Genomic DNA, 60,948 nt, shown 5'->3' on the forward strand with positions numbered 1-60,948 from the left:
CATTTATTGGAGCCACAAAAGGTTTCTTCTATCCCATACACCGAAGAAATATGTCCGGGAGTTGACATCAAAGCTGCTGACTCCGTAGGGAAGGCTTCCTCACAGAACCATTGTCCACAGGGAGACCAAAAACAACAAAACCTGAATCTCAAAGACAACAAAACGGACTCAGGAATAGCTGGACGTTAATTTGTTTTTCCGAAATCGACCAGCTCTTCTCCTACCTGGATTTCACCAGCTTCACCAGTAAATGGCCCTGGGTAGGACACTGTAAAGTTTCATCACTCAACAAAGGGACAATGGACAGACGATGCTGCTCATTTGAGCTTTTCCTTTAGGAAAAAAACCCAACACAATTCACTTTGTTACATTGTCATTAATACTCTGTGTCTTTGAAATAACAGCCATTGATTCCTTTTCGTTTTTAACACTCGATGTTTTTGAAAGAACTTCCCCAGGACCTGGCCAGTTTGGGGGCCTTCCAACCGTGTTTATTTATGGAAATGTCTCCATCAGATAGTCCTTTCTCACTGGAGTCCAGCTGTGCCACTTAACAAAATGCCCATTTCTTTCAAAATAATTTCATTAAGCTTTTCTAAGTCATACTTATCTGCAGACAAGAAATGTGGAAAATGCCCACACTCTTAACCTGTGTTGTTTTTTTTTTCTATCGATGAAATGCTATTTCTTTTCTTTTTTTTTTAAACCTTCTGTAACCATAAGCTGAGCTGTAAATGGGTCCAGCTCTCCTGAACAGCAGATGGGAATTATGCTTCTTTTTAAACTTATTAAAAAATTTTAATTGTCTATACCCTTTGACCCTGAAATGGGAATGTATCCCAAGGAGATCAAAAATAGAACGAAAGGTTCCATATACACCTAAAGCAACGAACTGGAAACATATTAAATGCCCTTGGTTAGGAAATGACCAAATTGGTTGTAGTACCTGAATGAGATGAAATGTCACTGACTTGTAAGAAAGGATGAATGTGAAGAATTCGGGAAACGGCCGGGAAGACTCATCAGGCAGTAGAATATGGCGTGTCAAAGGATGCCAGATTCGGAGTCTGAGGACCTGGGTTTGAATCCCAATTCTGATACTTAGCACTTGTGTGACCTTGGGTGAGTCACATAATTTCCCCGAGTCTAGGGTTCCTAATTTGTAAAATGAAGGGATTGGACTTGCTGACCTTGAAAGTCCCTTTCCGTTCTAAATCTGCTGGGTGGTTCAATGGATAGAGCACTGAACCTAGAGTCAGGAAGACCCGAATTCAAATCCTGCCTCATATGCTCACTAGCTGCATGACCCCGGGCAAGTCATCTGACTTCAGTCTGCCCTAGTTTCCTCATCTATAAAATGGGAATAAAAATAGCTGTTGTAAGGATCAAAAGAGATAACTTTTGTGAAGCACTTTGTAGACTTTCGAGTGCTGTTGAAATGCTGGCTGTCTTACGTGGATTGTTTACTGACCCAGCTTCAGCGGATTTAATGGTTCCATGATCCCATCCCTTTCTTCCTGTTTACCCTGGCAGCTGTCCGGAGGCTCTTCCCAAGATTCCCTTCTTTTATGTTGTATGTCTGTTCCCCCCGCCCAGCATTTGGCCAGCCGCCCATCATCCCTCACGGCACCAAATCATAGGGCAACATGAATGTTGGACTCCAAGGTTTGCAAAGCACTTCCCATCGTCCAAGAACCCTGGGAGGTCAGTAGGTGCATCTTTATTCCCATTTTTCACACCTTTGGAGGTTCTAACATGTTATGACTTGACCGGACTCACCAAGCTAAATAAATACCCAAAGGAGGATTTGAACCCTGGTCTTCCATCCAGTATATTATTGTGCGGGCACCCTTGCGCCGTGCTGCCTCTCCCATCACAGCCCCCATCTTGCTTTCTGAGCCTACGATTCCTTGTCCACATCTGTGGGTTAACACAGCTTCATGAACTTAGGCCATTGAATAAGAAGGTGGAGAGGGAAGACCAGGAAAGTCACGGCAAGTGAACCACATTGACTGCAACTCCATGCGGAGGCCCATCTTCTGGGCTCCTGGGAGGGTGGCTTGTTTTGGTTACTCTGGTCTCTGTGTATTTTGTTGTCTTGGTTCCACCTACCTCCCGAGGCATCAATTCAAATAAATCATAGAATCGTAAGAGTTGGGTTAGATTTAGAAGGAGATGGAGGGAACAGTCATTTATGAAGGCCTACTATGTGCCAGACAGGGGCAGTGAGGTGGCACAGTGGGTAGAATGCCAGGAAGGAAGGCAGGAAGACTTCCCAAGTTCAAATCTGCCCTCAGACACTTGCTGGCTGTGTGACCCTGGGCACGTCACTGAACCCTGCTTGCCTCAGTTTCCTCATCTGTACAATGAGCTGGGGAAGGAAATGGCAAACACTCCAGTGTCTCTGCCAAGAAAATAGGGTCAGGAAGAGTCAGACAGGACTGAACACAACTAAACCACAGCAAATGTGCCAGGCATTGTGCTAAGCACCTTACCACTATCATCTTATTTGATCCTCACAAAAACCATGAGGGGCAGATAAAAGTAATACCCCCATTTTACAGTTGGGGAAATTGAGGCAGACAGCGGTGACTTGCCCAGGGTCACACATTTGGGAAGTGTCTGAGGCTGGATTTGAACTCGGTTCTTTCTGACTCCAAACCTAGCTCTCCTTCCCCAAGGCTACATAGGCATCTCTCCAATGCCCTCTGGGTCACTTGCACTTCCATTTAATAAGATCCACAGCTACTCAAAAGAACTTGCCCTAACTGTACACAAGGGGGAAATCTCCAGGAGAACTGGATGGAGAACCGGAGAACAGGCGCTGTCCAGTCTGTGAGTGGCAATGGGACCCGGACCCAGCTCCCTAGATGAATGGTGTCCTAATGCCCAGAGCTGAACAGCTCCTCAGGCCTGGGTCCATTTGCTTTTTTCTTTGTCTTCTCAGTGCAGCGGCTGGTGCAAGGTGAGCCCCAAGTGAGCCCAGAGGAAGCTTGTGGACTGATAAAACAGACCCGGCAAGGGAGAGACAACAGACTGGATTGTCTTTGGAGAGATTGTGATCTGAAACTGTTCCCCCAGAAAACCTCCACTTTGTCAAAGGCGGGGGCGGGGGCGGAGGGGGGGGGGGGACTATGGATTTGGAGCCTATGGAAACAGTCTGTAAAGGATTCTGGTCCCTAATCCTAGAGTGCAGAGTCTTTAAGGCTGGCTGGGGGGCTGGTCCTGGGGGGCATTCGTAGACACCCACCAGCCAAGGCCACTCTCTGTGTCTGGCTCCTTTCTGCCTGGCTGGGATCTGGACCAGGGGTGTGGCTGGGGTCTAGAGGGGGCCAGGGGTGTGGCTGGTGTCTGAGGAGGGGGTCGGGGTGTGGCTGGGGTCTCCAGAGCAGGGCCTCTTGGTGCAGGCCTGAGGCCACGAGCAGGTGTCTCATATCCGTTGTGTCTCTTCTTCCTGTTTTGAGGTGACGGAGTTCTGGGGACAGCTACCACCTGGTGATCTCTGACAGGTCAGAACACTGAGCCACCAGAGCTTTGGCCGATGGCCCCTGTTGGGATTTGGGCTTAAAGCTGGACGTTGAGGAGCAAAAAACCAATGGAACCGGCGGTGGCTGAGCCACGTACTTGCTTGGGCTGCCTTTGTAAGTGACCTGGGCTAGGGCGGATGCTGTGGTGAAATTGCTGTGGGCCAGAGCCTGCTCTCCCCAGGGACTGAGGTGCCCTGGCAGGTGTTGGGGCAAATGTTGGGGCCTCTGTTCTTGCTCTTGTCTTCCCAGGAATATCCCTTTGTGAGAGCTGGTTGATGTTCACTGGACACATGGGACAGAGGTCTTAATCACCGGCACTTAATTGTGGGGGCCACACTGGGAGATGCCACTTAATTGTGGGGGCCACACTGGGAGACGCCACAACCCTGAGGGGATACCCCCAGCCTCACTCTGCTTTACTAAATGACTGTTAGGAACAATCATTTTAAATGACAAAACATTTGAAGAAATAAGTACCTTCAATCACATCGTTTCATCGGGCACATTTTAGTCTCACTCTATGTCCTCTGCTCTGGGGGTGTCCCCTCCCTCTGAGCCCCAACATCACTCGGATTCACCAGGGTTTGGGCCCTGCCTCTGACACGTCCTGACTCTGTCGCTCTGGACAAGTCACTGAAGGCCCAGCCTGCTCTCTGTGACAGGCAGTAAGTGACAAGGGCCGGTGCTGACCTACCCAGAGTGGGTGGGGAGGAGACTCAGGGGTGGACAGGTCAATGTTTGACTACCAGCTCTGCCAAAATGTGCCCAGGACACATTTTTATGTCTGATATGCATCATTAACATTTTCTCTTCCCTTTCTCAGACCAATAAACCAAGTCCTGGGTTGTAGCATTTCCAGATTTCTGAAGAGTAAATACACTGAACATGTCTCAATTGGCTCTGCCTCTTGAAGCTCCCGAGGACCACTCCGGCACATCCACAGAGAAAACCACAGGCTCACAGCCCCCACCCCAACCCCCCAATTCATGATAAGAGCTCACACTTAGAGAGACCCTTGCAGTTTACAAAACATCAGTGGTGAGAGGCCAGGAATGAGAAATAAAAACGGTCCAGTAACTTGGGTGGGCAGAAATCAAGTTGGTCTGAGAGTCAGAGAATCCTGGGTTCAAGTCCCACCTATGACATCTACTGGCTTGCTTGACCCTGGGCAAGTGACCCGTCAAAAAGGCCCCCAGGCCACTCCCTGGTTAAGGTGAGCTCCTTCCCTGGGCCTCCCTACGAGGATCAACTACAGGCCTGCTCAAAAACATGAAGCTTAAAAGTAAGAGAGAAAACAAAATTGAACATTATTAAACTCTTAAAACTACTAAGAAAATCAGCATCATTACTCCCACCACACTAAGATAATGAGAATGTGTAGTCTATGCGAATACCAGGGTACTCAATACTAGATGTTTACATAGTGAGATCCAAGTATTCTCTTGGGTAAAAGAGGAAAAAAATACCTGAATTTTCTCTCATTTTTCAAAAACCACTTTTTCGAAAATATCTTGAGGTAGCTAGGCGGAGCAGTGGTTAGAGCCTGGTGTCTGAAACACTCAAATTCAAATCTGGGCAAGTCACTGACCCTTTTTCAGCCCATTCCCTCAACTATAAATGGAAGTAACAACAGGGAGATGATATTTGTAAGAAGTGCTTAGCACAGCGCCTGACCCAGCAGAGGTACCACCACTCTGATGCAAACTGCGCCAGTGTTGCCAAGTATCACTGACTGGGGACATTGTCTTAATACAGTCTCTCATTTTAAGGCTTTTTAAAAAGTACCATCCTGTCTTCAATGATATTTGATGAGGAAATCTCCAGTTTCTTAAAAGAAAAAAAAGTCTTGGGGGGGGGGCGCAGCCTTGTTTTCTCGATGACTCGGGCAGTTAATTAAATGTGGCTGTGTCCGCAGAGTTTCCTTCCTAGGACCTGGGCAGAGAAGGGAAGGATTGTTCTGTCCCAGGGCCCACTTAAATTGGGACGGTGAAACCTGGCCCTACCCCGGGGACTGAGGAGCTAAAGCGAGCCTGCCTGGGGAGGAAGGGGCCGGCTGCGAGGGCACGTGGCCGAGCCTGGAGGGCTTTGAGGGCTTGGATTTCAGGCTCTAAAAATACCTCCGCTAGCACCTCCCGATCGGGTCTTGTCTCTGGACAGATGCCCAGGGCCCCTGCCTGGCGGCCTCCTCCTGTGGCCAGGGTGGACAGGAGGGCAGCCCCCCTTCTGCGGCCAGGGCCGACAAGAGGTGCCCAGAGGATCGGGGATCAGCGGCCCACAGTAGGCCCTCCCTTCATTCCCTGGAACGCCCCGCCCAAGCCAGTCTCCCCCCTGGCCCTGGCAGCCCCCAAACTCAAATAAGGAGCTGCTCGCTCCCCTGAGCCCCGGGCCCAAGGCGTCCTTCACGCCCACGTCCTGGGTGGCCAGCCCGGCACCTGCCTCGACCCCCGACCCCAGGCTGGGTTTCCAGACCCCAGACTCGCCCTCTGACGCCAGGCAGAGATGCAGAAGACTTTGGGGTCCCAGTGCAAGCTCCACCGCTGAGGTGGACCTCGAGCAAGGGACTTCTCCGTGACGCCCCCCACCGCCCCCTCAGTCCTCCTTAGCCCAGGTCATCTAGGACAGAGCCTGGGGTAGAAGTCAGGGAGACTGTGTGACCCTGGGCTAGTCCCTTCTGTCTGCCTGCCTCAGTTTCCTCCTCCGTAAAATGAGGATAATAGTGCCCCCCACCCCCGTGTAGTGAGGACCAAACATCGCGAAGCACCTCGCACAACGCCCGACAGGCAGTAAGCGCTGTAACTACACGAGCTGTTATTATTCAATTATTATCCGGTCCAACGGACGAAGGAGGCGCCCCCTCCCCCTACCCCCCCCCTCCCGGCCCGGCACGGCACCGCACGTGGCTCCCTCCCCGAGCCTGGCCCCGGCCCCGCCCCGCCGCGGTTTGTGTTGACCGCGGTTGCCATGGCGGCGGGGGCGGGGCCGGCTCCGTGGCGCCCAATCCGGAGCCGGAGTCTGTGTCGCGTGCGCCAGGCCCCGCCCCCTGGCCCGGCCGTGCCCTGGCCGGGGACTGGTAGAGCGCCTCAGTCACGGTGAGGAGAGCAGACAGGTAGGCGGGCTGCGGGTCAGCTGCCGCGGGTCCAGCGAGTTCCAGTCTGCCTGCGTACCCCCCCGCGCTAAGGGAGCGAAGCCACCATGTTCGGCTCGTCGCGGAGCAGCTTCGAGGAAGACCCCTTCTTCTCGTGAGTGGGGGAGGGGCGGGCCTCGGTTTACCCGCCGCGCCCCCGCCCTCTGCCCGTGCACTCCCGGGGCGTCCCCCACCTCGGTTTAACCCACCAGGCCTGGGGGGGAGGGCCCCCGTCCCCTGCCTCGGTTTACCGGCCTGTCAATGGACGAACTTGAGGAGGACGGGAAGCCGGGGGTCTCTTCGCCCTGTTCAGCCCCGAGTGACCCCGCCGGGCTCCAAGGTCATGGGCCGGGGTAAGGGGGGGCAGGAAATTATCCTTTTCGAAGCCCGTACTCCTCCCCTCCCCCCTCCGGGCCCAAGCCGCCCCCTCCTCCCCCGAGTGACCCTTAGGAAGGTCCCAGAAGTGTCCCGTTCTTGGAGCACTTATTTAGCGCCTACTGTTTGTTCCGGAGTTGTGAGGCCCGGGATGGCTTCCTGGACCCCCCTGGGCTTGGGCTCCTCCAGATGTGCACCTGGGTGCCCACAGCCTCAGTTTTCCCTGTGGGGCTGGGATCACACAGCCTGCAGATGGCCGAAGGCCACATTTGAACTAGAAACTTCCTGAGGGCCCGCCAACACTCAGAGGCTGGAAATGCAGGACAGTCGTCGTTCCTTGGTGTCCCGATCCCCTCTCCATCCCCCCCAGCTTTGAGAGCCATTGGCACCCCCGAATCTGCGCCCTGCCCTCCAGGAGCCTCCCCTCACCCCACTCAGGGTGACTGTCAGTCTCTTGGGAGAGCAGGCGAGTGCCTGTCACCAGATACTTATTAAGCGCCCTCTGTGCAACTCGCTCTGAGCCAAGGAAGAGCTGAGGATGGTGAGACAAAAAGGTATCCATCCAGCCTAATGGGGACACCCCCAGGTTAGAACCCCCAGCCATTGAGGAAGGCCCTGCTGATCAAGGCTGGTCTTCATGTGAACAGGCCGTTAATTAGGGGCCTGTGTGCCACCCCTCCCCCCAGTAGTGAGTGCTCTCACCTGCCCCAGGGTCAGACAGAGGGCAGACTTGGCTTCTCTGGGCCTCTCTTTGCTATGACCAGTGATGAGATGGGCAAAGAGGGGAGCCCAGCCCCTTCCACAAACTTCCCTTCACACCACATGCTCTTGAGACCTTGGACCATTTGAGTCATTCAGCTGTGCCCATCACATTGGAATCATGTTTAAAGAGTTTTCAGTCAATAGGGGATCTTATGGACTCGGACAAGTTTATTTTTATGCTATTATCAGAATGGGCTGAAGGGTTCCCAGAATAGGTCATCATGGCATTTGACACTTTTAAATCTCTTTGATTGGTTGTCTGCCTAAGATATCCTTATTTGGGCCGTGTTTGTTTTTTAAGAGCCTTCGGTGACTTTTGACAGGTGCTGAAAAGCAGGACAAAACTGATTATCTGGGTCATTAAAGAAGTCACCATTTAGATGTGCTGACCTCAGCATAATGGGGATCAAGAGGATTGACCAGGCATTTTAAAGCTAAGCTCAGCAGCCTGTCCTGATCACCTCAGAGCCAGAGGTGTCCATCACCCTCACAGACCTGGCCTTTATGAGCAGTGCCCACACTCTCAGTGACTCATCTGAAGCTGCATTGGAACTCTGGCCTGGTTGCCAATAGCCAGCAACAAGGAGCAGCAAAGGGTGGTCTCCACATGGTGCTCATTAGTCTCGCAGCTTTTCTCAAGTGCTTGCCAGGCCGTACATTATTCATCTTTTCTCTCATTTGCACAGTAATTAACATCAGAGGTTATTCTTTGTAGGCAGAAAGAACTATGGTAAAATTTAAAATCATACAAACAAATCTCAGAAAATTACTACAATTATTGCACTCAATCCATGATTAATGATAATTACATAGAGCGTATGCTTTGTGCGTCTGTATATTGGGAGTAACTTTTGAGGCTACTATTTGATCTCCCTTAAATAGGAAGCTTTTGCAAACCTAGAGAATATGTGAATTGCCACAAATTTAGGTGCCTCCCAGTTTTGGAATTCTGTGGTTCTATGAAAAGAATCATATATGGAGGGTGGGAGGGTAGTTCATTCATGTCACCACCAATTGTGTAACATAGTATTCTCACTACTATTGAAAAGAAAGCAATCAGCTCTTATCTCCTGACTGAGCTATCTTAGGACTATGGGGAAAGTCTGAAAATTGACTGAATGTCTGAGGGGAGTAAGCAGGCTCCACAAATGGCCAAGATTCCTCAGTTAAGTATACCATTAGTGTAAGAATGAATGGATACCCCAGTATGATCTATTAGTCACAGCTGGTTATGAATTAATCTTACTTGCTAAGAAAACAAAATAGTTTAGCCATGTATTTTGTGCTTCTTCCTGTCTAAATCAGCAGCAATATAGTAAATTGTTTAGATTTTTTTGTGGAATGAAAGAGACCTGGAAGGAAATTATAAGTGATGGAGGGAAAAAAAATACTTCCCAAATAAGTGAAAAGATTACCTAGCATTAGATACTTTGATAAATTTCTTTACAGAGTTAGAAATCATCAGATATCACAGAACCACGCAATTTGAGAATTAGAAGGAGCCTCGATGCCCATTTAGTCCAGCCAAGGTTCCGTGAAAGGCAGTCCTCACTCTGGCCATACCAGACAGAAGTGGGCGTCCATCCATCCCCTGCTTTCCAAAAACCTCCACGGTGCAAGCCGGTAATTTCAGGCAGACGAAAAACCTAGGTGAATTACTGCTTCCCATCAGACAGGACAGTAACTGTGTGTAAATTAGATTATACTGCCGGTTTCTAATAATGTGCAATTTTTTTTCCTGACTTCTGAGTACAGCTTTTGTAAAGCCCGATAATGATGTCATCTGGTTGCTAATATTTCACCAAAGATTGCTTTCTCTTTGAATGCACACTTTTAAAAGGTTTTTTCCATCTCTAGCCTAATTTGATTGTTTATCTAGGCGACAGTTTTTTCCTAATGGATACCTCTTATTTCACGTATCAAAAATCAGTCGAAAAGAGGACTCAATACAAATTCATCTTAGAATTACAAACATTGTTGAAACTCATTGACAGGTATGGGAGTGTTTTGGCTAAAACCATAAATGCTACAGTGTTGGTTCTTAATGGTGTGCAGTTACTTTACTTTTATGAAGACAGATCACTTGGCTGTTTTTCAAGAAATGTGCCGTTCACAGGTTGAGAGAGAGAAACGTTTCCTAGCCTTTTGAAGTAGGTATTTTTTAAGAAGAAATACTCATCAACGTAAGCCACTTTTGGTATCAGCCTTGAAGGGAAAAGGTTTTATAAAGAACCTCATGTTTTTGAAGGCGCTAGATGGTATTTCTGATGGGCAGGAAAGAGGTCCCCCAGGACCAGGAGCCCTGAGCCTGTTGAGCTGTCCAATAGCTGGCCTGCAGAGCGACCTGATGCACTCTCCCACTGGGGCTTCACGTAGTAGAGACTGAAGACTCAGGAACAGGAACTTGGCAAGGCTCGTGGAAGCTTGTGTTTGTAACCATAAATCACAGTCTTTCACAGGTTGGGGAGATACAGACATTATAGGGTTCTGCTCTGACCTCTTCAGCGGCTCTTTGAATTGAAATGGAGACTCCATGAGGAAGGCTGGCATTGATTCTACCACGGGAGGGGGCGTGATGGATGATGACTCTTGGGTGCTGCATTGTAAGAGTAGAAAACAAAATCATCTTGTTAGATAAATCAGAGACCTTGATGCTGCTGTCTCTAGAGTTCTCGGCCATCTATCTAGATATACATTCATACACACCAACATACATGTTGTACATTTTTAGTGTTCAAAGTATATACATCACGTATGAGGGAATGTTCTGTCACATTCCTCGTGCTCTGTGATGAAGGTAGGTGAGTAGGTCCAGGAAATCCGTATTATATACAAAATAATTTCTCTTTTAGAAAAAAAACTACTTGTTTCTAATGGGACAGCTAGGTGGCACAGCAGACAGAGCACTGGGCTTGGAGTCAGAAAGACTCATCTTCCTGAGTTTAAATCCAGCCCCAGACACTTACCAGCTGCATGACCCCGGGCAAGTCACTTCACCCTGTTTGCTTCTGTTTCCTCATCTGGAAAATGAGATGGAGAAATAAATGACAAACCTCTCCAGTATCTTTGCCAAGAAAACCCCAGTTGGCGTCACTAATAGTTGGACATGGATAAAAGGACTGAACAACAAACTCTTTTCTCTCTAAAATATAAACTTATATTCTATATGTTGTATATACATTTGATGTCTTTCAATATTTGGCATATGTGTGTGGAAATGAGATATTTGTAAAGCCCTTACTTAGTATGATGTTTGGCACATAGTAGTTTTGTTCCCTCCCGCCTCTCCTGTATGAATTCATTTCCAGACTCATTCAGAACAACCTGGAGGAACCAGGTCCATTTCCATCACATAAACTGACTATTAAAAAAATTTTTTAAATGGGGCAGTCAGTGGTACAGCCTAGTGTTTCAGGTGCTCCTTAAAGAACTGTTAGTATTTTTTTCAAGCATTTCTGAGGGACGGTAAGAAGTCTAAAGGGGAGAACTCAGGGTCTTGTGCTGACACCAGACATCTCATGGGTGGGGAGGTCACAATGGTCATTTGTCAGGGAACTGTTTGGGCAGGAAGAAAAATGTGTTCATTGTTTGCAGCCTTCTTCCCTCCCTCAGCCCCTCTATACTTATATGTCGTACAAAACATTTGGGGAAGTCAGATGCCCCACTGAATGAGGCATCGTTGTGATGATTTTGTAAGCCCCAGGAATCACACATTTTGAATGGCATGAGAAAACAAGTGAGTAGCATCAAATATGAGTGGTGAGTTTTTAAGGAGAGAATGTAAGTGGGCAGAATAGTACAATCACTTCTTACCATTTCCCATGTGAGGAAAGAGATTAAATTAATTTCCAAAAACTAAAAATAGCTTCTCCCACCACCAAAGGAGTGTCTTGGCTTCTGTGAAATAGGATTAATGTTTGGAATAAGAGAAGCATCATAAGAGTCTCTCTCTCCCAGCAGCTGTTCCTGGGGACTCACTTGTTGAACTCCTTCCAGGGCCCCAATGAGTTTCTTCCTGAATTCTTCAGACAGGTCCTGAAGCCAGACATTTTGTGCCCAATGTTTGCTGTTTTCCAGCAAGTAGTCTGGGTTAGTGTGGCCTCTGTGTGTGTGTGTGTGTGTGTGTGTGTGTGTTTGTGCTCACATGCACACAAGTACACACATTTGGTGTCTGCTGTGTGTGCAAATAAGCTGAGAGCCATTATGCCATTTACATATTTGACTGGAAAACAGATAAAAAGGAGTGATTTTTTTTTCTGTCCTAAAGTTGAACTGAAAATAATTTCAAATTATGTGGATTTTCCATTTTAAAAAATCCACCCTTTGAGTCAAAAGGAATAATGAATGGACTTAGTAAAAAATGAAATCACCCAATTTCTCAGTGGTCTACATTCATTGGATACTTCCTTGGCTATCTCCACTCTTCTTTCCAGGCGAGGTTTTCTGGCTTTTTTATTCTCCAACCATCTCGAAGGCAGCTTTCCTTTCAGACTGCCTCTGTGTATGTGTGTGTGTGTGTGTGTTTTTTCTTTTCTGAGGGTTGATGGAGAATTACTGTGCTTTGCTCACTGGCTTAGAAATGGAACCAGCATGAATCCAATTACAAAACACTTCACACAAATTAAGTCAGATCTAAACAATTGGAGAAATAGTGGTTGTTCACACATAATACAATTACAAATATACTGTACCTAAATAAATTTACTTATTCAGCGCCATAACAATCAAACTACCAACAATTTATTTTATAGAGCTAGAAAAAAATAATAAAATTCATCTGGAAGAACAAAAGGTCAAGAATATCAAGGGAATCAGTGGGGGGAAAAGTGAATGAAGGTGACCTGCAGTACCAGATCTCAGACTGTATTACAAGGTTGTCATCAATCAAAACGATCTGGTACTGGCTAAGAAGTAGACCGGTGGATCAGTGGAATGGATTAGGCACACAGTACGCAGTAGTAAGTGGCAATAGCAGTTTAGTGTTTGGTAAACTCAAAGATCCAACCTTTGGGAAAAGAATTCATTATTTGACAAAAATTGCTGAGAAATCTGGAAAGCAGTGGCATAAGCTAGATGGAGACCAAAATCTCACACTGTAAACCAAGAGAAGGTCAGAATGTGTGGCATGTGTTAGAAATAGAGGGTGACATTATAATTACATTAGGGGGACTTCAATTACTTTACCCATCAGCTCCATGGATGAGGGAAGAATTTATGACCAAACGAGAGATGGAGAACATTATAGGATGCAAAATGGATGATTCTTATTAAATTAAAAAGGTTTTGCACAAGGGGCAGCTAGGTGGCGCAGTGTGAGTAGAGCCCCAGCCCTGGAGTCAGGAGGACCTGAGTTCAAATGTGACTTCAGACACTTTGACACATGTACTAGCTGTGTGACATTGGGCAAGTCACTTAACCCCAATCGCCCTTCCCCTCCCAAAAAACCAACAACAAAAAAGGTTTTGCACAAACAAAACTAATGCAGCCAAGATGAGAAGGAAAGCAACAAGTATATCTGATAAAGACCTCATTTCACAAGTATGTAGAGAACTGAGTCAAATTTATAAGAATACAAACCATTTCCCAAAGGATACGAACAGGCAGTTTTTCAGACAAAAAAAAATTAAAGCTACTTAGTTCAGTCATTTTTCAGTTGTGTCTGACTCTTCGTAACCTCTTCTGGTGTTTTCTTGGCAGTGACGTGTCCAGTAAGTGTCTGAGTAAGGCCAGATTTGAGCTCAGGCTCTCCTGACTCCAGGACCAGCCCTCTATCTACTGTGCTATTTAGCTGCCCCTAAGATATCTATAGTTACATGAAAAAATGCTCTCACTGTTGATTAGAGAAATGCAAATTGAAACAACTCTGAGGTACCACCTTCATCTGTGAGATTGGCTAACATGACAAATGTTGGAGGGGATGTGGGAAAATTGCAATATTGTTGGTGGAACTGTGATCTGATCCAACCATTCTGGACTCTAAAATTGCACATATACCCTTTGACCCAGTAATACCATTACTAGGTCTGTATCCCAAAGAGATCAAAGAAAAAGGGAAAGGTCCTATATGTACAAAAAAATCTCTTTGTTGTGGCAAAGATTTGAAAATTGAGGGGATATTCATCAACTGAGGAATGGCCAGACAAGTTGCGGTATATGATTGTGATGGAATGAAGCCTTCCATGAACTGATGCAAAGTGAAGTAAGCAGAACCCAGGAGAACATTGTACACAGTAACAGCACATTGTGTGATGACCAACTGTCAATAATGTAGTTGTTATCAGCAGTACAGTGATTTGAGACAATTCCAGAAGACTCAAGATGAAAAATGCTGTTTACCTCCAGAGAAAGAACTGATGGAGTCTGAATGCAGATTAAAGATACTTCTCTTTTGGAGGGGGAAAGGCAGGGCAAATGGGATTAAGAGACTTGCCCACTTTATCCCTTTGAAGCATACTTTTTAAACTTTATTTTTCTTGGGCTTTATTTTTTGGTCGGTGTTCTCTTTTGGAATATGGCTAATATAGAAACATATTTTGTATGAGTGCACACATATAATCTATATCAGGGCTGTCCAACCTTAGGTTTTTATTGCAACAATAGACAGTATATTTTGATTTGTCATTTTAGTGAGATCTCTGTGGTAGTTTGGCTTCATTTACTAAGGCATTTACGTAAATTTTTATGCTTGTAGGCAGGCTGCATAAATCCCACTGTGCACATTTTGGACAGCCCTGATCTGTATCAAAATGCTTGCCTTTTCAAAGAGTGGGAAGGAAGGGAGAGAATGTAGAACTCAAAAATTATAAAAAAGAAAGTTAAAAACTGTTTTTAACGTGTAATTGAGAAAAAATAAAAACATTCTTCAAAAAAAAAATAAAGTTGAACCAGCACCATGTGGAGTGGGCATCAGAAGACACCAGGGAAGCTGTTGCATGGACCACGCCGAGACTCTTCTGGTAGTTTTCCTTCCTTCGTCTTGAGATTTTGGGCACTTCGGTAGGAATGAGAAAAGCCTTAGTGACATCGTCTGCTTTAGTGTGCTTACCATTAAATGCACACTTTACTAATAGTTGTAGCTAACATTCGCCAAGCAGGCGCTTTAAGGAAAGCACTTTACCTAAGTTATTGTCTCACTTGATCCTCACAACAGCCCTGGGGGGAGGTGCTGTTATTATCTTGTTTTACAGAAGATGAGACTGAGGCAGGCTGAGGTGAAGAGATTTGCCCCAGGATCGCACAGCTAGTAAGTGTCTGAGGCTGGATTTGAACTCAGGTCTTCCTGACTCCCAAGCCCAGTATGGGGCTCTGCTTCCAAGCTGCCTGTGGACCGTGAGTCCTGGAAGGATTATCTACCATAGGTCAATGAAGTAGAAATGGAAGGGCCGTTTGGGAGGTGGCTCTGTAAGGAACCTCTATGTGGGGTGTGGCATGAGGTGTTGGGCCTTTGCATCACTGGGGAGAGTATTTCAGGAGGAGGCTGGACACCATTGAATCTGGAAAACATTGATTGTGAGGTGTTGAGGCTTTGTTGGAGTCAGACAGAGTTAGGCTGTGAAAGACTGACGGGATCATTTAGAAGAGCTAGGAAGCTTTGTTCCTTCCAAAAATACAGGCTCTGGGCACTTGGTTTCCACATGGGATCTGACTCCAGAAACTCCAGAGGACCGCAAATCAGCTTTGGAAAAGGCCTCAAAGGCCAGGGACACCACCATGCCACCCTGGGAGGAGCTGGCCACATTCGAATGCCCAGATGTTTGTGATCTGTGGAGCCCTGCAGTGGGCTCACCTGATTGGTGAACAGAGGAATCACCTTCTGTTTGCTGTAGAGAAGTGTTGGATAAGCACCAGGGGAAATCGTCATGACAGACTCACAGCCCTGGAAGAGTTTGTAGACCACACACCTCACTACTGTTTGTTTATATGCAGCGTTGTTTTTTTTTTTTCTCTCTTAATACTTTATAGTCTGTAGAACATCAGCTGAATCTTCAAGGAGACTAGGTTGGAGGCGGGGTACGTTGGGGCTTGTGGGCAAAGCCAGGAAAGATGAAGGGTAAAGAAGGCGGGGAGGAGTGTAATGCAGACAAGACCAGAAGGGCTTAGAGTGTGTCCTAGAGATAATAGAGAGCCACTGAAGTTTGTTGTGGAGAGTAGTTGACATGGTTCGGCACCTTGACTGTTTGGTATAGCAACATCACAGTTGATGAAATGCCGCCTAGTCAGTAACCCCACACTGACCTGAAAAGAATCTATTCCAAGAATAAGTTTTCCAGTAAATTACATGAGCTTGGGTCATACTAATGACATTAACTTAATTTCCGGGCCACAGCTTCAGTTTTATAAGGGTCTCCTTGAGTCCTAGTGCTCCCCAAATAGTCTCTTGATCCGCCATTTTGGGACCCATAAGTACTACGTCTTAGCACGGTTTCAGCCATTCAGAAGATGCATCATTCATTTATGTACAACCACTATTCAGTTATCTACCTTTCAGAATAAGGAACTGATTTTTTTTAAATGTAGTTTCTTTGGTCTTAAATATGGTTTGAATTTTTGGTCCCTCAGAGGTGAAAATAATTGTTGACTCTGACAGCCCCGAGTCCTGCACTTGTCTACGTGTCCCCTACCTCTGCTGGATCCACCCGTCCAGTAAACTACAGTCCATTGCTGCGTACTTTTCTTGGACAGCTCCCACACACATCCTCCCATAAATCTGCCCAGCAGATTCTGCCAAGAGTACGGGGCGGGAGTGGGATGGGGCACTGCGAGGACTTCCTTGAGTTCTCCTGAGGTCATCAGCGTTCTGTGAGAACCCCAAGCTGACCTTGGGGATGAGCCCATTTTCCTTTTGGGCGCGGTAGGTCACCTTTCCTCAGCTGCCCTTCTGCGGACACACATCCTCGCCACTTTGTTCTTTGTAGGGCTTCTGCCAACCATGCTTTCTGTTGTTTGTTCCCTTCATCAGTTTTTGCTCTCTGGAGGCAGTGGAGTGGAGGTTTGCCGTGTGGCTCTGCTACTTCCTATGGGACCACCGGCGAGTCAGTTCCGCTTTCAGGCCTCCGTTTCCTCATCTGAGGATCTCGTGTAGTAGCTGCATGAATCCATATGTGACCTTGTGATGCATTACTAGATATATACTCTTCCACCACCCTTCTTAGTAGGTCATTTGCAGATAAATACTGTAACAACCTCTGACTTATCTCCCTATTTCTCTGCTTGTCAACTGTTGGCTGACTGGGGTTTTTAGACCCTAGTTACTGTATGAAATTTTGTAATTGGTGTAAGCGGCCTCTATCCACTTCCTATTTTTTTTTTGTTGTTCAGTCATTTCAGTCATGTCTTAACTCTTTTTGACCCCATTTGGGGTTCTCTAGGCAGGGATACTGGAATGGTTTGCCATTGCCTTCTCCAGCTCATAGATGAGGACAAAGAGGCAAACAGTTGAGTGACTTGCCCAGGGTCACACAGCTAAGTGTTTGGGGCCAGGTTTGAATTCACAAAGACGAGCCTTCCTGAGTCCAGGCATAGCACTCTATCCGCTATGCCAGTAGATGAGGTGAGAATTGCTTTAATTGTGTGCCAACCCGTTTTATAATTTTCATTTTCTAGTTTTGTATGAACTTTGGTCTTTGCCTGACTCTCATACCAAGATAGGAAGACTCTCACATCAGTTACAAGTTGTTTTCTGCCTGTTAAAATAAGACCTTGGTACTCCCAATGTCTAGCACCTCCTAGTTTTCTCAAAGTATTGCTCACGTGTAGGCCTAAGGCTTCTTTCAGTGTAATCTGGAAGCCTTTGTCCTCTCACTCTTTACTTTTGAACCATATCATTGCTTCCATACATCATAGTAGCATCATGTTGGTATTTGTTTTGTGAATATCTTGTCGTAGATGCTGAACTGATAGTGTTGTCTGAGTAGGAAGGAGCCCTTGTCGAAGTTCCATTTTAGAAACACACAGAGTGCAGTCATCCACTCTGAACACCAGAGGAAGAGTGGGTCAGTGCAGGCAGGTTCAACCTGCTAATGATCTTTGTGTCTCCTGATTGAGACCAGCCTGTGAGGGGAGAGGAATGTTGGGACCTGCCCATTATCTTGTAGAGCTGTGGAGATCTGTCTCCCACATCAGTCAGTGACAAGTGGTGGGAATTTGTTGAAGTAACAGAAAACTACTTTATCAGTGACTGCTATTCAATTCCACAAGTATTTTAAGTGGGCTTGTGACTGTATGTGACTGTATTAGAGGCTGGTGATGCAAAGATGAGATTGTAGAACACCCGGCCTTAAGGAAGGTAAGAAAGACCCTACACAGAACATGTCAGAAGAAAGTTCAAAGGAGAAGGTGGTCTGAGGAAGTCGAAGGGCAAACAGGTCATTTTTCCAGGGGTGACCATGGTCAGGGGAGCTTTGTTGAGATGAGTGGTCGTGGATGGGAAAGAGACATGGGGCCAAGGAAAGTCCTCACCAGCTATTGTTTTATTTTTGCCCCCTTGTAAAACAATAGTGTGTTTGCTTGTGAAAGACTATAAGAATGTAAAAAGAAACCTTTGGGGGCGTGGGCTGAGGCTTTGAAAAAAGGAGTCCTGGAGTCTTAAGGGTGATCTCGTCCTCAGAAAATCTATTTCAGTTGGTCCTTAGGGTTTTTTCCCCTCACCTTGTGAAAATAAGCCCTTGCCAACATGCTTAGCAACTCTAGAGGTGTTGATCACATTTGGGCCTGAACTAAAACTGGCATTCATCTGAGCAGGATGGATTGGGAGCTGCTTTGGCTGATGGAAAACTGTTTCTAGATCAGATTTCAGGAGGGAGAATTGGCCCTGATGAGGCTGGCATCATAGTCCCATGCAGGGTACTGTGGCTGTTGAACTTTATGATTTCTTTTTAACACACTTGAAATGCAACATTTAGAAATTTCATTCTAAATAGGATTTAGAATCCTGTTTAGAATTTTAATTCTACTGGGGATTTTAAAAAATAGTTCCTGTCTCAGTGCCTCAAGCCTCATAGTTGGCATGGACAAATCTTTGCTATACCAAGAAAATCATAACTCTGGTTAGTCATATTTTCCCCTGCCTCCCTCCCCCAAGTTAAATGTGGGAAAATCTTTGACTACAGATCATCTGTGTCCCCACAGATGTGGACAAAAATGTCCTTTAAACATGCCCCTATAAATATTCAAGGTAACAATACATATGTGGGGTATAGGACAGTCTTTATTCTTCCCCACCAAAAACAAACCAAAAAAACCCTCCCCAGACACACATAAGATATCTAACGAAACACAAAAAAAAATCTCCTTGAGGAGGAAATCTCAATACTCTATTAGAAGATTGGGTTCAGAAACTCCCACAAATTTTGGGCCAGACCACGTAGTTTCCCCCTCCCTGGGGTGTGTCTGTGTCTGCTTTGTCACTGTCCCTCCAGGCTTGGGTACAGATCGGACTGTGCTGTTTCTGGGACACTTGGCACTTATCAGTAACTCAGTTAATACTATGTGCAGAGCACAAGGCTAAGCCCTGTCCCCCTCCCTTCAGGTTGACTGGAGAGCCTGTGGTTCAAACCATTTGCCTTGTGATGGTGGGGGGAAAACGTCAAAGGTCCCTTCTAGGACATTAGAAAGAGATGGCTCCCCCTCCTACCTCTGTCCTTGAAAAGTGGGAACTAGCCAGCCGTCCCAAGCACTGTGCCATGCTCTGGGAGGCCTGTGCCAAGTGATATGCCTGGAAAGGAGACGTGAGGGCTGGTGAGAAGGAAAGTTGGTTTGAATCTTTGTAAACCTCTTGCTTGTTTTTTAGGACTTTTAGTTTTTAGTACAAAATCAGTTTGCTGAGAGGTTAAACTTCATTTCTATCAAAAACGTAAATCAGATCCTTAAATGGTATTTTAGTTAGAGGAATTTCTTTGGCAAAGTAACAAAAATAAGCAAATAACCCAACCAAGCATTTTAAAAATAATTAGGCCTCTCGTGGATGGCCTCTGATTTCTGAAACTCTGATTCCCAATCACCTTCCTATATAGAGTGGATCGTTTTCCTGTTTCCATTTTTATGCTTTGTTTTTAATGATCACTTGTGACTGAGAAGTAATGGGTTGAGAGGTGGCCTGTCCAGGACAGACAGACATGAAATGAGCTTTGTCTGCTGTGGAAAAACTCAGCCTTTATAACAGGTGACTTCGATTTAGGGTTCCTGGAACTTGTTCGGAGACTAGTGCTAAAAATACTCTGGGTAAGATGCCAATGCTGAGATGTTATCCCCCTTCCGAAGGGTACGGAGTAGGGTGACTGAGTGTGCTGCCACATGTATACCTTGTTCAGTTGTTCAGGCTTGTCCTACTCTTCATAATTCTTAGGGGGTTTTCTTGGCAGATGCTGGAGTGGTTTGTTATTTCCTTCTTCAGTAGATTAAGGCAAACAGGTTAAATGACTTGCCCAGGTTCACACACCTAGGAAGTGTCTGAGGCTGGATTTGAACTCAGGTCTTCCTGACTCCAGGCCCAGCATTGTATCCATTGAGCCATCTAGCTGCCTCAAGCATTCCTTTCCTAATAAAATTCATCAGGATCCTTTGGTAAGGTTGGGGATTTTCAATAAGGATTAATTGTGTTTGAATCAAAGTAATCTTCTGAAAACTGAATAAGAGAATTTTTTATGCCACCTCTTAAAAGAATTTTCAAACTCAATCAGAATTTGATGCCATAAATTGCAGCTTACTAATATAGCTGGGAAATTATCTCAGATTGTCTAAATATAAAAGTTCATCAAATTGTATTGTGAGCAACTAAATTAGACAAGCCTCAAATTTTTAAGAACCTGTTTACAATCTTATTAACGTAGAAATCAATCTTGAACATGAAATAATACATAGATATCTTTATGATTTATGAAAATGACCATGATAATATTAATGTGCTGGTTGGGCTTGGTTTTGGGTGCCGAGTCTCTCAGAATGTGGTGTCTTTGATAACATTGCTACTCATAATTTTTTTCGACAATTTCCCTTTTATTTTTACCTTTATGATCTGTCCACTAAACCATCTCTCCCTGCCGCCCCCCCCCCCCAGCACTATTAATAAATTTAAAGGAAAAAGAAGAAGAAAAACCAAGCCTTGGAAAGACATACATGGATAGATCACCAAAGCAAATTTTCCACATTGGTCATGTGCCAAGATATTCCTCTCTTGCTCTCTGCATTTTAAATTTACTTCTCTGGCAGGAGTTAAGTGGTGTGTGTTGATCAAAAATCTTTCAAAAATTGGCTTTCTTAATAATGTTCCTTGTATAAATTGTTCTCCTGGTTCTGCTTGCTTCACTCTGCTTTGCTACAATGTGCTCTTCTCAGTTTTCTCTGAACTGTCCATTTCATCATTCTTTATGGCACAGTAATAGTCCCTTTCATTTATATAATCAAGTTTGTTTAGCCATTCTCCATTAGGAAAGCCCTTTATGCTTTTAATTTTGGCTACCATGAAAAGAGTTGCTATAAATAATTTTGTACATAGAGATCCTTTTTTTCTTCCATTGATTTCTTGGTGGTATAAGTCTGGCAGTGGTGTTGCAGAGGTTTGGGTGTGCTGGGACCCTGAGAATGTAAAGGCAGAGTTGCCTAGAATGAATTCACAGACTCAAGTCTTCTCTTAGTCAAGTGGCAAAAAGTTTATTGTAATGCTTTAGCAAAAGTGGGCAGGGTGGGGAGGGTCCTTAGGGAACCCGCAAGAGGTTCTGGGTGCTGGGGCTTATATGGAGAAGGAATGCCAAGGATGCTGGTAGGTAATCTAGGGGTCCAAGTGTCTTCAAGAGCTACAGACAGGAAAATGCAGGGACTATACCAGACATTGAGGAATGGACCTTGGGGATCTGGCCTGAGGGAGAGTCCTTGGGCTGGACATCACCTCTCTGTCCTGATAAGGAAATTTATTTTGCAACAACAGAAAAGTTTCTCAGACAGGGGCCTACTGAGAAATTGGGAGGCTTCCAGGAACACGATCTTAGGGCTGGGGCCTGAGCCACCCCATCAGTATAGCTGGTTCAAAGAGTATACATAGCTTGTGACCTTTAGGGATGTAGGTCCAAATTAGACAAGCCTAATGTTATTAGAAGAAGGGAGCTTCAATTTTTTTCAGTGAGAACCTGAGGTTTACTAATCTTGCCATTATAAAAGAGTATGTGTTTATGAACCTTGATTATACATAAGGATGATTGTAGCTGTTTATTTATATGTCAGGGTCTAAAATGTTAACATGAGTGTGTATTGGGACAGCTAGGTGGGGTAGTGGTTAGATCACGGGCTCCTCATTTGGGGGGACCTAAGTTCAAATGTGGCCTCAGATACTTACTAGCTATATGACCCTGGGTGAGTCACTTAACCCTGGTTGCCACCAAAAAAAAATGAGTGTCTCATTCAGCGTTTTCAATTTAATATGGGTGACTTTGTATAGCTGTGTCTCTTATCCTACGTTACTCAAAGTTGTGCTTTGTACTATTTCACATTGTTTTTGTGAGGTGCCCATACTACTGCTCATACTCTTCCAATGTCCTTTTCAGCAAAGTTTTCAAACATGTTTAAATTCTACACTGGTGTTGCCTTTGACTGCCATCTCACATACTGCAGAGCATGAGGGTGATAGAGCTTTTGTGGACTGAAGCAGTTTTATAGGCTACCCAGGGGCATTGATTTACATTTTACATCAGTTAAATATTCTGTATGGAATTGTTAAAATTGCCGTAAATGTCCTTTCTTCCATTAATTTCCCATTTTGAGAGCATTAATAACTCATTTAGGTGTAAGTCATATTGCAGTTGTTTTAATAGCACACCATAGCTTTTATTTTTATTCTTTGGAGCTATGGATTAATTTTGAACTTTTCTTTAACAGAAGTCAGTAGTCTTAATTAAGCCCAGGTTGATTGAGAATGACTCTTGTTTGTTAAAATAAAATCAGGCCATTTGTTTGAGACTCCCAATTTGGTAGTTACCTCCCCATTCTTTTCTTGAAGAAAGTCCACAAGTCTTTGGCCAGTCTTGTGTTTATGCCTGAGTCTTACTTTACAACATACAGTAGGCACAGACCTTACCTTAGGCCCACTTATGCGTTGAAGTCACTGAGTATCGAAGAATATGTTGATTTAATTGGAAGAAGGTCTTATCAGGTTCTTAATGAAATTTCTTTTTCTCTTCATTCTCTGTAACAGATGTTAGCACGCAAGTTATGATTTTCCGTCTATGATCATTTTTCAAATATTTGCCACAAACACTATAGTAATAGGATAAGATAATGGCCCATTAAATGTTTCTTGTTGCTTCTGGATGCCTGATAAAGCCAACTCCACCAGCTCCTTTAGTCACCTCCTCAAGGAGAAGCTGTGAGCCATTCTTGCATTCCATCAACTTTTAAGAGTTACACGATTCTGTTTCTTCAACTCTTCAACTGACCATTGGACAGAGAACTCACATACGATACAGAGCACAAATGGGCTAATTTAGTATTTATAAGAGTGCCTAATATCTGTATGATTCTTAGTCCTTTTATTCCCTGGCACCTTTCTTCCACTCCAACCATCAATGCAGAAACAAAAAGGTGCCTGGTAGGACTAAAGACCTCTTCGTATTTTTCTTTGTTTAATTGGTTGCTATGACCAGTGAATTCATCACCAGGTGGCCAGCCCACTGGTGACAAGTGTCTCTGTACTTATATTCTGGAAGATCCCTTGAATTATTAATGATCTATCTGTCCTCAAAATAGATTGTGTTGGATTACTTGCTTAATGTTGCATCTCCCCCTCTTAGAACGTAAGCTTGAGGGCAGGGACTGTATTATCGTCAGTGCTCCCACATTTCCTTAATTATATGGTATAGAAACTGAATAATGCTCATTGAATTGAATCCTGAGGGGTCCCTACGAAATGTGGGGCCGCTCAGAAGCTGATGGGCTATTCCAGATCAGATGCCTTGAAGCAAAGTATAGATGCACCTTTGTTTGGAATGATGTAGAGAGGATTGTTGTTCTGGCCTCTGAGGCCCTTCCAGCTCTTGAAGGCCAATAATTCTAGGTCATGACTATTTTACCTTTTTCTCCTGATTTTCCATAAATGTCAGCACAACGTATTATTGCCTTTTGTTAAAATTTTGCTTAAGTATGACTTTTGGAGTGTGCTATTGAAGATAAGAAGAGACACTTTCTCCCTAACTCTAAATCTATATTTAGCTCCTCAGTGGTTCATTGAACTGAAAATAATAAAGTTGTATCAGAATTGCTCAAAGAGCCACTCTACCCAAAGGAGCCAAGAAAACTTGAACTGGACCGTGAGGAAAAGAAATGGTCAGCGTCAGGGCCTCTCCATGGCTAAATCTAATAGATAATTTAGTAGATCGGTCTTAGAGTTGCCCAAGGAACTTGGAAGAAGGAAACGTCAAGAAGTGGAATTTGAATACAAGTCTTCTTGCATACGAGTCCATGACTCAGTCTCCTGAGAGTGTGAGTTTGCTCTGTCCAGCACACCGAATTGGAAGTTAGAAGGGCTTGGTACTCCCAATGTCTAGCACCTCCTAGTTTTCTCAAAGTATTGCTCACGTGTAGGCCTAGTATCATCCGTGTACAAAAGGAATCCCCAGTACGATCAACCTGACAAGGCCGTTGGTCATCCAGCTTGTGCTTGAAGCTTTCCAAAGAAGGGGAGCTGCCATCCCTCTATTCTGAGATAGCTCTCAAGGGTAGGATGGTTTTTCTTGATATTAAGCCTAAATTTGCCTCTTTCCAGCTTCCACCCTTTGCTTCTGGTTCTGTTCTCTGGGTCCAAGCCGAGTGAGTCTAGTCCCTTCTTGACATGAAAGCCCTTTAAATATGTGAAGAACAGTGCTAATGTTCCCTGGGAGTGATCTTTTTTCCAGTCTAAACATCCCCGTTACTTTGAACCATGATTCCTGTGATGTGGACTCCGGATCCATTACTGTCCCGGGTCAGCCTCCCCTGAATGCTCTCCAGACTACCAATGTCGAGTCTTAGACTGAATGCAGTCTTCCAAATGAAGTCTGCCTAGGGCAGAGTGAGTATTACTGGGATCCCCCATTTCTTGGAAGGATGCTGCTTCAAATACAGCACACGATTGGGTTAGGCGTTTTTGGCCACCACGCCGCGTTGTTGCCTCATCGTCCCCCGTAGCATCAGTCCTTGAAAATGGCTTGTTTTACCTGACAAAAAGAATGACCTTCACACTAGAAAGGACAGAAAAAATAACTAACATGGAGAGAAGGAAGGAAAAATACCTGGCCCAGATGAACCACGCCCAAGGGCCAGGAATATCTGAAAAGTAATGGAAAATGGCTGTAGTAACAACAGGAAGGAGTCAGTGTCAGCTGGATATGGTGGCACGCATGTATTGTCCTTGCTACCGGGAAAGGTTAAGGCTAGTGGATCCCCTGAGCTTGGGAGTCTTGAGCTGCAATGGGTGAAAGCCAATCAGGTGGCTGTACGGGCCAGCTGTGCTTTCTAAAGCCCTCCGATCTTTTTCAGAATAGCTATTGTTTAACCACGGCTCCCCAATCTTGTATGAAGTAAAGTTGAGTTTTTATGACCAAGTTCACATGTCCTTACTGAATTTCATGTAATAAGATTTAGCATAATAGTCTAGCCTGACACTGTATGATCTGGGGTGTTAGCTACCCCTCCCAGGTTGTCATCTGCAGATTTGCTAAGCATTATCTAAGACACTGATAAAGCTGTAGCCAACAAAAGACTGGGGCCCGATCCCTGGGATAGCACTCCGCAGGCCCAGTTACATGGACAACAAAACCACTAATGACAACTCTCTGACTCCAGCCAGCCACCTAGTTGTGAAGCCCGTGTTACTGTCTAGCTTGTATCTCTCTAATGGCTTCTTAAGAAGGGTGCTGGGTAAATTATATCCACAGCACTCCTTTCATTTATTAGTTTACCAAGTCTTTCAAAAAAAAGGAAATGAAGTTAGTCTTATACAACCTGTTCTTGATGAGGTCTTGCTGGCTCTTTGTCATCACCGCTTCCCCCATGCTTGGAAGCCCTCTCTTTAGTCTGTTTTAGAATTTTCCCAGAAAAAAAGTCAAGCTCACTGGCCCGTAGTTTGCAGACTCTCTGTTCCCCTTTTTTCGAAAATGAAGACATTTGCTCTTTTTTCTTTTCTTCTCCCTCCCCCGCTTCTCTTTTCAGGGGAAGGGGGAGAGGGATGCTAGGTCTTCCTATCTTACATACAGCAAAGTGAGTAGAACCCAGAGAACAATTTTAATACAATAATAACATCGTTAAGACAAACAGTCTTGAAAGACTTCAGAACTCAGATTATTGCAGCGTCCAAACGGTGATTCTAGAGAACTCATGATGAAACATGCTAGGCCCGCTCCCGAGAGAGAAGTGATGGACTCAGGTTGTAGAATAAGGCATACGTTTTCAGATGTGGCGAAGGTGGGAGTTTGGTTTTGCCTGATGGTACTTATTATTGGATTGGTTGGGTTTTCAGTTCAAGGGGGAGGTGGGAGGTAAGGGTTGTTGAAAAAAAGAAGAAAAAAAAAGATTTATTGGGTATTTTATAAAATGCACAGAAAAGGGCAGAAGGAAAGACCAAAAGGCAGCAGACAAGCAGGACGGCTTTGGAAGTTATGGGCTGAATGCACTATATATTTAAAAAGAAAACAAAGCTGAATATGTTAGAGATTCACAGTTTCATGTATTTTTTCTGTTCTGCTGTGTATATGGATGGAAGTTCTCATTTTATTTGATGTTTGTAAATATAAAATAAAAATTAAAAAATTATTCTAAAATGATTTTTCTTTGTGTCTTCGGAATGTCATTCTTGAGCATCCCCTTCCCTCCTAGACAGGCTTCCCCTGTCAAACTCTAGTCTGTGGGACCCTGACTGTTTTCACTTCTGTTAGAGAACAGTTCCTTCAGAAAGGAGCTCCAGATCCCACAGCCAGCTCAGATCTTCTCCCTTCTCTGTTGCTCCGCTCTTCCTTAGCTCCCTAGGTCCTGAAGCTGTGGCCATGGTTGCCATCACAGGTAAAATAGAGTCTCAGGAATGGTAAAGTTCGAATGCTCCTTGTGAGGTTGTAGAGAGAAACATTGGAGACAGAATACTTCCTGTCTCCGTGTGTTTGTAGAGCTGTACCTGCACACATCGACTGCGCCTCCTTGGCTCTTGTGCCTCCTTGGCTCTTCTACCTCCCACAGTCAGACCTTCTCTGAGAATGTGCCTCCTCCAGGAAGCCTCTCCTGATCCCCCTCAGTTCTGCTCCCCTAAACTTACTTTGTATCTACTTTGAATCTTTTTTATGTTTACTTTTCTATGATCCGGTTTTACCCCTCAGTAAAGGTAGAATTTGAGGATAGGGGCTGTTTCATTTTTATCTTTTCCTGACATTTAGATACTTAATAAATGCTTGTCAAATGAATGAATAGAATATATGTGTACACACACACACACGTGCACACAGACACACACACATGCGACAGAGTAAGGAGCCCTAGATTCCATTCCTTTTGTGACTCTTGGCACTTTAAATCTCTGGGCCTCAGTCTCCTCTTCTCTGATGCAAGTTTCTATCTTCCCAAAGCTGTAGTCACTTATAATTTTGTCATTTCCATGCTTTTTAACTGTGCTTATCCAGGCAGAGCATGCTGCAGTTACGATTTGGGGCAGGATTGTTTCACTGTTATAGTCAATACTGGAAATGACCAGTTCTTCAACATAGGTAACCATGAGGTCATTTGTTTTTTGTGGCACGTCTAAGAGGCTGAAGTCGACATTATACTTCCAGGCAAGGCTCCTTGAGGGGCACCTCTTGGTCAGAAGTGCCACAGTATTGTATTTCCTTCTGCCTATGTTTCTGCTTGATCTTTTAGATTGGGAGAGCTGATTCCCCTTTTCTGTTCTCAGGATGGCAGCTTGTAGGCCAGTATTTCTTTCAGTGTCATAGGGCCTTGACTGGTGCTCAGGGGTTTCTTAGAGGTTATCTATGCCGCCCTCTCCTTTGACTGATGGAGAGCTGAGGCTTGTAGGGTCATGATCACTTGCTAGGGTCACACAGGTAGTAAAGTGGCAGACAGAGCTGTCAGGTCCTGTGACTCTGTCCTTGAAAAGACCTTTCATCTTTGATACTTTCATGCTTAGTGACATTGGAGAAATGAAAAGCCAGAAGCTGACCGATTGATCAGAAGTCTTATTGCCTCCAGATTATGACTACCTTGTCCCAAAAGTCAAAAGAGGCTGAACATGGTGAGTGAACACTGAACAACAATGCAAAAAACTGCCTGAAAATGAGTGGTTACTGATAGTAGGATCAAGAATTTATTATCTGTTGTAAGAAGGTCAAATACAGAGTTAAAGTCAAACTCACAATACAAGAAAGGATAAAAATGAGAAGACAGAACCAAGTGCCATTGCTGCAGTCTAATCTATTACAGTGAACCCTTGTTCAGAGAAGTAGAAAATAGAAAAGGCAAAGGTTTTGGCCTTAATAATCATTGCCTTCTAAAGTTTAACTGATGTGAAAGTGTTAGAACAACAAGGAGGAGGTCAGAAAAGCCCCCAAAGCCCCTTAATCAAGAGATATTTGGTCTCTTTGCCAAAAGGGTAAAGAGATGACCACCAGAGTCAGGAATGCTGTAGAGTACAAACTGATGAGTGAAGTGCTACCATGGGAGAGGGTGGCATGTTAGTCAGGAGAGTCCTCTTCTAAAACAACACAAATCAGTGGAAGAGAAAAAGAAGTCTACAGAAATCTTGACTTGAGACCCAAGCGAGTGCCATCCTCCCAAGGACCTTTGTGGATGAAACTGACAGGGAGACAACAAATTAACATACGTTGGAAAACATTGGTTAATGCGTCTTGAGTGATCTCTCTCCTCCGTCAGTGACAGCGTAGAAAGTGGTGGTTTCTCCAGCACTGCATTTTTCGTATACATAGAAACAGAGAGAGTGGCCCATCTAGGACAGGCCATCTTTCATGTTGTCCCTTTTCCATTGTGTCTCTGGGTCTGGAAGAAGATAAATCTGCAATTGCCTTTTGAACAGACTGGGCATACCCAGAGATTTCAGGCAGGACAAGACTCTGTCTTAGGGTTTTTTAACTTGCAGCCCATGGACTTTCAAGTCTGGATAGGTTGAACTTGGATGGAAAAAGAATTACTTTATTTTCACTAACCTCTAATTGAAATTGAGCTTTTTTTTTTTTTTACCATTTAAAAACACGATTCTGAAAAGGGATGGTCTGTAGGCTTAATTGCCAAATGGATCCATGACAAAGTTAAGCATACCAACTCTCTACCTACAGGTTTTATTTTGTGCCAAAGGAATGGGGGGAAAACTCATAAATAATATCGCTGACCTCAAAAGGCAGTTGGGAGCACACAGCCCCCAGCCTATATACCTTCTCATTTTTATACAATATTTGTGAGAATGACTTACATGTATACTGGTGGGGGGGGGATATATCAGTAAAGATGAAAGGACAAGGAAAACTTTTGCAAATGAATTTCTACTACCAAACACATCTTTACAATCATGTATTTGAAAGGTGCAGAGCTTATTAGTCTTAAAGGCTGTCTTCCAAGAAGAACATATGTGTTAATTAGGTCTTAAAAGATTTTGTGATAAATGCATCCTCAGAGATAATTTTAACACCTCTCTGACAATGAAAGTTTTGACACAAAAAATAGAAATGTATGCTCATCAAAGGTGTTCACCACTGCTGTGGATTATGTGTTGCACAAAGTCTATGGAAGATATCCTCCAGATGCTCCTGTTTGTAGGTGATCTTTACTCCCCAAATTTTCTGGGCCATGATGGAGGAGTCTTGATTGCAGCCTGATAAGAAATGAAAACAAGGCTGGCCTCCCAGCTCTCTTTAAATAGAGATTCTGGGACCATTCATCCAATCCGAAAGAGGGCCACAGGGGCTGAGGGTTACTTCTAAGGTGTGAATTCCAAGGCTCAAATGACCTTTTAAAATGAATTGTTTTCTGGCCTGTAGCCTAGTGAGAAATGAATAGGAATATATGTTTAAAACCTATGTAGCTGCCTACCCATGGCCTATAGGTGATTTTGGGTTCTTGAAGGCTGTTCCACTGGCACAGAAGTTCTGGTAGGGAGGACCAACCAAGATGGAAGGGTTTGAATAATGGCATATTCCATACAGGAAGAGTTCATGGCAAAACAAAGACTATAAATGATCAAAAAATGTAAAATGGACAATTTTCATTACACAAAACTAAAATTTTTGTAGAAGTAAAACCAATAACAACTAAAGTTAGAAGTGAACCAGATAACTGGAAAAATCTTTGTAGCAAGTTTCTCTGATTAAGGCCTCATTTGTAAGTTCTATAAGGAACCAATTCAAATTTTATAAGAATAAGAGCCATTCTTCATTTGATAAATGGCTGAAATATATGAATAGGCAGTTTTCAGAGGAAAAAAGAAAAGCTATCAATAGCCACAAGAAAAAAGTGCTCCAAATCACTGTTTTGAGTAGAAAAAATTAAAAACAAGTCTGAGGTTCTTTTTTAAAAATTATTATTTATTTAATATTTTTAGTTTTCAGCATTGATTTCCACAAGACTTTGAGTTACAAATTTTTTCCTCATTTCTACCCTGCCCCCCACTCCAAGGTGGCATATATTCTTATTGCCCCATTCCTCAGTCAGCCCTCCCCTCTGTCACCCCACTCCCCTCCCATCCCCTTTTCCCTTACTTTTTTGTAGAGCAAGAAGATTTCTATGCCCCATTGCCTGTATCTTATTTCCTAGTTGCATGCAAAAACTTTTTTTTGAACATCTGCTTTTAAAACTTTGAGTTCCAAATTCTCTCCTCTCTTCCCTCCCCACCCATCCTCCCTAAGAAGGCAAGCAATTCAACATAGGCCACATGTGTATCATTATGCAAAACTCTTCCACAATACTCATTTTGTGAAAGAATATATTTTGTTCCTTCCTATCCTATCCCCCTTTATTCAATTTTCTCCCTTAACCCTGCCCATTTTTGAAAGCGTTTGCTTTTGATTACCTCCTCCCCCATCTGCCCTCCCTTTTATCGTCCCCCCTTTTTTATCTCCTTCCTTCTTTCCTGTGGGGTAAGATACCCAACTGAGTGTGTATGTTATTCCCTCCTCAGGTAAAATGTGATGAGAGCAAGATTCACTCATTCCTCCTCACCTGCCCCCTCTTCCCTTCCTACAGAACTGCTTTTTCTTGCTACTTTTATTCAAGATAATTTACTCCATTCTATCTCTCCCTTTCTCCCTCTCTCAATATATTCCTCTCTCATCACTTAACATGATTTTATTTTTTTAGATATCATCCCTTCATTTCAGCTCACCCTGTGCCCCCTGTATATATATGTACATATACACACACATATATATACATATATATACACATACATACATACATATATACGTGTTTATATATGTGTGTGTATTTCCTTCAGCTACCCTGATACTGAGGTCTCATGAATTATACACATCATCTTTCTATGTAGGAATGTAAACAAAACAGTTCAACTTTAGTAAGTCCCTTATGATTTCTCTTTCTTGTTTACCTTTTCATGCTTCTCTTGATTCTTGTGTTTGAAAGTCATATTTTCTATTCAGCTCTGGTCTTTTCACTGAGAAAGCTTGAAAGTCCTCTATTTTGTTGAAAATCCATTTTTTGCCTTGGAGCATGATACTCAGTTTTGCTGGGTAGGTGATTCTTGGTTTTAATCCTAGCTCCACTGACCTCCGGAATATCATATTCCAAGCCCTTTGATCTCTTAATGTAGAAGCTGCTAGATCTTGTGTTATTCTGATTGTGTTTTCACAGTACTCAAATTGTTTCTTTCTGGCTGCTCGCAGTATTTTCTCCTTGATCTGGGAGCTCTGGAATTTGGCGACAATATACCTAGGAGTTTTCTTTCTGGGATCTTTTTCAGGAGGCGATCTGTGGATGCTTTCAATTTCTATTTTACCCTCTAGCTCTAGAATATCAGGACAGTTCTCCTTGATAATTTCTTGAAAGATGATATCTAGGCTCTTTTTTTGATCATGGCTTTCAGGGAGTCCAATAATATTTAAATTATTTTGCCTGCCTCTATCCTCCAGGTCAATGGTTTTTCCAGTGAGATAGTTCACATTGCCTTCCATTTTTTCATTCCTTTGGTTCTGTTTTATAATATCTTGATTTCTCCTAAAGTCATTAGCTTCCACTTGCTCCAATCTAATTTTTAAGGTGGTATTTTCTTCAGTGGTCTTTTGGACCTCCTTTTCCATTTGGCTAATTCTGCCTTTCAAGGCATTCTTCTCATTGGCTTTTTGGAGCTCTTTTGAAATTTGAGTTAGTCTATTTTTTAAGGTGTTATTTTCTTCAGTGTGTTTCTGGATCTCCTTTAGCAAGTCATTGACTTGTTTTTCATGGTTTTCTTGCATCACTCTCATTTCTCTTCCCAATTTTTCCTCAACTTCTCTAACTTGCTTTTCCAAATCCTTTTTGAGCTCTTCCATGGCCTGAGATCAGTTTATTTTTGGTTTTTGGAGGCTTTTGATGTAGGCTCTTTGTTGACTTCTTCTGGCTGTATGTTTTGGTCTTCTCTGTCACCAAAGAAAAATTCCAAAGTCTGAGCCTGAATCTGAGTCCATTTTCACTGCCTGGCCATGTTCCCAGCCAACTACTTGACCCTTGAGTTTTTCATCAAGGTATGACTGCTTATAGAGTTGAGAGTACTTTCACCCAAGCTTGAGGGGCTGCGTGCGCTCTTGTTTTCAGAGCTATTTCTATACAGTAAATTCTGCCACACCAGTGCTCCTCCTCCCCCAAGAACCACCAATCTGGACTATGACTCAGATTTGAGCACGCTTTGCACTCCTGCTTAGATCTGCCACTTAATTCCTCCCACCAGGTGGGCCTGGGGCCAGAAGAAACTGCAGCTGTAGTTCTGTAGCTGCACCACCTCCGCTTCCCTCTGCCCAGCGGTGGCCAAACATCAAACTCCCCTCACTCTCTCCCTGCAGTTTTCCCACTAACCTTCTCTGTTGTCTTTGGTGTTTATGGGTTGAGAAGTCTGGTAACTACCACAGTTCACTGATTCAGGGTGCTAGGGCCTGTTCCACCCAGCTCCCGGTCTGGTTAGTCCAGGCGCAGCCCACGCTGGCCTCTGCTCCGCTCCCAGCATGATGCAATAGACCTTACCCAGCGACCATCCAGGCTGTCCTGGGCTGGAACTCTGCTACCCTCTGCTTTTTTGTGGATTCTGCAGCTCTAGAATTTGTTCAGAGCCATTTTTTATCAGTATTTGGAGAGCCCTGGGGGAGAACCCTAGGTAAGTCTCTGCTTTCCAGCCACCATCTTGACTCTGCCCCCCCCCAGCTCTTAGGTTTTACCTCATATGCATCAGATTGACAAAGTTGACCCCCCAAAAAGAAAGAAAATGGCAAATGTTAGGGGAGCTGTGGGAAAATAGACCCATTAATATACTATTTATGGAGCTATGAAATAAGTAGGCCAATCATGCTGGAAAGCAGTTTGAATCTGCCTTCCAAAAAGTCACTAGATTGTGGAGCCTGTTCAAACTAGCTATCACTCCAGAGAGATCAAAGAAAGTGAAAAAAGATCCATATGTACAAAGATATTTATTTATAGCAACTTTTAAAAAAATGTTTAATTTACACCACTAACATTTTTTCCATTACTTTCTTAAGTCAAAACAGTTATCAGAACAATAAAGCCAAGCCCTCACTAATTTGTAGTGGCTGCTGATTTCAGCTTTTTGTCCTCGAATCCTTTGCCTTTTTTAAAATTTTATTTTATTTTCAATTCTCTCCTGCTCTCCTGCTCATCGATAAGATGAAAAATAAAACCAATTACAAATATGTATAGTCTTACAAAACACATTTCTACACCAGCCATATTCTCTCCAGTCCATTTACCCCTTCCCCCAAAAAAAGAAAAAGATAAAAATATACCACAGTCTTCACTCTGAGTCCATCAGTTCTCTCTTTGGAGGTGGACAGCTCCTTTGAAAGTGTGGCTAAGTCTTTCATAGTTGATTATGATATTACTATTACTATATAAATTATTTTCCTGGTTTTGTTCACTTCATGGTACGTAAGTTTAGAGAAATCTTCCCAGATTTTTCTGAAACTATCCCTTTCATTTCTTACAACACAGTAGTATTCCCTCACATTCATATACCATAATGTGTTAAGCCAGTCCTCAATTGGTGGGCATCCCCTCAGTTTCCAGTTCTTTGTCATCACAAAAAGAGCTGATACTAATATATTTCTACATATAGGTCCTTCTCTTTCTTCGGTCTTTTTGGGGTAGAAACCTATTAGTGGTATTACTGGATCAGAAGATAAGTACGGTTCAGTACCTTTAGGGGCACAGTTACAAATGGCTTTCCAGAATGGTCGGACTAATTTACAGCTCCACCGACAATGCGTTAGTGTGCCTATTTTCCTGCATCCCTTCCAATATTTGTCATTTTCCTTTTCTGTCATCTTAGCAAATCCGATGAGTGTGAGGTAGTACCTTAGCATTGTTTTAGTGTGCATTTCTCTAATTGTTAGTGACTTAGGGCATTTTTTTCACACTACGGATAGTTATGAAAACTGTCTATTGATTATCTTTTGACCATATACTATATATCTTATTTTTGTGACTCAGTTCCCTACATATTTTAGAAATGAGACCTTTACCAGAGAAACTTGCTGCAAAGATTTTTCTCCAGTTTTCTAGCAGCTTTTTGTGGTGACAAAGAACTTGAAACTAAGGGGGGTTACCCATCAGTTGTAGAATGACTGAACAAATTATTCCATTTGAATATAATTTAAACCATGATGAAAGGAATGGTTTCAGAGAAACCTGGGAAGCTTTGTATGAATGGATGTCCAGTGAAGTGAGCAAGACCAGGAGAACAATTTATATTATAACAACATGATAAAGACAACTTTGACAGTAGAGGGAAACTGGAAACAGGGGTGGGTATGGGTGGGGGGGGAGGGTTAGTGAGCATGTTTTCGGACATGTTGAGTTTGAGATGTCAATGGAATACCCCCTTTGAGGTGTCCAAAGGTGATTAGTGATATAAGACTCTGGAGAAGTGATGGACTCAAGATGCAGAAAGAAACATAAATTTTTGGACATGATCAGTTTGAGAATTTGTTTTGCTTAATAATGTTAACAAATGACAATTTGTTATAATGGTTTATATTTATTTTTTCTGTTAATTGAAAAAAATAAAAGTAAACTAATATCTAACCTTTATGACCCTCAGATTATCTGTAAAATGGGATTTTTAGTACCTACTACACAGAGTTGTGCAATTACATGAAAGCCTAAATATAAATTACTTTGTAAACTTTAAAACCTTTATTTTATTACTATTAATCCTGACTAGCCTATGTGGGGCAAGATGTCATTAATACTGCAGGCTGCACAAAGTGTGTGATCTTAAGAACCATCTCTCAAACACCACCTTTCCAGGAAGCCTTCCTTGAATATCTCACCCATGTGCTGAAAGCAATACCGCTTTTACTTTCCTCCTCTGAATTCCTTTATCACTTGGTTAGTTGTATGACACTCTTAATACCATTCTTCATTGTAGCCTATGATTTGAGTTCATGTTGCCTGGCTCTTTTTTGTTTGTAAGCTTTTATATTATTATGTCTTTTATCGTTCCGTACTCAGTGGCTTTGGCACTGGATAATTGTTGAATAAAAAGAATCAGATAAAATTGGCTTCAAAATCACTAATCATTAAATTTAAACATCTTGAGTTTTCACTCAGACCTGGGAAACTGACAAAGATGATAAAATACAAATGGTCGATGGTAGAGGGGTTTAGGCAAATGGACTTTCTTGTCCACTTCTGGAGCTGTGACATTCATCCCTGAGAACTCAAGCACTCGGGTCATCCAACGCCAAGGATTGGTGGTCTTTTTAATGACATTGAGCCTTTTGAAAATGTGAGTGTACAATAAGAAAATTAAATGAGTATTGTCTATTTTATAGTAATCAACTTGGAAAGCTGTAGACGTGTGTGCACACATATAATATGTCTGTGTACACACACACACACAGACATATTATATATGATGTTTCATTAATGGGTACCATTTCCCCAAACACATTTAGCATTCTTCTTTAATTGCCTTCTAAGTCAATTATGACTCACACAAGAGCGTTAGTCGTGCGTTTTATATAAGGTCACCACCACTCAGTGGCTTTCCTGGCTGTTTGCAGTGATTCATGAAAGTAATTATGGCTGTTCCCTGGTAGAAAAGGAGATCTTCATCCCATGCTGCCTGTCTGCCTGGGCTCTCTCAGTGTCTCATTCCGCCTTGTCTTTCTGTTTGTCCCCAGCCGCTGAGCCTTTGTCCTGGGCTCTTCTTTTTCTCACATTTCTCACAGTGCAGTTGTCATTTTTTATGCAGTTGACTCTCAGCCCTCATTTGTCTCCTGGATTCCAGCCCTGCATCAGCAAATGCCTGCCAGACTCCCTCACCTGAATGTCTCTTAAACACATCACACTTCGCCTACCCAAAATGGAATTTGTACTTCCCTCCAAACTTCCTCGTTTCCGTGATGTTACTGCCAGGCTTGCAGCCTTTCTTTGAATGGTCTTGGGAGTTTTCCTTCTTTGCTCTATGAATTCTTTCAGTTCCCAGGACTTGTTGCTTCTATTTGAATGAGTGAGTGAATAATGCATTCCATGCTCACTGGGAACAAAGCACTGAGGATACAAACAGAAACCCGGAAGCAAGAGCCTGGGCTCCCAAGGAGTCCATGGTGTCATAGGGGAGCTCTTGGCTGCAGGGCAGATGGAAAAGTCCTGTTTCCCCTAGAGTCAAGGGACAGAGCAGATACAACGTTGCTTCAGTGTAATCTCCACGATATTGTATCATTTTGTGACCTTGAGCTGTCAGACAGAGCCAGAGTCAGGTAGCAGAAGCTTTCCTTTCTGGGTCTCCAGCAGGAGCAGTGGCCAGGTTCTGCCTGCACAGGGGGAGGGTAGAGGGTCCTGGCTGGCAAGCCTGGCTGTTCCCAAGTTTCTCAGCTTCACTGTCCTTGGTTGCCTACATCTGGGACTGAGGGGACATAGTCACTGAGGCGGTGCTGGTGGTGGTTGGACACCCACAGGCATGCGGCTGCCCTGGGTTTCCCTCAGGCCGTTGATGCTTCACGTTTACCTGGGTGCAAGCCCTTAGCACCTCTTACTTGGACATTTCTGTGAGCCTCCTAATTGGGCTTCCTGCTGTTATTTACTCCCCTCTCAATCCGTCTTCCACACAGCTGCCAAACCAACATTCCAAAAAAGAATCTGACTGTGCCACTCTCCTCAGAAGTCTTCTGGACTCTGTATTTATTGCCTTTTTGCACCTAGTTTCTCCTACATCTGTAGTAAAAACACTCCCACTCACCTCTGCCTCATCCAGTCATTCATTCCAGCATTTATTAAAAGTGCCTACTGTGTGTCAGGTCTCAGTTACCTTCAGAGAGCAGTTTACCTGTCATCTCTTAACAGGGAGGAGGCCTCTATTTGGTATATTTGGTTTTCACATTGCCTGTATTTCCCTCTGTATCCTTGCCCTTCTCCTTCTCAACCATTCTTATAACAGAGAACTTTTTTTTAAAGAGAAATAGAAAAAAATTTACCCAAACCACCAGCCTGTTGATGGTTATATGCAGTGTCCCACCCCTGAGGATGCCTGCCTCTGCAGACTAGTGGCAGTAGGAAGTCTCCAAACATCTCTTATTGGAGCAGAGCTCATGTTCATCATTTTGCAACATTCAGTTCTGATTGTTTGGTGGTGGTGGTGGTGCTTCTCTCCATTGGCATTGTGGCATTCCTCGTATTATATTCTTGGTTCTCCGTACTTCACTTTGCCACGTCATGTAGTTTTCCATGCTTCTCTTTACTCATGCACGTTTTTGTTTCTAGCACAGCTAACGTTCCATGGCTTTCCTGTACACAATTGATTTAGACATTCCTCGATCAATGGGCATCTATTTTGTTTTTCAGTTCTTTGCTACCACAAAGCTCTTCCTTTTTGGAAATCTGTGTACATATTGCTCCCTCCCAATAGAATGCCAGTTCTGTAGGTACAATGATGGTTTCATTTTTGTCTGTTTCTTCAATGTCTACTAGAATACCTTTACATAAATATTTGTTTTAAGAAACATTTGTTGAATAAAAAAATGTAAATAAATAATATTCACTGTTCCTCTGGTGGTTGTATTTATACCACGAAAAGTTCCCCAGATAAGAAATGGGAATTTAGTATTCACAAAAAAATTGAAAAATGTAGAAAGAATATTTGTTAGATCTGAAAAGATAAAATATGTAGTATTTAGAGTTAGCATTAGCTATTTCGAGTCCTTTTAAGTTTAATAAAAATCGTGCATGTTTAGCCAAAAAACAAAAAGAAAAGAAACATTTGTTGAATGAATATTGTGGAGGATTCTTTATATTGTAGGATGGGTCTCTTTTATTTCGCTTTTACTTTTTCTTTTTTAAAGTATACATCAATTCAAATAGAGTCTTTACATAACTACTTGTACTTGGAATCCATCATTAATGACTTTTTCTACCTTCTGTTTGTTTTCCACAGAGACTCCTTTTCTTCCCACAATGAAAATATGCGTCAAATGATGAAAAGTTTGGCTCAGCCTTTTGGACAACTTCTCAGTATCGCCGGTGGGAGAGGCCGTCGTGAGGAGGATGAGGATGATGATAAAGTTTCTTGTTCTGTAGGTTCTTTATTTTAAAGATTCTTAATAAGAAAATGCTGGGAATTTTAGGAAAGGAATATCAAGTATCATAATGTATTAACTCCTTAAGGTTGCTTTTGGGTCACAACTGCCAGCATTGAAACTGCCATGTTTTGTGGGATGGGATTTAACCCAAGGGATGTTGAAAATTCCATAATACAGTAACTTTTATATCGTAGTGTGAGAGGGTTTGCTTGCACTAAATTCTCATGGCTGTAGAGCTATAGTTTATCCATACATTTTACCAAAAACTTTCGCTATCATACTTAACTCATAAATCATTCATATTATTCAATAAACATTTAACCTTCTCGCGTCATATTTTAAGAAAATAATCAAGAAACGTGTGTTACACATAATTTTCTTCCTCTTCCTTCCTCTCCACTTGTGAAATAGCACCTAGGGCTGTTAGCAAAAACTACTAAGTAGAATGCGGTGGGGTTTTTTAATCCTTGCCAGAGCAGACACAGATGTGGGCTGTTGACTGCCTGTCGGCCCTTCTTGTCTTCTGGGGAGACCTAACCCCCACATCCAGAGAAGGAAAAGTAAACCTTGAGTGGCCACATTACCTTCTGGTCCCTGGGGAAATCTTTGCCCTTCCTATTCATTGTTTCTCATAAGCATCAGTGATTCCAACTTAGGAGTTGGAATCTAAATATCAAAGAAATTCCAGAAGATGGGAGAAATTGGAGCGTGTCCGGAGTGTAGTACCTCTGTTACTGTCTGCTACTGGGTAACTTATTTGTGTTGTTTAGTAAATGGTGGTTGCTGGTGGTGCTGTCACTTGTCCTATGTGCCTCAGCAACTCTCCCAGTTTTAGAGGGAACATGAGGAGTGGAAATGCAAGAAAATGCAGACATTCTGTTCCTGAAAGCTACCTTCATTTATCTGAAAAAAATGCTGATTGGTCTATTCCTAAACAGCTTAACACACATTGGTTTTCAATTAATTTCCAGCCATGGGTGGGCTGGGTTGGAGGGGACAGGGTCAGTGAGCCATTTTTGTCCTCTCTGGTTGACCATTCGTTCCATGCCTTTGGTATTGGAAAAAAAATAACTTCATAGTGATGTAATAGATGTGGCCTAGAGCTCCTCCGGTAGACTGTGAAAACTACAGAGATTTATGCATGTGCTGCCAGTACCACCCTCAACAATGGGCAAAGTAGTTCACAGTTTGTACGAAAACTTGAAAAGGAACCTAAGGATTCCAGTAGAGGTGGAGGAAAGACCACCCATGAATAGAAGCAGAAACCCATTCCTCTGCTCAGCAGCTGTGCACTGGGGCATTCTGCAGGGCCTTGTTCCAGTGCATTCGGAGCACTGCCACATCACCGAAGGGATGGGCATTTCTCCAGCTACCTTCCATCGTCAAGTTTTCCATTTTCATGATAAAGTCAGGACTTGATGCTTACCCAGGGCATTCAAAAGTCTGTAGGCAGTTTTAAGTTGTTGGAGCTTAATTTCAGTAGCTATTTAAGCTATGAAAGCTTGAAACCACTCAAGCTTTTGGAATGCCTTGTAGAGTATTCTTATTTTTCTAAATTAAAAACAAGCATGTTCAGGGATTTACCGGGGTGACTCCTTGGAGAGTTTTCCTCTGAGAAGTTTGTGGTTTCACAAATGAAATGTGATCCTCGAATCTATTTCAGAATTTCTGTGGTTTGAGAGTGAATTTGGGAGAAGTGCCAAGGAGGGTGGAGGGGTGCATTGGCCTTTGTGTCTGTGGTGTTTGCTGTCTAAATCACAAAGCTACACCCCGCCCCCACCCTGGGCTGGAAGGATCAGACTCTGGAGTTGAAATATTTCCATTGGAACTTAAGGCTTTTGCATAAACTCACCTGTGCCTTAGGTGGAAGTTTCAATGAGACCCATGTAAAAGTCCATGGTTTTAGATACTTTGTTTGTAATGTCGACCTGAAAGTTTGGTTAAAGGAGGCAACAAGCTAGGTGACAGGTAAATTCATGATGTTTATTCCCTTAAAGCTAGCAGAGCTAGCTTACTTGTACATGCAAGGAGCCAGAGCTTAAGTTCTGTGTGAACAAAAGAATGAGAAAGTTTAAATACATTTTTAGTCCCATCTCAGCATGCCTGTGTTACTCAATTTTATGATCCCCATGTATGTTTAACCACCATACAAGAAAAGAATTTTCCTTAATGGAGTAGGTTGTAAATACAGTAAGTCAAGATGGATGACAAAGTGTCAATTGAAATTACAACCTAGGATCTCTGTGTTTAATTTACTATTAACATGCCATAACATAGTATATGCCCATAAAATATTAAGATAAGAAAAAGTCACATTGTTCAAGATAATTTCTGGGGTTAAAGGTCTCATCCTTAATGGCCACAGACAGAGGAAAGAATGCTCTTAAGCGTCAGCCTGCTCTGGCCTTGTTGACGTAGGAAGGACAAAGAAGCTTCGGTCCAGGCTCTTCTTGGAGTTGAGTATTAGTTCAGGCTCTGGCCCTTATTGAAGTTACTAAATTGATAGTAAATGATTATCAGTAACTATTGGCAGAAACAAAACAGAAAAGCATTATATGTTCCCATTAAAGTGGATGCCATCTATGTGGGTGTGGGTGTGATTCTGCAGGCATTTATTAAATGCTAACTGTGTGCTGAGCACCGTACATACAAATAGAAAGGCCTTGCCCTCAAGGAGCTTACATTCTGTGGGTGAAGACAGCGCTTGAAAGGAGAGCTGGGGGGGAGGCGGCGGGCAGAGTAAAAGATGTAGGATAGCTGATCTTGGCCCTTCCCCAAAAATGGAGGTTCCAGGAAGAGCCTGCCCCATGGAAGAAGGGGCCCTGGGCCGCAGAGTCCGCAAAAGCAAAATTACCAAGTGATTTTACAAAACACCTTTTTTTAAAAAGTGTCTTCATTACCTTCATCAGTAAGGATTGCAGTTGCCCTGTAGCATCACCACTTAAAGGCTTAGTGTGTTTCCACTTGAAGAATCCAAGATCTCTTCCTCCTTAGCATCATCGTGCTAACCTTTCTCTAATGCTTTAGGGCAGGGCTGTCCAACCTTAGGTTATCTCAGGGCCGCATTAAAATAAAATAATTATGCAAGGGCTACACCCAGAATAAAAAATACAGTACACTAATGGAAAATGGGGGGACTAGCATCTTCAATGTGACTGGTGAAGGCAGGAAAGCAAACACAAAACACGAAGTGACAGCGCAACAGTATAAAGATAGGTGCATACTGACTAGTCTGCGTCATACAGACTGAACACATCCCGCAGATTGATTGAAAATTCTGTGCGATATGTTTTGTTCATGATACTGCTTAAAAACACCAAAGAAAATTAACATCAACGAGATTATTTATTAGTGATGGAATTAAAAAATCTAATACGGATTCCATGCAAATTATTATTTTGTTTTTTCACTCCTGAAAATTAAAACCCACAGGTAGGTGCATAAAATCACACTGCGGGCCTCATTTTGGACAGCCCTGCTTTAGAGAATGCCTTCCCAGGCATTCTCACGTCTGAGCTTCCTGTGAACCCTGCCAGAGGCACCACAGGTGTTCTTAGCCTTATGTTACATGAGGAAGCTGGGACACAGACAGGATCAGTGACTTCCTCAGAGCCGCCTGCTGGCAGGTGATGGAGTTGGAGTAGGTGGGCCATGGGTCTGTCACACTGCCTTGTGCCCTGCTCCTCCCAGTAACGCCCTCACGGTCCCTTCAAGAGTTTTTATGACTGAGAAAAGCACTGAGACGGTGGGTGCATCACTCAGTCTGTCCTCCAGGCTGTCTCCAGCTTGTGAGAGCCTGCCCTCTGTGGAGGAACTTTCAGGGACCCACGGTCTTTGCACACTGCTTCCCTGAGGCAGCAGGCATCTACACCTGCCCATTGCTGGGGTGAAATTAGTGCCATTTTGGGAAAAAATCCCACTTGAAATTTGTCCTTTCATTTAAATGGGAAGTTAATCTGGGTAGGTGTCCATGTCAAGGAGATGGTAAAGTAATTCTGTACAGATGTTGGCACATAGTAGGCACTTAATAAATGGTTATTGATTGGTTGATAGATTCCACTGTTGCTTCTCTAATCGTTTTTCGTTACTTTTGTTTTTGCCTTTGTATCCCCTAGGGCTTTGCGCAGAGTAGTGATTTAAACAGTATTTATTAAATTGAATTGGGAGGGGGGGGCAGGGGGGCACTGGAACTGAGAATGTCCCAGGGACCTTTTGGGACAAAAGGAATGCCTGAATGCATTTTGGGCGAAAAGTTCCTGTTGCCACAAGTGTCCAAGACCTGTGCTGATTATGCACTGTGCCATAACTGTGTAGACAAGGAGCAAAGATCCTGAAAGTATCCAAGAAATGAGGCTCCAGGAAATAATTTAGTTCTGAGACCCCCTGATTTTACAGATGGGAAACTGAGGCCGAGAGACATGAAGTAAATTGCCTCAAGTTGCAGAGCTAGGGGAGCCTGGACTAGAAGTGAAGCCTGAGGTCTGGTTCTCTTTTCCATGACTGCATTTTATGTCATCCCTGGCTGCATCCCAGGTGTCATTGAAGTTACTTGACACTAATACCTAATGAATGTACTTCCATAAACAGAAAGTATATGGTGAAATAGAAGAGGTCCCTTGTTCCTTTAAAGTGAATTCACTTAAAATGGGGACTACCATTTATTAGTAAATAATGAAGAAAGGGTTCTTTCAGATCTTCTGAAAAAAGGAAACTAAAAATCTGAAAATAAGTTGCTTTATCTTCAGTAAAACCTAGATCATAATTGCAACTAATTCTTAGGTTGCCCTAATTCTTAGAATGAACAAGAATGAATCAAAGTAGTTTTTATGACATATTTTTTCTGAAAAAATTAAATCATGGTATACTATGACTTTAACATCACAGTTATGAAAGAGGGTCAACGTTGAAAGATATTGGCGGGACCCATGAGTTTTCCCAAGGGCTTTTCTGACTGATGTGTTAGGACGTTATGGCTTAATATGGAAAGATAGACACACAGAATTTCTGCATTAGGAAAAGGAAGGCTAAGATTGGCCCTGGGAAGAGGAATAGAGTTCCCAGAGGCTGGCATGTGCCATTGGGAAGAAAGGAAGTTGTGAGTTCTGGAACAGCAATGGCCCCTATTCTGGGATGTCATGAACAGGAATGACTGTTTGTGCCGCATGGTACCTGTGTGATCTCCCTGCAAGCCCCTGGTGCTCCCTTGTGGCTCCTCAGGGAATGTGGGACCAGGTGGTCTCCAGTGTCCCTTCTTGCTCTAAATCTATGTTCCTTTGGTATTTAATCTCAATCAATGACTGTCCCAGAATTGTGCTTCCTACCCACAAAAAGAAAGTGGTGCCCCAGCCTTCACTGGAAAACCCCAATTGAAGAGAATCCCGCAACTGCCCCCGGGCCCCCGGCTCCCAACTTCTCCCACAGGCACTGGTAGAATTACATTAGTGGTCAGAGTTCCCCAATTGTTCAGCCATTTCAGCTCCTTGTGTCAGCATGTCCTGATTGCTTCCTGTTGGGCGAACAATCAGCCAGTACCAGTGGTAGGACCTTAAACCTAGGCGCTTCTCGATGTCGCCCAGGGGGCTTTGAACTACAGCCCATTGTCCCTAGGACTGTGTATTTGCTGGTAAATCCAGTGAGCCTTGGTGTTACTGAGTCAGAAGCAGCATGATCTGTAGTGGAAAAGAGTCTTAGACTTGGAACCAGGTGAGACCAGTTCAGATCCTGCCCTTGAGAATGAGCTTTGTGACAGAGGGTGAAAGCACTTCACATCCATCTCTGAAGCTGTGTGCTCATCTGGAAAATGAGAATGATAATACCTGCAGCATGGGGTTGTACAGAAGGGTTGGGATCATGTGTGTGCGTGCGCGCACATGTGCACACTTTGTCAACTGGCAAGTGTCATATAACTATCAACTATTACTGTTATTTTGCTAGTGTATAAACAGGGTATCATACTAATGTGTTACAGAGATAATATATTATTGGCAGGTATTATGTTTAAAAATTCCTTGTGTTTATATTATTTCATCTACTGTTTATTTTTGTGTTAATGTCATAGCGAATGTATGATTCCTGTGTTTTCTCAGCCAGGGAAGTATCTCACCAAATGGTAGAAAGTTGTGCTGAACACTTTTTCTGTAGAAATTCCAATTTTTTTCCGGCATTTGGAACTTGTAGGAAGTGACTTTGAGGTTGTTAAAGGCATCTGTTTAAACAGTGTTGGAGACCTTGGGTTCTAATGCAAGTCCTTTCTCCTTTTTGTTACCTTGACCCAGGCACCCCCCCCAACCTCCCCACCCCCGGCCATGAGCTTTGCAGTGTCCTCCAGCTCTGAAGCTAGAGCCCTGCAAATACCCAAAGTATTTATCTATTTCTAAAGATTCTTCTGTCTAATGAAAAGGAGGTGAGATGGCATCAAGACCAAAGAGCTTGGCCTCTCAGATGCAGGACCCTCACCCTCCCCTCTCAGGGGAATGCTGCAGCAAAAGTTCCCAAAAGTCCCTATGTGGACATAGGGACTTGTTTCATCCCGGAGTTCCTTAGGTTTTTAATATCATAGGTCCAATTCCCATCCCTATATAATTAGAGACGTACTTGGAATCTCCTTTCAGTGACCTTTGGAACTACTTTTAGGGCAGGATGGCTTTCACCTCTCCCAGAGGACCTATAAATATTTTAGAAACCACGGTATATATTTCATTGTTGGTCTACATTAATTTCTTACTTTACATAAAATGCATACTTAGGAAGCTATTAGGCACAACTCTGACCTTTTGAAATTTAGTTACCTTGAGAAAAAATGCCTTTTGTTTTAAATCAACATTTGTAGCAGACTAGATTAACTGGTCTCCTGGGTAGAAGAGAAAGAAGATAGCATCTTAATCATTGTACCTTATGTTTTTAATTAACTTTGGTATGAAATATGAAGTTTCATTTTAAAAATCTCTCTTTTAATCCGGCCTTTCATATGTCTTTAATGACTGCTAGCTCAGTCATGCTCACGGTGATAAATGGTCTTCCCATTTGCTTGAAGAAAACTATTTTTCTTGCTCTATAACTACTGGTCTGACTGTGACCATAAACAGATAACAAAACATGAAAAAACATCCAATTTTTTTAAATTAAGAGGCTGTATAATTTCTCTGGCTATAAGCCTTTGACTGTGTCCTTTGCATTCCTTGTTTTTGAGGCCTTATCATGCAATCGATGCCATCAATAAGAATAATTGGACATTTTTCTTCCAGGCGAGGAGCCATGCCCTTGCTCCTTTTGGCAGCTTTGGTGGTCCTTCCCTTGTGCCTTTTGGCAGCTTTGGTGCAATGGTGTGTATTATGAAATGCATTGCTTTCTAGCAGGTTTTGTTTTGCTGGCGTTTGGTTTTTAATTTTTGTCTTTTAACTAAAGCAGACTGATTTTTTTGCATGTTTCCATTAACCTAATAATTGCTGGAAATATAATTGTTGGAAATATATGCATTGATTTAATCTCAATTTGTATTTAAATTTTAGCCAAATAAGGTATTTAGTATTTTAGGACAGTTCTAGACAGATTTAGCTTCATTGTGTCTGTATTGGGTAAGTATTAAAATTAATTTGAATATTCTGAGAAAATTCAGGGATCTGGCTAAAGAAGTTTTGGGGAGGAAGAAAGTGAATGCCCACCTAATGTTTTATTTGCTGTCGATAATCTGTTTCTGCACATATATATATGGAGAATTAAACACTGAGTGCTCTGACTTCTCTCCCTGTGAGTCTGTGGGCCATGATTTATTTGTTGCTCTAGCCAAATCAAAAAGGAGTCTTGTGGTTTCTATTCTGTTCTTATTTGGCTCAAGGTTATAGGATAGTGTCTCTAGTGGAAAATGGGCTTGGGGGGGGGGACGCTTGGGGAGCTGATAATTAAGTAGTGAGAATAACTATTTGAGGTTTAAATGGAGGTGCTGTTTGAAAAGGCAGGAAGATAGCACTAAAATGCCTTTTGTCCCCACCAAGTTGCCTTTGCTTGATGAATTTCACTGAAATGAGGCTATAATATTTTTTTTTCATTTAGTTTGTTCTTTGTGCTAAGTATTTTTTCCTTTAAAGAACATCTGTTGTGAGGGGCAGGTAGGTGGGCGCAGTGAGTGGAGCACCGGCCCTGGAGTCAGGAGGACCTGAGTTCAAATCCGACATCAGACACTTGACACACTTATTAGCTGTGTGACCTTGGGCAAGTCACTTAACCCCAATTGCCCTGCCTTCCCCCCTGCAAAAAAAAAAAAGAACATCTGTTGTAGGTGTGAGATGCAAGCTCAGATTCGATTGAATTCAGCCAAGATTTATTGAAATATTTGTACAGCATTGTGGCAGGTACCACAGGGGAGAGAAACAGCCTCAGAGAGCTGTCTGGGAGGAGGGAATGAGTCTTACACAAAAAGAAATACCTTGGGATAATATGACTGAGGAAAATGCACAGCAAATTCGAGTTCAGACGAGGGAGAGTTCCCAAGTGTGGGGAAGATTCGAATGGGTACAGGAAGAAACCTCACAAACAAAGGCCTGGGAGACTGGGAGGGTTCAGCTCAGGAAGTGGTGAAGGCACAGCTCCCACTGAAGCACAGAGAATGTCTAGAAGCTGGTGCTGAGGTTGGGACCTTATCACAAAGAACCTTGAACTTTGTCCTGTGGGTGGAGGAGGTCACTAGACCTTTCCAAGGAGGCCAGTGACAAGGTCAGCGTGGTGCTTCAGGAAAATCCATCTCCCAGCCCTGTGTAGGAGAGAGGGAGGCAGGGAGGGATGGCTGTAAAAGTCTGGTGAGCATGGTTAATGGAAATAAGGAAGGCCATGTCTGATTTGGGACAGATGGAGTTTGAGGTTCAATGGAGGTACTCCATTGATGCTTAGCAGGGAATTGGAACCATGGGATCAGAATTTTGGAGAGAGGCTGGAACTGGAGAGGTCGATTTGGGATTCATCACCAAAGAAGACTGACCATAAGCGATCCAAGAGCAGAGCTCTGAGCACCCTGTCTGGGAGAGGGGAGAGGGAGCCAGTGGAGGAGATGGGAGTAGACAGGGATGGGGGGCTGCAGCAAAAGGGAAGGGGAATAGTCAGCGGTGCCTGTCACTGCAAGGGAGGGGGTCACAGGGACAAAGACTTTGACTTGGAGGGGACCTCAGAAACCAAGTCAGAGATGAGGAAACTGAGTCACAGAGAAGTTAAATGACGTGACAGACGTCTTACAACTGGCAAGGCAGGATTTGACCTCAGTTCTTCCTGATTACAGTATCTGATACTGGCTTCCCATACACAGGACCTGAGATCTCAGTTGGGAGAGGATAAAATAATGCTGTTGGAGGAAGACTTGGGTTCAAACCCTGATTTTGCTGTTTACTAGCTTGGTGACCATGGGCAAGTTACCTCATCTCTCTGGGTCTCAGTGAAATCCCTAGGTTCCAGTTAAATGTAAAACCGAGGATTTTGGGCTTTCAAACTCTGGCATGATCCAATTGAGCAGAGTCTGTTGGATTTGGTGACAGGACCATCGGTGGCCCTCAACAGAACGGTTTGAGTTATGCCTGGGAGTAGGAATAGAAGGTGCCATATTGCAAGTAGTTAGAAGAAGATGGATGGGTGGCATTAAGGCCAGGAAAGCCCTCCAGAGTGCTCATGGAAGGAAGGGAGCCAGAAGTGAGATGGTATATACAAGAGTGAGAACCCCGTGCCCAGAGGAGCGGGGCCTGGAGAGAGATGGAGTGAGGTCACGGTGCAGCCTTAGGCTTGTCAAGGAAAGAGGAGAGCATGGGGGCCAGCCCCCTACCTTCCCTCCCACCCCAGGGAGTACCTGCTTCCCTCCCGCTTCTTCACGCATTCCCGTTTTTCCTCCCTCTCTTTGTTTCCAAGTATTCAGACATAGGAGATAAAACATCATTACACCTTTAGGAAAAAGCTTCCAAACACTGAAAAACAAGGCAGCACTAACTGTAAAGTTACCGTTGGCTATTTATTCACCAATAACAGATTATGGATCTTTGAAAAATATGGCAGGATAGGATAAGGAAGTTTGTTTGGCCAATGCATCAGCCTAAAAGAAGAGCTCGTGATCACCAGTGGGATGCTTAGGAAGGCTTCTGGGACAGCTCTTTCTTGAAGGAACCTGGCCTGGCCAAGAAAAGGCAAGAGTCCTGAGTCTGTGCCAGGTGGGGCCTTTGACTAGCCTGGTCTGAGAGGAGGCAGGAGCACAGGAGATGATGCTTGAGATGAGGAAGTGATGAGGCAGCTGGGATGAAGAAATGGAGAGCAGTGACTGTGCGGCCTTGTAGTGCCTGTGCAGCCCTCCAACTGCCCTCGGGCTGGCGGGAGAGAGGACAACCAGCGAAATGGTGGGGAATCAATGGGAAGAGGTTGTTCTAGAGATACCCAGTTGAGGGTATATAAGGCAGCTGGGGTAGGTGTCTCTAGTCAGGCTGAAGGGTTGTTAGCGAGGTACTGAGGACTGGGAGGGTGAAGTGGCTAGGAAAAGCCCTTCCTGCCACAGGACCACTGGAGAGAGGCCTGAGTGAGTGGGCGGTGCACCCAGGAGTTAAGTGGTTTGGTTTTTTTTTAAATATGGATTGAGAATCACTTCTGGACTTCTCGCCTCATTGGGTATTGAATTTGCCTTTATTTTTGGAGACAGTTTTATTCTGATTGTGTAATTCCAAATTTGCCTGCTTGGCCCATGTGCATGTGACTTGATTGTATATGCCTAATGAATTTTCTTTGACTTGCGTTTTGGGAATGTTGGCTTGTTTCTCCTGTATTATTTTCCTAGTTAATAACTCACTTCCTAATATCCTGTAGAGTACAGATGTCAGTCCTTTTCAGGCAATGGACAGAATGATGTCAAATATGCGACACAATATGCAGGATTTACACAGACGTTTTGTAAGTATTAAAAATACTTGATACTTTAAGTTATGATAGTGTCTTCAAGGTGGTGGGAACTATGGGTGCTGAACACGGTGTCCACTGTCAGACTCCATGGGTGACTGAGTGGCTTCTTTCTCCTCTTGTTTATTTTAGGCTCGATGCTATAGGGGACAGCTTTCTGAGAGGGCAGCAAGTATATTTGGTAACAGAGGGGGTTATAGAAACAATAGTAATTTTTAAAAAGGTTCTAAAATGTCTTCAAATAATACTTCATAGAATCCTGTAAAATACAGTGTAAAATTAAGTCACTTTACAATGCAAATGGTTCCTGCCTTCATAGGTTTCACTCTAATGCCAAATTGTAACTGTCCCGAAGAGAATACTGAAGGCTTTAATAGATGGAACAGGAATTCTATGGAAGAAAACAGTGACCTAAAGCTAACAGTCACAGACTTAAAGCCAAAGACAGAATCTGTTCTAACCTAAAAGAGGGTTCCGCCCCAGGAATTTCAGCCATCCAGTTTGTTTAGTTTGGGCAAATTTTGTTCTATTAGGCCACCATGTAAAGGTTGGATGATGGCTCCTGACGATGAGATGAAATTAACAGGTGTGATGCCCTTAGGGATGGTGTCCCAGGGCCTGATTTACTCCTGGTGAGGGAGAGGCATGGGGGCCAGAATGTTGGCACCAAGGAGGAGCAGCGGCCTGCCCTGAGGCACCCCGATTCCTCACTCACATCCCGAGGGAAACCACAAAGGCCCATTGCTGCTCCAGGGATTGTGTTCCAGGCTGACTTTGAAGAGCTAGTGGGCCTGTGGGCCAGTCCCTCTTAAATGTTTCTCAGAGGGATTCTCTTCTGTTCCAGAGGATCCTGGGCAACTGGGCAAAAGCAAAACCCCTGCGGACTTCTCCTGAATAGATTAGAACTTTGAGAGGGACTCAGCTGTGTCCTAGCTTAAATTGGGAGGATGTGTGGGCTCAGGTCAAAGGCTCCTCTAGTTTGGCCATGCTGATTGGCATTTACATTAGTCTGGTGTGGTCTTGTGTCCATAGATTTCTATCTAACGGGGTGAGTGAATGCTTCAGCTTGGGTGAGAAAGAGGTCAGTTAGTTGGTGTTCCTCCTTAGAAGTGCCCATTGTGTTACACTGTAAGGATTGTAGAGTGCCCTTAACTGATTTTTTCATTAACTTCTTGCCATTTATTTGATTTCTTTCTCATGTTATGGTGATTCCGAAATATGAAGGGTATGTTTCTGAAGCTTGTCTTTTTTGTATTTCTCTCTGTAGAGTGATATGTCAGTCGACCCAGAAGGGCACTCCTACTGTTCTTCTTCCATTATGACCTTCTCCAAAGTTGGTAATGAGCCTCCAAAGGTTTTCCAAGCTTCTTCTCAGACACGAAGAGCTCCTGGAGGGGTGAGTATTTGGAAACAGGTTGGAAAAGCAGCAACAGCTTACTGCTATTTTGGTACCTTTTTAAAAATGTTTTCTTACTTGAAAATTCTTTTTTAAAATAAGTTTGTGATTGCTTTTTTCCCATAACTATTATCTCCTCCAGTTCCCTCCTTACCATGGTCCCCCTCTCAGAGAAACATCCCATGTCCCAAGGTGTTCGTTCAAATCAAGCCTATATCTACTGCCATAATTCAGAGAAACGAAGGAGGCCTAGAAAGTTCCCTTGTTTAGTGCCTGGCCTTCACCACCCAATCCTACCTTTCCGACCCAAAGCCTTTCGCTTGATAAACAGGCAGCTGTCCTGTCACAAAATGTCATGGGAAAACAGTCATTTCCTTCAAGTGTTGAATTTCTGCCCTGTAGGAGTGTTCTGGGCCCAAAACTAGGGAGAAGAGCCTTGTGGTGTCCCCTCCTCTCAATTCATTTTTGTAGCTCTCTGCTCGGCCTCCATTTACGTTTGTCTTAGAGCACTTCTGTTTCCCTAACACCAGAGCATTGGCTTCATTTAGCAAAACCAAACCAAACAGATGTTATTGAGGGGGCAGCTAGGTGGCGCAGTGAGTAGAGCACCAGCCCTGGAGTCAGGAGGACCTGAGTTCAAATGCGGCCTCAGACACTTGACACATGTACTAGCTGTGTGACTTTGGGCAAGTCACTTAACCCCAATTGCCCTGCCCCCCCCCAGAAAAATGTTATGGAGGAAACATAGCTGGCCAAAGCCCTTCTTTCTCCTCATCTAGGAAGAGGTCACTGAGGCTTTACTGTCTTTCATTGACAGACTTTCATTGAGAAGGAAAACCATCCTTAAGATCACCCCCAGGAGGCTGCCTCTGGTTCAGAAGCAATCTCTAGACCCCTTCACTACCTTCTTTATTGATGGGGGACATTTCTAGATCACTTTGCTTTTGCATAGATCTTCCTATTTTTTTAATTTAACTTTTTTGTTACATTTTAAGTTCCATACTGTCTCCTTCCCTTCCTCCCAACCCTGCACTGGAGAAGGCTGGCCACCTTTGGATGCAGATTTATAAATGTATGTAAAACCATCCTGTGCATTCTTCTGTTTATCAGTTCTTTCTTTGAAGGTGCATAGCATCTTTCTTCATCAGGGCCTCTATAGTTCATTTGAGTATTCAGAGTACTCAGAATAACTTGGTTGTTCCCAATTATTCTTTGAACAATGTTGCCGTTACTGTATACAATGTTCGCCTGGTTCTGCTCACTTCACTCCACATCAGTTCATGCAGGCCTCTCCAGGTTTTTCTAAAATCAGCCAGCTCATCATTTCATACAGTACGGTAGCATTCCATCACAGTCATACACCACAACTTGCTCAGCCATTCTCCAGTTGATGGGCAGCCCCTCAATTTCCAGCTCTTTGCCACCAATTTTATAACAGAGATTTTTCCTTTTTCCCCAGACCACTTTGGGAAACAGACCTAATAGTGGTGTTGCTGGGTCAAAGGGTACACACAGTTTTATATCTCTTCGGGCATAATTCCGCATTGCTCTGCACAATGGTTGGATCAGTTCACAGTTCCACCAACAATGTATTCATGTCCCAGTTTTTCCACATCCCCTCCAACATTTGTCATTTTCCCCTTCTGTCATTTAGTCTGATAGGTGTGAGATGATATCTTAGAGTTGTTTTAATGTTCACTTCTCTAATCAGTGATGATGTGGAGTATCAGAGTAACTGAAAAGAATACCACCAAAGTGTGCCCTGGGCAGGGGTGCCCGGGCCTGCTCCATACCTGCATCACTGACATCATGCTGTTTCCCTTCCCTCGGCCCTCCATGGCAAGCTCTTCAGAGGCTTCCTCACCACACTCATGAGCAGTCCTTGGCAATCCCTGTGTAGCCTCAGGGCCGCCATGGAAGCGCCCATGAACTCGGCTTGTAAGTAAGAAAGCCTGGGCTCCAGGCCCACGTCTGACTCGAGCCTTGTGACAGTGAACAGAGGGCTTCACTTTCCTGAGCCCCTGGTTCCCCATCTGTAAAACAATGAAAATGACACCTATGGCTCCTGCCTCACAGAGGTGTTAAGGCAGTCTAGTGAGGGGAAGGATGTATGCAGAGTGATCTGCAGACTCCAATGACCTGAGTAAATGTTAGGTGTTCCTAGTATCCATTTGCCCCCAGCGACCCTCATTTGGATCTTGACCTCAGAGTACAGAGTGTCAGAATCGGAGTCAAAGGACTAGAGCTCAAATCCTGGCTCTTGGGCAAGCCTTTTGCCTCTCTGGGTCTCAGTTTCTGTATCTATAAAATGAGAAGGTGGGGTTAGTGAGGCCTCTGAGGACCTCCCTATCTCTGGTCTTGGATCCTGTAGCCTGTCACACACTGACCACAAGATACCCTTCCTTTCATGTGTTTCTTGAAAATTGAAAAATGCCATAGGTTTCCAGTTTCCAAGTGCATTTATTGAGCCCTGCTATGGTACTTCCTGGTGGGGGGAGGCGAGGGTTCTCTCCACTGCTGCCTGTTAGCCACTCTGGACAGCACAGTCTGAGCGAGCGGCCTGGAACAGGGACAGCCAAGCAACTTGCTCAGGGTCTCAGAAGCAGCACTTGAACTCAGCTCACCCTGGAGGGGAGGGGGTTGGCTCTGCCCAGGACACCATGTGACTCTTTTGGCAACTTGAAGGGGGGTTTCTCTGACACTTGTGACTTTCCTCAGATTATGAAGACTTGCCATTTCAAGCCTTTTGTCCACATTATAAATACGGACTAAATGACCCATGACCTGTGCGAAGTCTTAGGCAAGTCACTTAAACCCTGGGTCTCCCCGACTCATCCCTCAAATAAGGGGTTTGGACTCAGTAAGCTAGAAAAGGACCTTCAGGGTCAGAATCTATGATCTTGTGAATGGAAGCTTCTCACCTCGTCTACTGCCAAGGAGAATGTAGCGGTCATCAATAGTTGCGTTTTTGATTTGTTATTTTCTCTTAATTATTTAGATTAAGGAAACTCGGAAATCATTGAAAGATTCTGACAGTGGAATAGAGAAGATGGCTGTGGGTCATCACATTTATGACCGTGCTCATGTTGTAAATAGGCTAAAAAACAACAAAACTGGTGACCAGGAATTAAACCAAGAATTCATCAATATGCGTGAATGTAAGTGAAGCCAACCTGCAGGGCCTCTGTCTTACCCAAGCTAAGAGCCGGCCTCCAGGAGGCGCCATATAGGTTGTTGAGGCCTCTTTTATATATCAGTCATTTCTAGATATACCCCTTGTGACAGACAGACAGAGAGACCCAGCACACACACTGTTTCTGTGAGAATATATGCCATGCATTTTAACATGGCTGACTCCTTTTACACTCAGGAAATGGAATGCTTCACATCATCAGTAAGGGATGGAACATTTACATGCTGCTTTCCATTTTATAAAGAGTTTTCCATACAACAGCACTGTAAGAAGGGGGGAGAAATTATTAATTTTTTTAAAAGTTTTTATTCTAAACTTAAATACCAAACAAGAAAAGAAAAAAATCTTCCCATGTACACAGCAGAACATGAGAGAAGATTCAATATAAAACAATAAATTTCTATTTCAAGAAAACCTATGTAATATATACTATACATTGTTCTTAAAGCTGCCCAGCCTTTCTGCACTCCTTTCTGGTTTTCTTTTGTTCTCTGCTGAGCACTTTTTACTTTACCAGCAGCCCCCTAAAGGCTATAATCAAATGCAAATATATATACATACATATCTATAAATATAAACACACATATACATATACATAAGACCACACAATGCATATTTCTGTTTGTCAGTTCTTTCTCTGGAGGTATGGATAGCATTTTCCTTCATAGGTCTAAATCTTTCTGTGTTTTTCTAAATCAACCAACTCATAATTTCTTATATCACAGTAGTATTCCATCACAATCATATACAGCTTGTTTAGCCTTTATCCAATTGAAGGACATCTCTCATTCTAGCCAATCTCATAGGTGTAAGATGATATCTCAAAGTTGTTTTAATTTGCATCTGTCCAATCAGTAATGAATTGGAGTGTTTTTTCATATGATTTTATTTGGTTTTGATTTCTTCATCGAAAAACTACCTGTTCATATCCCTTGACCATTTGTCAATGGGAGAATGACTCATATTCTTATAAATTTGAAAAAATTCTTTATATATTTGAGAAATGAGACCTAAACAATATTGAATAATATTGGTAATGCATAGTGTAGTTTTCCTAGTTTTCTCTTTTAATTAGCTTTAATTTTGAGATTATGTTTCTACTTCTGCTTTTTTTACATAATAAATGCTACTCTAGTCCTTTATTTTACCTCTGTGTGTAACACCCATTTTTGTTCTGTTTCCTCAACTTTTACTACCAGTGTTTTTGATAAAGGCCTCGTTTCTAAAATAAACAGAGAACTGTGTCAAATTTATACACGTCATTCCCCAGTTCATAAATGGTCAAAGGATATGAACAGGCAATTTTCAGATGAAGAAATTAAAGCCATCTCTAGCCATATGAAAAAATGCTCTAAATCACCATTGGTTAGAGAAGTACAAATTAAAACAACTCTGGTGTACTACCTCACAGATTGGCTAATACGACAAAAAAGGAAAATTGTGTTTCCTGAAAGCAACATATTGTTGAATTCAGATTATTAATCCATTCTGCTGTCCATTTCCATTTTATGGCTAAATTCATCCCATTCACATTCTAAGCTATAATTACTTGTAGTGTATTTCCCTCCATCCTATTTTTCCTCACTATCCTTCTCATCCTATTTACCCTATCCCTCCTCACTTCTCTGCTTTACTTTTACCTTCTTCCTAGCCCTCCTGTTACTTAGCCTACCCACCCCTCTCAGAATCCCCTCCCTTATCTTCTCCCCCCACCTCCTCCCTCTCCTAATTCTTAACCTACACACCTTTCTAAGTCTCTCCCTTATCCTCTCCCCTTATTCTCTTCTTTTCTTTCTAAATTTAGAAGACTTTTATACTCTTCTAGATGTCTATGTTGTTCTCTCTTTGACCCATTTCCCAATGAGAGTGGGGCTCCAGCCCTGCCAGCTCTCCACCTCCAGTTTCTTCTGTATCATTTCTTCCTTTCATGCCTCGTTTGTACGAGATAATGGCTCCTTTTTACCTCTCCCTGCACAGTTTTATTTTTTAGAATCACCCAATCATACACAGCTCAACCCAAGCCTTTCTTTCAAACTACCCAAATAGTGATGACTGTTGGAAGAGTACTCTTAGCATACTTATAACATTACTTCATATAAGAAGTAAACAGTTTGACCTTATTGAGTCCCTTATGATTGGTCTTTAATGTTTACCTTATCTTTCTCCTGGATCTTATATGTCAAATTTTCAATTAAGTTCTGCACTTTTTGTCATAAATACTTGAAAGTCTTTCAGTTTGTTAAATATCCATTTTTTTTCATTTGGGTTTATATTTAACTTTCTTGGATAAGTTATCCTTGGTCATAATGCCAGCGCTTTTGTTCTATGAGGTGTGGTATTCCAAGTCCTACAGTCCTTTGATGCAGAAACTGCTAGGTCTTGTATAATCCTGATTATAACTCCTTGATATTTAAATTGTTTTTTTTTTCTTGTTGCTTTAAATATTTCCTCCTTAACTTGGGAGCTCTGAAACTCGGCTATATGTATTCTTGTAAGTTTTCCTCTCTTTCAGGTGGTGGTTGGTAGATTTTTTTTCTATTTCTGCTTTATCTTCTTGTTCTAGAACTTAAGGGCAATTTCCCTTAATAATTGCTTGTAATATTGTATCAAGATTCTTTTTTTATTGTAACTTTCAGGTAGTCCAACCATCCTTATTTTTTCTCTCCTCTATCTGTTCCCCAGGTCAGTTTTTCTGACAAGATGTTTCACATTCTCCTCTATTTTTTCATTCTTTTGATTTTGTTTTATTATTTCTTGATGTCTTATAACATCATTAGCTTCCCCTTGCCTAATTATAGTTTTCAATTAATTATTTTCTAATTTAAGTTTTTGATCCTCTTTTTCCAGTTGGTTGACTTTCTTTCCATAATTTTCTTGATTTTTCTTGGATTGTTCTTATTTTTTTTCCTAATTTTTCCTTGATCTCTCTTAATTGATTTTTAGAGTTCTTTTTAAGTTCTTCCAAGAACTCCTTTTGAGCTTGTGACCATTTTACATTTCTCACTGAAAAGGAGTGATTTTTTTGGCTCTACTATCTTCCTCTGAATATGATCCCACATGTTCTCTATGCCCATAATAGCTGTCTGTGGTTGGGTTATTTCTCCTTTACTTACTCATTTTTATTTTTATTTTATTTTTAGCATCTATTATCAAATTCTAGTCCCAAGATGTGGGGAACAATGCCCCTGACCTTCTTACTGTTATTTTCTGAGCTCTACGTGTGTGTTGGAGGGTGACCTTGGGCACTCCTCTCCACCTCTAGGGTACAGCCAGGGCCCCCAGCCAAGCTGTCCCACAAACGTTTTTGCTTCTTGTGGCTCCTCTGGTGGCTCCAAACTTCAACTGTCCTCTCTTCCGTGGAACTGAAACCAGTTTTGCTGCTTTCCTGTAAGTGCCCACAGCCCGAGGGGTCCCTGCCTCTGCTACTGCCCTTCCTAGGCCTGTGCTAGCTCCTTCTTCCTGCAGCGGTGGCCTGGGATGTGTCTGTTCAGCACAGCTGTGCTTGGTCCTTCAGTCTTCTGCTTGACCTTCACCTTCAGAGGTGAACCTTCCTGAGGCTGAGGCTGCCTCTCTACCCCTGTGGCCCCCAGGGCTCCTTTGTTGATTCTGCAGAGTGGGCCTGGAGGTGTTTGCACTTCCTTCAGGCCAAACCTCTGCTCTTGGAGGGCTAGTCTTTCCTGGGGTCTTCTTAGGTTGCCTTAGCTGAGAAGGACATCGATTTTACCCCAATTTTTGTTCATTTCTGCTGCTCTACAATCACTTTGAGGCAACTATCCTTTCTTTTTTGTGGAGGAAACTTGGAGAGCCCAAAGTCTTCTGACCTACTTAATGAAGAGTAGAAGTCTAATTTTTGGTGACATTTCAGGGTACTGTACAAAATTGGTATTTTACATTTCTAGATTTGTCATATACATTCATTATTAACAGTTTGAGTTTAGGACAGTCAGGACTCTGTGCCCTCTTTGTGTAGACTTTGAATCAGAAACAAAATTTTAAGTCAAAGTACAGAGATAAATATTGAGATTTTTGAAAATGACATTTCTGGTAAGAAGAGTTTAGATTTTAACAGTTGAATGACTGTGCCCAGCTGCTCCCTCAGGTGGTAGCCACAACATGGTAGGACATTCCTTTCAGCATTTGGTATCATCTGATGTGACATGTAAATAGGCACATTTTCCCAACACATTTAAGACATAAAAGGGATGTTTAAGGAAGGGGGGGTGAACATCTTAATGAGGACACAGTGGAAAGAAGGAGGACTCCTAACTGTCAGGCAGGGAGAGAAAAATCAGAGCCAGTATGGGGTCATTGTGGGGTCAGAGGTCAGGCTAAGGAGCCGGGTGAGTCCTAACAGTGTCTCTTGTGTGTCCCATGAAGCCGATGCCCGCGACTTCAACGATGAATGGCAGAACCAGATTCTGAAGTTCATTCAGGCAGGAAAGAGAAACTTGGAAAGTTCCAGATTGAGAAATGGTCACTCTGACAGTTCAGTAAACTATGAAGATATTTCTGAAAGGTAACAAATGATTTCCAACGGGACTGAATTTTATGTCTCTTTAAAATACACTACTTTCACTGTGACAGAGTTGTGAGGCTGTTGTGACAGGCTGGGTGTACCCGCCCCAGGCCTGCATGGGTGTGTGTGTGTATGTGTGTGTGTGTGTGTGCCCGTGCGCGAGTTGGAATAACCATTGGAGGCTTAGATAACAGTAGTTGTGAATGTGCTTAGCACAGTGCCTGGCCAGGCATAGATCCTTAATAAATGTTTATTGACTGACTGACCGAATGTCCCAGCGAATTAGAGTGCATGCTACTCTGTGCTTCAGGATGTAGACGTAAGACAAAGTTGCTGATGCAAAATGCTCCACTCATGTAGTTGCTGAACTCCTGAATCTAACTGGATTTGCATCTGCATGCTCTTCTCCCACGGTATAGGATGGAGGAAAAAAAACATCCTGTGTGGAAAAGGGATGGGGAGAAGAAAGAGGGAAGGCTTTAAATATTTGATTCTAAATTGTTTTAAATTATTTGGAATTACTTTGAGGACAAGATTTTATGCTCTATTTTGGGTATCTTTTTTTTTTAATTTTTAAACCTATTTTTACCAAGGACTAGGCTTTACACTTTGACTTAGTTTTAAAAACAAAAACAACGAAAGAGAATGCCTAGTCCTTGTGAACTTACGCTCCGACTCTGGGAAGCCGTACAAAGCCTCACACAGAAATCTGTTTTAGGCTGTAGGAGTTGGGAGGAATGCTGCAGAAGGTGGAAGGCTCCCCAGAACCATCGTTGGACCGAGCAGAAGGCTACGAAGTAAAGAGGAGCCTTGGTTGGCAGAGCGTCTCCCGTGCTAGCACATTTTGAAACAATTCTTTAAGGACTTAGTTTTCTTCCTAGTGATAAAGGCAGGCTTGTCACCAGGTGGCTGGCCTGTCACCAGGAGGCTGGCCCCTAGGTGACAGAGAGCCCTTTTTTTGGCCACAGCAATTCATGAAGATTCTCCTAAGTTGGGGTGGGTGGAGGTTAAGGTTAGTGGAGAAAGCTCCGCACCGGAAAGTCACCAGTCTTTTAAAATAGGGACGTTTCCAGTGGAAAGACTTGAACGTATACACCGTGTTGCTAAGTAGGACAGTAGTGTCCCTGGCCTGCTTTGAAAATCTCATTGACTGAGACTTGGCAATGTAGACTTTTCATGGGAGGTTCTGGAACACTAGCAGAAGGTGTTGACTTTGGATGAAGAGTAAAGCTGACATCCTAACAGTAGCCCTTTCCAAGACAAAGAGCAGGGACTGAAAGGTGCTTAGAGCATATGGCTGGTAAGGTGTCAGTATATTCTTTTAAAACAGCAGCTGCTTCTTTTTTATTTAATGTGGAGTGAAATAAAATCAGGTCAGAATCTTTGAAGCTGAATTAGGGCTGTTCAGAGATAAAGAATGAAGTCATAGTGGATTCTGTGCCGCTGCTGTTGATTTACTAAGTGTGGCACCATTTCAGGGATATGTTAACATGTCTGTTTCTCTGTGTATATCTGTATTACCCAGGGAGAGACCTCACCAAAGATCATCCATTGAAAGCCGGAGAAGACCCAGAGCTTTGGAGGAAAATCTCCACTTAAAGGGATCATCTGTCAAATCCAGCAAAAAATAAATTTCCGTGCATTTGACTTGAGTTTGTATTTTGTTCTGAACAAAGGGGACGGTGCTGTATGGTGCAAGACCGGTCTTGTTTCGCTTCATTATTCGCCTTGCTTTATTACCTCCACTGGGGTTTGAGGACTCTTCCTCCATTGTAACTGCTTAAGGATAAGTGCCTGGTTTTCAGCATTGAGGGAAACCATTAACACGAAAAGCTCTTTTCAGTCTGTCAGCACAAAAGTGTGCCTCACTTTAAAAACTTAAAGATATTCAAATGTTAACTTTGCTTTTCTCATTTTCCTGTGGCCTTGTTGTTCCTACTTTTAAGCAGGTTTGGCTCATATGTCTAGCTTTATGATCTACAAATAAAATTTATATGAAAGTAAGATCTTTTGAAATAAAATATTTTTTCAGTGCCTGCCAGGCCTGGAGTTGTGTTAATAAAACTTTGGTTGAACACAAGCTAGTGGTATTACAAGCTACCTGCTCCGGACCTTAGGAGTATTCTCCACTTTGGTTGTGGTCACTCTTTTGTTTTCAGTCTTGATGTGGTCATAGGTGGGTTATTTTTCAGAAGTCTATCTTGGATTGTGAATGGTTGTGGGTTGTCGTGTTACATGATCTAATTTTTTATGTGATCAATTCCACATAGACCTTCCCGTTCTCCTTAAGCTGCTGTATTCTCTCGCCCAACAGAGCAGGAGATTTCCCCTGCCAAATTATAACACTTGAGTATGTATTTCGCACAGGATAGGCCTTCTCCCTGACCTTTTTGTGACACAT

At 43.1% G+C, this 60,948-nt stretch overlaps 1 protein-coding gene across 2 annotated transcripts; it reads left to right on the top strand.

Annotated features, from left to right (window-relative positions):
* Positions 1-6,609: 6,609 nt before the first annotated feature.
* MLF1 (myeloid leukemia factor 1) lies at positions 6,610-60,583 on the top strand. 2 transcript variants are annotated; one of them, XM_036757711.1, is made up of 8 exons: positions 6,610-6,766; positions 38,387-38,525; positions 45,776-45,853; positions 49,353-49,436; positions 50,710-50,838; positions 53,837-53,996; positions 58,409-58,547; positions 60,073-60,583. In XM_036757711.1, the coding sequence occupies exons 1-8, from the start codon at positions 6,720-6,722 to the stop codon at positions 60,176-60,178; spliced, it is 882 nt and encodes a 293-aa protein (XP_036613606.1). In that variant the 5' UTR covers positions 6,610-6,719; the 3' UTR covers positions 60,179-60,583. The 2 variants fall into 2 exon arrangements, with proteins under 2 accessions (XP_036613606.1, XP_036613607.1); XM_036757712.1 differs by having other exon boundaries at positions 59,266-60,551.
* The last annotated feature ends 365 nt before the right edge of the window (positions 60,584-60,948 follow it).

This window comes from Trichosurus vulpecula, chromosome 4 (genome assembly GCF_011100635.1).
Source record: "Trichosurus vulpecula isolate mTriVul1 chromosome 4, mTriVul1.pri, whole genome shotgun sequence".
NCBI lineage: Eukaryota > Metazoa > Chordata > Mammalia > Diprotodontia > Phalangeridae > Trichosurus > Trichosurus vulpecula.

What these genes read in the sequence shown, in the direction of transcription:
- MLF1 (XM_036757711.1), top strand. Translation starts at nt 6,720, where the DNA reads ATGTTCGGCTCGTCGCGGAGCAGCTTCGAGGAAGACCCCTTCTTCTC. An exon ending in GAGGAAGACCCCTTCTTCTC is followed by an intron (nt 6,767 to 38,386) that starts GTGAGTGGGGGA and finishes TGTTTTCCACAG; the next exon opens with AGACTCCTTTTCTTCCCACA. An exon ending in TTGGCAGCTTTGGTGCAATG is followed by an intron (nt 45,854 to 49,352) that starts GTGTGTATTATG and finishes AATATCCTGTAG; the next exon opens with AGTACAGATGTCAGTCCTTT.